Source organism: Arachis ipaensis, chromosome B10, assembly GCF_059453495.1.
Source record: "Arachis ipaensis isolate K30076 ecotype BB chromosome B10, ASM5945349v1, whole genome shotgun sequence".
Taxonomy (NCBI): domain Eukaryota; kingdom Viridiplantae; phylum Streptophyta; class Magnoliopsida; order Fabales; family Fabaceae; genus Arachis; species Arachis ipaensis.
Window position 1 is genome coordinate 114,884,085 of NC_142435.1, and position 72,089 is coordinate 114,956,173.

The 72,089-nt window shown below is 37.6% G+C and overlaps 3 protein-coding genes and 1 pseudogene across 3 annotated transcripts; all 4 read left to right on the forward strand.

Annotated features, from left to right (window-relative positions):
- Nucleotides 1–6,712: 6,712 nt before the first annotated feature.
- Nucleotides 6,713–8,318, forward strand: LOC107624454 (uncharacterized; annotated as a pseudogene).
- An 18,763-nt stretch (nucleotides 8,319–27,081) lies between these two features.
- On the forward strand, nucleotides 27,082–28,609 carry LOC148581384 (protein FAR1-RELATED SEQUENCE 5-like). The gene is made up of 3 exons (XM_088492360.1): nucleotides 27,082–27,204; nucleotides 28,015–28,074; nucleotides 28,178–28,609. The coding sequence occupies exons 1-3, from the start codon at nucleotides 27,082–27,084 to the stop codon at nucleotides 28,607–28,609; spliced, it is 615 nt and encodes a 204-aa protein (XP_088348486.1).
- Nucleotides 28,610–28,762: 153 nt separating this feature from the next.
- Nucleotides 28,763–30,580, forward strand: LOC148581385 (protein FAR1-RELATED SEQUENCE 7-like). The gene is made up of 3 exons (XM_088492361.1): nucleotides 28,763–28,914; nucleotides 29,650–30,463; nucleotides 30,572–30,580. Exons 1-3 carry the CDS (start codon nucleotides 28,763–28,765, stop codon nucleotides 30,578–30,580), a joined length of 975 nt encoding a protein of 324 aa, XP_088348487.1.
- A 30,229-nt stretch (nucleotides 30,581–60,809) lies between these two features.
- LOC148581386 (uncharacterized) lies at nucleotides 60,810–61,660 on the forward strand. Its single transcript, XM_088492362.1, has 2 exons — nucleotides 60,810–61,267; nucleotides 61,363–61,660. Exons 1-2 carry the CDS (start codon nucleotides 60,810–60,812, stop codon nucleotides 61,658–61,660), a joined length of 756 nt encoding a protein of 251 aa, XP_088348488.1.
- The last annotated feature ends 10,429 nt before the right edge of the window (nucleotides 61,661–72,089 follow it).

Genomic DNA, 72,089 nt, shown 5'->3' on the forward strand with positions numbered 1-72,089 from the left:
TGAGCAATTTCTACAATTTTAATTTTTTAAAAAGACAATCAATATGTACAAAGTAAACAAAATGAGACATAGAATATTAGGTTATATGATAAACCCATATTTTATGATATATTTTGTGCTCAATTTGAGTGATTTATTCAATCCTTCACCCACTTATTCATATTAATTGCATGGTTTTACTTTCCCTTCCTTATTATGTAATGTATGTGAAAAACATGTTTCCTATGCTTAAAAATAATTATTTTGATTACCCTTTATTTCCATTCGATGCCGTGATTCGTGTGTTGAGTAATTTCAAATCTTCTAAGGCAGGAATGACTTAAAGGATGGAAAGGAAACATACAAAATTGGAAGGAAAGCATAAAACGGAGTTTTTGAAGAAACTGGCAGCGACGCGATCGCATGATTGACGCGGGCGCATGACTGAAGTGACCGCGTGGCAAGGAAAACTCCAGACGACACGACCGCGTGACCCACGCGGACGCATGACAGAGGCCACGCACCAAAAATTACAGAAAACACTCCCAGCGATTTCTGAAGCCCTTTTTGGCTCAATTCCAAGTCCAGAAGGCATAGATCAGAGGTTATGAAGTGGGGGAATACATCCATTCAGAGGAGAGTCTCCAATTAGTTAATATTCATGAATTAGATGTAGTTTTGAGGGAGAGGTTCTCTCCTCTCTCTTTTAGGATTTAGATTTAGGATTTTATTCGCTTTCAGGATTATCTCTTTCTATCAGGTTCAACATTCCTTTTTATTTATCTTTTCAATTTAATTTATGAATTCTTCTATGTTACAGATTACTCTTTTGAATTAATGTTATTTGAGGTATTTCAGTTTATTATTGCTCTCTTTTATTTATATTACTGTTGCTTCCAATCTGAAGACATTTTTATTCCAGTAGATTTACTTTTTTCCTTTTTGGTCTTGGTTAAGAAATCAGTAACTCAGGAGTTATCAAACTCAAACATGATTGATAATTGTTATCTTTGCTAATTGAATTGAACTTCAATAATCCCAATCTTTCCTTAGGGATTAACTAGGAATTGAGGATCTAACTAATTAGTCACTTGACTTTCCCTTGCTCTAGCAAAGGTTAACTAAGTGGAATTAAGGTTCAATTTTCATCATCATTGATAAGGATAACTAGGATAGGACTTCTAATTTCTCATACCTTGCCAAAAGTTTACTTTACAGTTATTTATTTATTTTACAGTTTTTTACCTATTTTAATTGCAATTTAAATTACTTGTTCCTCATCTTCACAACCCCAATTTACAATCTTCATAATCAATAATAAGAACATACTTCCCTGCAGTTCCTTGAGAAGACGACCCGAGGTTTAAATACTTCGGTTATCAATTTATTTAGGGGTTTGTTACTTGTGACAACCAAAACGTTTGTACGAAGGGATTTTTGTTGGTTTAGAAACTATACCTACAACGTGACTATTTTTATAAAATTCTTTACTGGCAAAAATCCTAACGTCAAAATGGCGCCGTTGCCAGGGAACTGCAATTGTGTGCCTTATTATTGGTTATTGTAAATACTTTTCTTTTACTTGTTTATTTGTCTTTATTTTCCCCTTTTATTTCCATTAGCTACTATGAATTCTCACCCCTCTCGCTTTGAGTTTGGTTCTAATATTGTTGAAAGGAGTGAAAGTTATAACAGGAACATGCATCAAGGTCAGAGCAATCAAAGATGGACGGAGCCAAGAGGATCTGATCAACCCTTTAGGCAACAACACCCTCCAAGATATCATGGACAAAGACCATTCTACAATGCATACTAAGCAAATAGACATGGTGGACAACCTTGTGGTTACCAACAAGCCCCACCCTGCGCTTATAGACCACCCTCTCAACACAACTTCGAACCACCACACTCACAAGCTCCTTTTCACCATTCGCCACCATATGATCCTCATTTACCCCGATTCCAATCCAATTACTCCCAAACACCACCACTTCCCAATGTACCACATCCAAATCCATCACCCCGAGAATCAGAGGTTTGCCTCAAGGAAACAGTAGATCAACTTCAAACAACCCTTTATCAACTGGAGCAAGCAATAAGTCAATTATCTTCTAGACGTTCGAACATTCAAGGACCTCCCACAACTCCGTGTGGGCAATCTAATGATGAGCGTAGCATGAAGGAGATACTAGAAACCCCAGTGGACAAAACAGGGCATGACTTCGTACTGGAACAAGTAGAGGAAGCTGTCATTATACAAGAAAAAGAGTTGGTTGAAGACCTAGGAGACGCTGAGCCTCCATGGGAATCCAGAGTTGTGGAGAATTCTATCAAGGACGTTGCAATTGATGCTAAGGAGGATAGTACACAACCCCCAAGGTAAGTCTTTTATGAGGAACTAGACGGAATACTCCAAGAAGCAAGCTTCCTTGATGATGACAATCTCAAGTCAAGTTCTCCCAGTGATGAACTTGCATCAGCAAGTGAATTCTCTGAGATCGAAGAGTCTTCTCCAAGTGAATACGAAGACGATGCGGAGGTAGTTTTCTCTCAACCTCCCGTTTATGACTTAAGTGACGAGGAAGACATAGAAGGCCTTGATCAGGACTTAGATGCAATTGAAGAAGTCTGCAAGGAAGTAAAGAAATTCACCGAAGATCACAAGGGAGTAGAACTCACAGAACCACTGGAAACACCTATCCCAAGGCCATTACCACCCAATACAAGCTTCAAGTGGGTACAATCCTTAACCTTTAACTTTATTTTCCCACTTGAATATGGTTTGCTTGAAACAGATGGCCAGCTTAGAGCTCTTTGCGGCTTTAAGAGTAAAAGGGAAATGGCTTGCACTCAGAACTGGTGTACAAGGTTCAATAAGGTTCCACGCTTCAACTCGAAGTGTGCGGATTGGCATCATGATCTATCAAATGGATCTCGGAAAATGTTTGGTTATCTTGGTGAAAATCTACTTTCTAAACTGCCCGGATGGAAAAATATAGATCAAGACGAAGGCGGATCTAAAAGCAAAGTTTGGGATCCTGGAATCTATTCTGACATTCATCACCCCGGGAGCTTGAGAATTTGTTTGAAGCTGCTCAAAAGCTTTACATGCCTAGTTTGGGACCCCGGAGGCTGTTGGCATTCCAAGCATTGGTAGAGATTTCTGGACGAATTTAAGCGCAAGCCGCCATAACAGGAAGCTCATCCAATGTCCAACTTAAGGACTTTAACTAAAAGTGCTAGGTGGGAGACAACCCACCATGGTATGGTCGTTTCTTTTTCAGTTTTTTATTTCGTGTTATTTATTTTTATTTGTTTTCCTTTTCATTTGAACCTGAATATTATTCATTTGCATTGCATACTGCATAATTGCATACCTGCATAAAAAAAGGGTGCGCGACGCGACCGCATCATTCATGCGATCGCGTCAGTTGCAAAAAACAACCACCCACGCGTCCGCGTCACCCACGCGGCCGCGTGATCTGGAGATCGGCGTAAATCCCCAACGTCCAGAAAGTTGGGCTGAAATCGTGCAGCCATTGTGCGTTTCGCACAAAATGACCCACGCGGTCGCGTCCCTGACGCGATCGCGTCACTTGCACAACACTCATCCCACGCGAAAGCGTGAGCGACGCAACCGCATCGCGTGGATTGCACACCACCCCAAAGGAGACAGAGAGTTGCGCTGAAACGACGCTGGAATCGTGCGTTTAGCACAATTTCCAGCGACGCGGTCGCATGCCTCACGCGACCGCGTCATTCACTCCTTTATCCATTCCATGCGATCGCGTGCCCCACGCGATCGCGTCAACTCCCATTCCACCCCAGCCACGCGACCGTGTGTAGGGGTGGGCAAAAAAATCTAAAATTTGGATTTTAAACCAAATCCAAACCAAACCATTAAAAAAAACCAATTTTAAATAATAAAAATCCAATCCAAACCAAATTTATTTTATAATTTGGTTTTAAATCCAATCCATTTAAATGGTTTTAAATCTGGATCCAGATCCAGATCCAGATTAAAATCCAAATCTCAAAAACATCCTAATTCTTCATTTCTGATTTGGTGAACCAGTTTTAACTCGCACGAATCCTTTTCTCCTTCGCCCACAGTCGGCACCGCCGCACCGGAGTAGGAAACTGGCAGTGCAGTTTCGTAGCTGCCACCACCACCACAAGCGCATCGCGCCACTGCTCTGTTCCGCCATCCGCGGTTCTGCCGTCCGCCTTTTCTCGCCGTGACCCAGCTCTGTTCTTCTCCGTTCTCTGGGTACCCTCAAGGCGCCGTCCGCCTTTTCTCGCTGTGACCCAGCTCTGTTCTTCTCCGTTCTCTGGGTACCCTCAAGGTTAGATAGGTTTACGATTAAGTAATTAATTTGGTAGATTGAAATGTTGTGAAGCAACAGAGAAGAACCACATAGTGAATCTATCATCTGAGAAAAGGAATTGAGTGGTAGATAGGGATTTACTACATTTGTGATTATATAGTTGAAATTGCCAAAGGTGCTTCCATGTTCTTTTCTGTTCTGTTCCATTCCATCAATTTGAAAAACTGAACAAGGTTTGATTGCTTATGCTGTTATGCATATCAAGTGTTTGTGTTAATGCCACTTTTCTATGGTTTTCTTTATTATTTTTTTATTTTCCTATTTTTATAGGATTATGATGATTTATCTTTTTATATTTCTAATAGCCCCATTTTAGTGCTTGGGGAAAACATATGAAGCTTTACTATGAAATAGTAGACATTCGGTTGTATGCATGCGTTCTGTAAAAATTAGCTTTTCTAGTGCACAAATGATTTAGTGATCTGTAACTAATTATTCATATTGCATTTGCAGCTAACATTGTACTAGGATCTGGATCACTTATCGGGCGTATTCTATCTTTACCTTCTACTGCTCTAAATGTGCCAAATAATAGGATGCATCCTCTTTCTCTTAGCTCTCTGCAGGTATGTGTAATGTTATTGTATTTTGAATTATCATGTACTTATTGTTTTGTAAATCAAGTGATCAAGACCTTGATCCTTTGGCAAATAGATTCAAATGCTTTTGCTTTTGAATATTCTCTCTAAACCCCACATATTTTGGAATCCTAGGTGAAAATTCAATTGATAAGCTATGAATTTAACAGACTTTTTTTTATCATGCCTTTTGAATCAATGCCCACCAACCCCAACTTAGCCGACTGTTGTCATTTGAGAACTAAAGGGTGCACATCAATTAGGAGGTTCAGTAAGTGAAGAAGCTTCAGGATAATTAAGATAGCACAATTTTGTCATTGTATATGTAGCCGACTCAATCTAATATGAAAAGATTGTCATTGTATATGCTTGTATGGTCTCATCACTGGAGTTAGTTTGATATTGCGACTCAGTGTCTTGAATGTCTGAGGTATTGTTTGTAAAGACGTAGGCAGGCAGTGGATGTTTATTTAGAACTGATTATGTGTATTTTGTTGAAATATTAATGTAAATTTATCACATGATAAAAGCAAGCCTTAATAAATATATTCAAACTTATAATTCATCAGTATTTTGATTCCTTCACTGTCTTATTTTTGGAGTGTGCCTATCTTTTATATTAGTATATGTTGAAGAATGACATCTTATTGCATTTTGTAGAATTTTATCTATTATTTGTAGTTTATATATTATTTGTTATGTAACCTGTTGCTTATTGTTCTTTGTTATTTATTCCTTTTGTAGGAAGAAAGACTAAGAAATTTGAGGCACCAGCTTGAAGTGCCCTTTGATGGTTCCAAAACAGAGCACCAAGTATGTGGTTAATGCAAGTTTTGTAATTTTCAAATCAATATTCTGAAATTCGCTACTATACCCTGCATTCTATCATATCCAATTTTTTCTCTTGTTCTGATCCAATCTTCACTTTTATGCTACTGCTCAAGTTTGCTTTGCATGGCTTACTTAATAAACAGTCTTAATGTTGTTGATCTGCAATGTGGTGACAATAACTACTTGACGTGCAAATTCATGTTAATAAGGAAATGTTTAGGGAGAAATAGAAATATTTTAAATTGAGTTGCCTTATTGGATTAACCAATAGGTTGCAAAGAAAATTACTATCCGCTTCTTTGTTGCATGTCTATATTAGTACATTGATACCTAGTGCACATTATTTTTAAAAGTGGATTTTTTTTAAAAATATCTGGTTTGAAAATTGGATTTTTAAAAACTAGTTTTAAACTTGGATTTTTGTTTAAAGAAACAGATTTTAAAACTGGATTTTCAAAAATTGGTTTTAAAACTGAATTTTTGGTTAAAAAATCTGGTTTTAAAACTGGATTTTATAAAAAAACCGGATTTTAGATTTGGATTTAAAAAAAAAAAACTGGATTTAAAAAAATCGGATTTAAAACCGGTTTTATATGTAAAACTGGATTTAAAACCGATTTTATACGTAAAACTGGATTTAAAACCGGTTTGTAAGTAAAACCGGATTTAAATTCTAAAATCGGTTTTTATTTTTTTAAACCGGTTTAGAACCAGTTTCTCTCTTCAATCCAGTTCTGGTTTGGAACCATAAAACTGGTTCTGAATACTTTTGTTCATGTATATTTGAATTAATTAATCAGGCGTGTGTCAATTTTTCATGGTTTAAAGTTCCTATAAGAACTATGCTTGATGTTTGCTCTGACGTCTACCATTTTTATCTTTAAAATATTTTACTTATAATTTTTGCTACCGTTCATGCTTCATCTCCAGTAAGGCATGGGGAAGCAAGGAGGAGGAACTAAAAACCCGGCTTGTCAGCCTCACAATCCTGTATCACTCAGGGAAGAAGCCACAGAAAAAATACATAAAAGCCAAGAGCCACCACCAGGTCATTAGTGGAGGTTGAGCACTTGGAAAAGATTGCAGTTTGGGCCTCTCATGAGGCTCAGATATCGTCTTTAGGAGCCTTCTATGGGCAGCGTTTGGCCACTGTTGCCGAGGTCAATGGAATAACGCCTGATTCTTCTTTGATAACTTGCTATAGGTTTTGATTCTATACCTTCCTTTTCCTTTTAAGAAAAGGTTTTGCTTAGGGATTTTGTTTTCCATCTGGGTTATTTGTCATATTGTCAGTGTTTCCATGCCTTTTTTTTAAGATTTTAGAACTTGACCATTTGATTAAATTTCAAGATTTGAGAGCCATCAAGTAAAACACAATAAGCCACGTTGTCACTGTGATGAACCAAGCTTCAAATTAACAATTCACTTTGTGAAACTGCCACTTGTTTGCAATAGTGTGTATTCCTTCTTCCAGTATTGATGTGTGCTATGTTAGTAGTTTTAAGATAAATTAATTTACACGTTGCTCTACTTACTATATATTTATTCACAAAAACTAAATGCTAATATCAGCATCTGTTATCGTATAAATTAAAGCACTTTGTCCTCATTTATCTATTTTGGCAGAATCAGAGACCATGGGGTCTCCAGTACCCCAAAAATGCTTAGACTTTGTTTTGGAATGATAACAATAACTGGGTTCTTTTCCCCCCCGAAAAGAAACATGTTACTCTTGTTTGTTGTGCTCACAAAATCTGGCAGACATATGCTTTGGGTTATTTATTTGTTTGAACCTTTAATGCATCGATTTCCTAGGTTACCAATATACAGTTTTCATGTAAAATATCATAACATCAAGTAATTTGACTGCTTTATAGATGTGAAACTGTTCTTCATCCTGGCATCAATTCAACTGTGAGAATTGAGAAGAATAGATCAAAGCACAGGGGCAAGCATAAACACAGTCAAAATAATGTAGTATACAAGTGCCATTTCTGTTTGCATCAGAATGTGAAGAGGGGGACTCCTAAGGGACATATGAAAGGACTATGTCCATCTAAAACCAAAATGTCATCGGTATCAATACCAGCAACAAAACCCATTACACATGAGTCTTCAAAATCGGGGAAAGGCATTATAGGTGAAGACAACACCAAAGAAGCAGATGCATCTGCTTCATCAGTTACAGATAAAGATGTCTCTGTTGTAGATAGTCCAGCCACCCCATCAAGTGTAAGTGCCACAACCTCAAAGAAAAGAAAGTCTAAGAAGACACTTGAAGCTTCAAGTGCGTCTGTTAAATCAGAAGCATCGAAAACTCAGGGCACAGCAAGCAAAAAATGGAAAAGATCATGGACTAGCTTAAAGAAACTTGTGCAGAGCAATGACTACGACAACAGTGATGATGCTAATTTGAAAATCCCATTCCTTTTATAAGTAGGGAAGTTATAAATTTTGTTATCAAGTTGGTTCTCTTGCTTGGAGGTCATTATTTCCTCTGCTAGAGTTGCACTTTCTAATTGTTTTCTATGGAGGAATTTTGTTTTCTATGGATATTAATAGATCTGCCAATAGATCTTTTTTATTTTCTTTTTTTTTTCTTCTCCGGCAGTGTACTTTGCCCGAGTGAGGAGCAATAGTTTGATAATAGCTATGATATTTTTGTATCTTGAAGGTGATTCTGAGTTCAAAATAGACGGGAAATTGGGGAATAAAATGGGATGGCTAGGTTGTTGTTTTAATGTTCACAATGGAGATGAATTTTATTTTTCTCTAAGTCCTTCCTCTCCATTTCTTTCTCCTAATTTGGTATAAGAGAGGTAATATATTAGTATAATACTCGTGGCCATAAATTCTAAGGTTTGGTGGTTGGTGCATTTGAGACGTGAAATATGGAGTAATAATTTTTTTTATTCCGTTCATTGTTAGAATTTGAAGGCAAAAATGGAGAGAAGATAAAGCCTCATGCTAAGTGGTAATGCCGTAATGGTAACCATATCAAATTTATCTTTGCTTTCCTTAGGTACATAGTAGCACCTTATATCAAATTCCAATTTGATAACATGCATAAGCAATTAAGCATCATTCTTTGACTTGAATTTTTTTACTACAAATTACAACTTGGCAAAGTGTATCAAAATTCATTTTGTATTCTCACATGGTGTATGTATCAAAATTGTGTTCTATTTCAATTTTCAAGTAATTAGCAAAATGGCAGTGAAAAAGAAGTCAAACCAATTTAAAAATTGTTAATCAATCATCAACACTTGCAAGAAGAAAGAAAAGAGTTCTAAAATTTTAAGTGATAAATCCATGAGAAATATATACATTAACCCAATAGAAGTATGGTTATGAATTGATCTGTGGTGTATAAGCTTAAGCATTTTGTAATCTGTAATAATATTTGTGAAAAATCATAGGCCATCTCGGCCTTTGCTGTAGAAAGTAAAAACATATATAAACTATCATTATTGATTTTATTTATTTTTGAATAAGTATAGGGAGCCAATAGTCTAAGCGTACAATGTGTACAATGGAGGATTAGGAAATATTAGAGATATGACCATTAGTGTTACATTGTCCTGTCAGGTTACGCTTTTGGGATGAGTGGTTTCATGATATGGTATTAGAGTTCTAGATCCGAAAGGTCAAGAGTTTGATCCTTGGTGAACCCCAAAATTAGTTTAAGCTTTTGGGATAAGTAGTTTTATGACATGAGATGTTTATTATCCTTAGTATCCGGATGGTTATTCTGGATAGTATGGGTGATGTTTATTTTATTAAAGTAATGCTACATGGCCAGCAAATATTGTCATTTTTGACCAGCACTTAAACAGCAATAATTTGCACCCATATTTACAGACGTTTTGCATACAAAAAATATATAATTTGCACCTATATTTACTAGAGTTTTGCACACATGAATTAATACATTTTATACCCATAAATCAATACAATTTGCACTAAAATTTTTCAAAACTTACACACATAAATTTTGTCATTGTATATGTAGCCGACTCAATCTAATATGAAAAGATTGTCATTATATATGCTTGTATGGTCTCATCACTGGAGTTAGTTTGATATTGCGACTCAGTGTCTTGAATGTCTGAGGTATTGTTTGTAAAGACGTAGGCAGGCAGTGGATGTTTATTTAGAACTGATTATGTGTATTTTGTTGAAATATTAATGTAAATTTATCACATGATAAAAGCAAGCCTCAATAAATATATTCAAACTTATAATTCATCAGTATTTTGATTCTTTCACTGTCTTATTTTTGGAGTGTGCCTATCTTTTATATTAGTATATGTTGAAGAATGACATCTTATTGCATTTTGTAGAATTTTATCTATTGTTTGTAGTTTATATATTATTTGTTATGTAACCTGTTGCTTATTGTTCTTTGTTATTTATTCCTTTTGTAGGAAGAAATACTAAGAAATTTGAGGCACCGGCTTGAAGTGCCCTTTGATGGTTCCAAAACAGAGCACCAAGTATGTGGTTAAGGCAAGTTTTGTAATTTTCAAATCAATATTCTGAAATTCGCTACTATACCCTACATTCTATCATATCCAATTTTTTCTCTTGGTCTGATCCAATCTTCACTTTTATGCTACTGCTCAAGTTTGCTTTGCATGGCTTACTTAATAAACAGTCTTAATGTTGTTGATCTGCAATGTGGTGACAATAACTACTTGACGTGCAAATTTATGTTAATAAGAAAATGTTTAGGGAGAAATAGAAATATTTTAAATTGAGTTGCCTTATTGGATTAACCAATAGGTTGCAAAGAAAATTACTATCCGTTTCTTTGTTGCATGTCTATATTAGTACATTGATACCTAGTGCACATTATTTGTAAAAGTGGATTTTTTTTAAAATATCTGGTTTGAAAATTGGATTTTTAAAAACTAGTTTTAAAATTGGATTTTTGTTTAAAGAAACTGATTTTAAAACTGGATTTTCAAAAATTGGTTTTAAAACTGAATTTTTGGTTAAAAAATCTGGTTTTAAAATTGGATTTTATAAAAAAAACCGGATTTTAGATTTGGATTTTAAAAAAAAAACTGGATTTAAAAAAATCGGATTTAAAACCGGTTTTATATGTAAAACTGGATTTAAAACCGGTTTTATACGTAAAACTGGATTTAAAACCGGTTTGTAAGTAAAATCGGATTTAAATTCTAAAACCGGTTTAAAACCGGTTTTTATTTTTTTAAACCGGTTTAGAACCGATTTCTCTCTTCAATCCAGTTCTGATTTGGTTTTATGAACCATAAAACTGGTTCTGAAATGGATCCAGTTTGGATTTATAAAAATCCAAACCATGTCCACCCCTAGTATGTTATGTGTTTGGAGTAGAGCGCGTTTTCACGGTGCGTTTTGCGTGTGAGAGAGAGAGAGAGAATGAAAGTGCCAGGTTGGTTCTATGAAGAATTGAACATGTCCTCTCATCTCCAAAATGTTCCTTCTATTTATAGCGTTTCTTTTTTCTTTTTCTTTTCTTTTATAAACTATTGTTTCCTGTTGTATTAATTGGAAAATCTCATCGTTGACTTAAGTATCCGTTTAGCCATCAATTTAATTTAATGGGTCATCACACCGCATTTATCTGTATTATTATTATTATATGCTCTTTTTTATAATATACATGTAATTTATCTCTAACGAGAAGAATAAAAATAGCATATACTTCTATTTATTTATCGTGGAATGTTAGGGCCAGCAATTTTTGTAACTTGTAGCCATCAAATAATTATAAATGATAATTTTAATAGTGTGAGATTTTATCTAACGGCTAAGAATTATTCACTTTTCTTTTGCTGATTACATACTGGTTAAAATTTAATAAAATTACTAATCTCTTAGACTTTTCCTTATTTATATTATATTTTTTTAATAAATATCAAAACTAGTTCTCAAAAAATTTTAGATCAACTACTTTGATTTACAATAAATTTTTATTCTCTAAAAATCTTCAAAAACTAATTTCATAAAATAGATTAGTCATTCTGTCATTTTGAACTAGAATAATTTATCTTAAAAAAAATTTTAAAATATAATTGTCATATAATATAACTTATTAAGAATTTATTTATCCAATACACATACTAAAAATTTGATTAAAATGGAGGACTAACTTTTTGTCTTACAAAAATAATTTTCGAAAACTTTTAGAAAATAAAAATTTGTTAGAGCTAAATGACTAAACAAAAATTTTTTAAAAATTAATTTAAGTGTTTATTCTATTTTTATTTAATAAAAAATCTTTTTGAAAAATAAAAGGAAACTTAACAGGACAGTTGAGGCAAATATATTATAAATTTATGTAATGAATGTGTTCTATTTGTTGTCAACTCCAAAAGTAAAATTAACATAATTCTTATATTTCTAAAAATTATAAAGGTAAAATTATTTGAGTCTTACGTTAATATTTGTCTTCAAGGTGCAAGATAAAAATTTAATTTTTGATACACGATTACATAGATTTAATTACGTAATGTCACATTAATAAAAATAATTATCTTTTATATTGATCACATGAATGATCATTAAAAAAATGGATGTAATTTTTTTTTTTACCAAAAATAGAAAGACTCGAACCCACTCTTAAATGAGTATGGGGAGATTATGTCATTTGAGTTATAACTCATTAGCAAAAAAAAAAACGGATATGATTGTACGATTGTTACACTGTCAATATATTAAAATTAAACTCTTTAAAAATAATATAAAATATTTTATTAAAAATTATTGAGAAGATTTTTTTATATTTTTAATATATTAATTAAATACATGAAAATAAAATTTTAAAAATTTTGTTATTATACTTTTAACATGTAGTCTTATAATACAAAATAGCTAAATACAAAATAGCTCCTTGTTTTCTACTAAAATTGTATAATTTCCCAAAAAAAAAAAAAAGTAGAGACGTGGAATCTGTAGCACACATACATATAAGAGTATATAATTAACTTGGGTGAGTTTCATCGGGAGTTCATATTTCCTCAAATTTTTATTGTGTTCTTATTCGTCTGGTTTGACCAAAGAATCCAGTCCACCTTTGACACATTCAAGGTTTGTTAGAAGAAGTCGTGCAGCAACTAAGCTTTGATGAATTGGAGTAGGATAGGGAGTGTGGTTGCACATTTTTCTTTAAATACATGTTAAGAATTTAAATTTTGGGTATAAAATACTTCAATCCATATATTTTATATAAATATATAAATTTTAATTAAAAAATAATTTTGATACATAATTAAAAAGATAAAACACTTAAATAAACTAAAATCATCTAAATATTATATAGATTATCCAAAATAAAAAACTTTACGTGAATATTTCCATGTATATTACTGTATAAATAAAATGAATCAAATTTAAATTATAAATTATAGTAATAAACTATCGTGTAGAATGATTTTAAAAAGAATGAGTCGATTTACTAAAAAATACATACGGTTTGAATTTATTCACAGTAAATTGATACGAGGCCTATGATTTAGTACATGATTTTGTCCTGTAGTAATTCAAATTAGATGAATTTAAATTGCACCATGCTAAATCGATATAGGCTGTATCAATTTATATAAATATACATGCTTCGGTATAAATCGATTGAAGCTTATTTGATTTACACAAAAACCCCTATATTAACTAACAAATTTTGTAGTACTCTGTTTCTATTCTAAACGTGTGTTTATATTTGATTTTTTTATTTCTTGTTGGTTCTAATAGTTCTCTCCATAACAATGTTCAGATTTATTTTAAGCCATTTTAAATATTTTAATTTTTTTATATTGTTAGTACTCTTTTTTATATTTTGATTTTTGATTTTTGATTTTTTATTGAATTTTTTATTATAATTTTGTTATAATATAAATTGTTGACCCTTTTAGACAAAATAAATAAAAAATTGATCATATATAACAATAATAAAAATAAAATTATTAAAAATATTTAAAAAGAATACTAAAATATGTTATTTTATATGTTATTTTTAACTTAATAAATAAATATTAATTTTTATTGTAAAAAAGAGTATTTAAAAGTTATCAATTTTTATATGTTATTTTTAAGTTAATAAATAAATATTAATTTTCTTATAATAGTAAAAAGTTATAACATACTAAAATAAAATACAAAAAAAATATTATATAATATAAAAAATATACTAAAAAAAATAAAAAAAATAAAATATATTTAACAAGATAATATTATAATTTAATATCATATTTTTTTAATAATTATTTATTTAAAAATAATTTTAACTAATATTATCCAGACAATATTTATTTTATTAAAAATAATTTTAGTATAGAATTGCCAAAAATAAATTAATTTGAACTCCTATTTATATATGTTTGCACCATAATAAACCGAATTAATAATATTTATTTTATTATTTTTAAGTACTCTCAATAATCTTATTTTTATTATTGTTATGTATGGTCATTTTTTTCTTTACTTTGTGTAGCAAGATCAACAATTCATATTATAACAAAATTATAATAAAAAATTTAATAAAAAATAAAAAATTAAAATATGAAAGAGAGTTCTAACAATCATAAGAAAAATTAAAATATTTGAAGTGACTTGAAATAAATCTAAACATTCTTATAGAATAAGATCTAGAAAAATTAAATATAAAGCACGTTAGTGAATGCAAAAGCTACAACTTCTTATTTCAGGTAAACGCGCGTTTATAATGAAAATAAAGTACTAAAATTTTTATAAATTAATACAGGAGTTTGTGTGTAAATCAAATGAGGTTTTATTGATCTACATTGAAGCATGTATATTTATAAAAATGGATACGGTCTGTGTCGATTTATCATAGTGTACGTTATTCGAATTCATCTAATTCGAATTACTGAGTTAAAACTATGTATTAAATCGATATGCCTTGTATCGATTTACTATGGGTGAATTTAAATCGTGTGCACTCTTTAAAAAATCGACTCACCTTTTTTGAATCACCTTGTACTATAGTAAATCAAATTGGAGTGATTCGATTTACTACTATATTTTACCATTTGAAGTTGGCTCATTCTATTTATATAGTGACATGCATAGGGACATTCACGTAAAGTTTTTGGTTTTTGGTAATCTATATAATATTTATGGGGAATGCTAGGTAGACAATGACCATATTGAACAATATGAATAACGGGCCCTAAAAATTAGTCCAATTAAACTACTAACACAGTATACCCGTATACACCCCCTTTCCCAAATCCTAATTTTAAGGAAAAGTATGGGTGAACAATAATACTAGTGAACAATATAAACAATAGAGTTATAAAAGTAAATTAATGATTAGTTTAATTAATGATTTAATTAATTTAATTATAATAATAACTATTTTTCAAATTTTAAAAAATCATATTTTTGAATACAGAACAGTTACGTTTCCTATCCTCTCAAAATGCACTATTTAGTCCCTGACTTTCCAATTGCACTATTTATGTCCTCGAGATTGGAAAAAATGCACCTAGTTGGTCCCTTCCCCCTTTTCCGTCCAAACTCCTTCCCGGCAGCAGTGATGTGGCAATTTTTTGCCATGCTGGACATCCCAACAATTACATGATGTGACTATCGAAAGTTTGTAACCCAATATGATCCCTGAGCCCCTTTTTAACCCTAACTGCTGATGGAGTAGTGTACCACTTTCTTCTTCTTCCTAACTGTTGATGGAGTAGCGTGGTTGGACGTGCAAATGAGGGAGACGGGAGTTCTATTCTATTCAATCAATACTTTCACCACTTGAAGAATATATCTCAACTGGGAATTTGAAATTGATGTCATCCAACATACTCTCCGCGGCCTCATTAGTTTTCTGGTAACCATAATATCCATCTTCCCGGGTCAACAAGTAGCAGACCAAACAAAATTTAGTTAATAATCCAAGGTTTAACCCCTTTTAAAGTAACGTTAGTTTACATAAGCAAATAACATAAGGAAATGGTGAGCCATCAATAACATGATCAATTCTTCTAGTAGCACACTACTAACTCAAAATAAGTTGAAAACTGTGAACTTAACTTATTGAAAAACTACCACATAAAAAGACAACTCTACTCATTTCAGCACAAAAAAACACAAAAGACAGCACAACAAATAGCCACAGAACTTACATGGGGAAATGGTGGTTAAGCTTCCAAAAAACAGCATACTTCTACTGTGTACCAGCACAAAACCCTTCAACAACTGATGAGTCATAGAAGTGGCTTCCATCTGTTCTATATTCTCTTTTTGCTAACACTTTTAAGGAAAAATGTACAAAAATCACCGTCCAAATAACAAGTTCAATGTTCAAAGCACACAGACAGATATAAACACAAAACACCTAGCTTCCTCTGTATGAACCTCTCCCGGCTTGTTTAATCCTTAGACCAGCTCTTTTCTTGATTGGTGGTCCTATTGTACCAATTAGCAAGAAAACAACCATAGTTTGTTTCCTCCAACACAAAACTATGAGAAAGTAAACGTATAGAGCCGTACTGTCACAATCAACAATCACTATAAGGGGATCAAGAGTGCACTCTTCTGTGTCATTTTCACAAACATGTTATGTGCATCCAATTTTTCTTTAGAAGAAGAATGAGCCAAAACTGGGATTCAAACAAGAAGAACCAACACCTGCATAACCAAAGACCAAGAAAAAGTTGGTGAAGTCAACTCATGACCTATAAGGCTATAACTAGTCAACTACAGAAACAATTACCCCCCCAAAAGAATCAAAACTCATTTTTATTTTATTTTTTTCCTGCTTCAATTTTCTCAGCATCCAAACAAACACATTTAACAACAACCAAACAAACAAGATTCTTAACACTTACCTCTACTATGACTATGAAACCAAATCATTTTCACCATGCACAAATTCATTACACTCCATGGCTATCAAAAGCTCTGGCACTCGTGAGGCTCTGCTACGACTTGGCGTCCTTGTCGTCGATCGAATAGAACTCCCATCTCCCTCATTTGCACGTCCAACCATCGTTCCACCCAGCATAGCAATGACGAAGCAAACGAACAGGGAAGAAATACCCTACTCCATCAGTAGTTAGGGTTAAAAAGGGGCTCAGGGACCACATTGGGTTACAAACTTTCGATAGCCACGTCATGTAACCATTATGATGTCCAGCATGGCAAAAAGTTGCCACATCACTGCCGCCGGGAAGGAGTTTGGACGGAAAAGGGGGAAGGGACCAAATAGGTGCATTTTTTCCAATCTCGAGGACATAAATAGTACAATTGGGAAGTCAGGGACCAAATCCGTGCATTTTGTAAATCTCAAGGACTACTATGAGGTTTATCTCATCGATTTACTATGGGTGAATTCAAATAGTATGCACTCTTTAAAAAATTGACTCACCTTTTTTGAATCACCCTATACCATAGTAAATCGAATTGGAGTGATTCGATTTACTACTATATTTTACCATTTGAAGTTGGCTCATTCTATTTATATAGTGACATGCATGGGGACATTCACGTAAAGTTTTTGGTTTTGGGTAATCTATATAATATTTATGGGAAATGCTAGGTAGACAATGACCATATTGAACAATATGAATAACAGGCCCTAAAAATTAGCCCAATTAAACTACTAACACAGTATACTAGTATACACCCCCTCTTCCAAATCCTAATTTTAAGGAAAAGTATGGGTGAACAATAATACTAGTGAACAATATGAACAATGGGGTCATAAAAGTAAATTAATGATTAGGTTAATTAATGATTTAATTAATTTAATTATAATAATAACCATTTTTCAAATTTTAAAAAATCAGATTTTTGAATACGGAACAGTTACGTTTCCTATCCTCTCACACCATATCTCTTCCCTCTCTCGATGGACTTTCCCAACAACGAAGCCAGCATTCCCCCTCCCCACCCACGACCGACACTTTCTCCCTCTGTGTCAACGTCCGGCCAGCCCCCCCAAGCGGAGAAAATTTTTTTCCCCACACCCCACAACCTGCGCCCCGTGCAGCCCGCCGTAGGTGACCGGGATCACACACTGTGTAGCCCCCTACAGCCCATGGCCTCCACCATTGCAGCCTCGTCATCACCGACTAATCCGGTGTAATACACGGGAGAGTTGTGACGATCGGATTTCCTACCGGTAAAGAGTTTTATGAAAGATAATCATGTTGTAAGTATAGCTTCTAAACCAACAAAGAATCCTTTTATACAAAAACTTTGGTTGTCCAAAGTAACAAAACCCAGTAAAATTTATAACCGAAGTATTGAAACCTCGGGTCGTCTTCTCAAAGAATTGCGGGGAGGTATGATTTATTATTGGTTATGGAAAAAGGTATATTTTTGGGTTTTTGAAATAGAGAACATGTAATTTAAATGGCAAGAAAAATAAATTAATAATTAGAAAAACTCTTGGCAAGGTAAGAGAACGGAAAATCCCATCCTAGTTATCCTTATCAGGTGTGATGAGAATTATTTATTGCTCCCACTTAGTTAACCCTTACTAAATAAAGAAAAGTCAAGTGGACTAATTAACTTGATTCCTCAAGTCCTAGTCAACTCCTATGGAAAGACTAGCTTTAGAGGGATCCAAATTAATCAGTAATTCGCAATTTTCAATCAACTGCTGAGTTTGACAACTCAAGTGTCACCAATTACTCAACCAGAGCAAAGGGAGAAAAATCTAAATTATTTATATCATAAATAGAAGAAAACAATCATAAATCTGAAATACCTCAAATTGCATTTAAACATAAATTCAAATCTAACATGGGAAGATTCATAAGCCAATTTGGCAACATAAGTAATTAACAAGTAAAAGCATTAGAGTAAATAAAAGTAGAAGAGAAACTAAAATAAAGGAACATTGAACCTGGAATTGAGGAGAAACAATCCTAAAGCTAAGAGAAATCCTAAATCCTAAAACCTAAGAGAGAGGAGAGAGCCTCTCTCTCTAGAAAAATACATCTAAAACCTAAAATTGTGAATTATGAATGTTGTTTCAATTATGTCTTGAGTCTCTGCATGTTCCCTGGCTTTATTCTGTGTTTCTGGGCCGAAAACTGGGTCAAAACGCGGCCCAAAATTGCCCCAAGCATTTTCTGTTAATTCTGCAGATCGCGCAGGTCACGCGTACGCGTCGTCCACGCGTACGCGTCATTCAGTGATTTTCCTTGTCACGCGTACGTGTCGTCCACGCGTTCGCGTTATTTGTGCAGACTCCAATCCACGCATACGCGTCAGGCACGCGCACGCGTCGCTGCAATTTTCTCCATTCCGCGCGCTCGCGTGAGCCATGCGCGCGCGTTGGTATTCGCTGGTCATCTCCTTAGTTTCTTGTGTTCCTTCCATTTTTGCAAGCTTCCTCTCCATTTTCTAAGCCATTTCTGCCCTATAAAACCTGAAACACTTAACACACAGATCACAGCATCGAATGGTATAAAGGAGAATTAAAATATACTAATTAAAGTTCTTTAGGAAGCAAGTTTTCAACCGTAAAACAATTCTAGGAAGAAAAATGTAAAATTATGCAATTAGTATGAATAAGTGGGTGAAGACTTGATAAAACCACTCAATAAAACACAAGATAAACCATAAAATAGTGGTTTATCAACCTCCCCACACTTAAACATTAACATGTCCTCATGCTTAGCTTAAGGAAACAAAATAAATGAGTAGGAAAAAGTAAGACTCATGCAATGCAATGCAACCTATGTATATGAATGTAACTAAATGCAAAATACTTTTACCTACTTGGTGAAATGTAAATAAATCTTTCAAGAACAAATATGAACTGGATTTCACTAATTCAAATCATAAAACTGAAGTACAAATAGACTTGCAAGAAGAAGATAGCTCATGAAAGCAGGGAACATAGAATCGAGCGTCGAACCCTCACCAGAAGTGTATACACTCTAATCGCTCAGGTGTTTGAGGTTCGATTCTCTCAATTCTCTACTAATCTTGCTTTCTAATGCTTGCTCTTCTTCTACCAATCAACAAAAGTTTAATGCACAAATACACAAATCAAAAAGTCTTTTAAGGGTTGTAATGGGGTTAGGGTCAAGGTAGGATTGTATTTGGCCAAGTGGACTAAAATCTGAATCCTTAATTAACTTAAACTTTCCACCTAACTTTAGACAATCCATGTAATCATAATACAAAACCTAACTATCCATTAACCATATTTTCCACATATTCATGCATCCTGATTCGAGTACAGTACATATGCATTGCTATCACCATTTACTTTGGGGCATTTTGTCCCCTTTTATTATTTGCTCTTTTTATTTTCTTTTTCTCTTTTATTTTTCTTTTCCTTTTCTTTTTTTATATATATCTATATTTTTTTTCTTTTGCTTTTCTCAATGCATATGATTAAATTATTGAATGCATGAACATGTCCTAAATATTTCTTTCACATTTTTAGAAAATTCTAACATACTCAATTTCCAAAACCAAACGTTTCCAAACCCATTTCCCCACACTTAATTCATAAGCACTCTCAAGTCTAAGCTAACCAAGGATTCAAATTAAGGACATTATTGTTTTTTGCTTAGAGTTAATGATGTGCTAAAGTAAAGAACAAAGGGGTATAATAGGCTCAACATTGGTTTGCAAAGGATAATGAAAGGGTAAGGCCATATGGGTATGTAAGCTTAGTGAAATAAAGGCTAAGTGCATGCATACATTAAATAATGGAAATATAGAATCAAGCAAGACAAAGATCACAATTTTAGAGAGAACAACACACACCAAAAATAAAATATTGGTTGATAAAATGCAACCAATCAAATAGGCTCAAAATCTTACTGGGTTTTGTGTGTTCGAGCTCTAAACCATGTTCCAGTATAATATTTCTTCAAACAAGTTCAATAAAAATTTTAATTCAAATTAGTGAAATGTTATAAAAAGTTTCTTGAAAAAGAAAATATTACTTTAACCAAGTGGTGGTAAAATATGCACAAAATCAAACAACTATGCAATCAAACATGCAAATACAACAATGAACAAACAAAGAAAATAAAACATTGGTGTTGAGAAGGAAATAACTAACCCATGGAAGTCGGTATCGATCTCCCCACACTTAAAGATTGCACCATCCTCGGTGCATGCTGAGATGTGTGATAAACCACTATTTTATGGTTTATCTTGTGCTCAATTGAGTGGTTTCTATCTACTCTTTACCCACTTATTCATACTATTTGCATGGTTTTACATTTGCCTTCCTAATTATGTGCTTTGATTGAAAACATACTTCTTTGATCTTATATTTGCTTATTATTAATCCTCTCTTATTACCATTAGATGCCTTGATATGTCTGTTAAGTGTTTTCAGATATTATAAGGCAGGAATGGCTTGGAGGATGGGAAGAAAGCATGCAAAAGCGGAAGGAATGCAAGAAGTTGGAGAAATTGCTAAGCTATCCAGCCTGACCTCTCTGCACTCAAATGGCTATAACTTTAGCTACAGAGGTCCAAACGACGCGGTTCAAGTTGCGTTGGAAAGCTAACGTCCGGAGCTTTGATTTGATATATAATATGCTATAGTTCCCCTGACGCTAGGCGACGCGATCACGTGATCCATGCGGCCGCGTCGCAGTGACGGAAATCCAGCGTGGCAAAATTCGAAACCAGCGAATTCTGGACTGTTTCTGACCCAGTTTGCGGCCCAGAAAACACAGATTAGAGGCTATAAAGAGGGGAACTACATCCATTCAGAGGGAGGCTCTCATATTTACAATTTTAGGAGTAGATGTAGTTTTTAGAGAGAGAGGTTCTCTCCTCTCTCTTAGGATTAGGATTTAGGATTTCTCTTAGTTTTAGGAGTGACTCTCAATCCCAGGTTCTTTATTTTTATTTATTTTTCCAATTGGCTTATGAACTTTCCATGTTAGATTTTACTACTTTGAATGTATTTTATTTGAGGTATTTTCAGATTTAAGATTGCTTTGCTTTATTTATATTGATGCTCTGTTTAAAATTGCTTTCAAATTAATTTAGATATTTTTCTCCCTTTTGGCTTTGGTCAAGTGATTGGTAATACTTGAGTTATCAAACTCAGCAAGTGATTGAAATTGGCAGATTTTGCTTGAGCTAGGATTTCTCTAACACTAGTCTCTCCACAGGAGTTGACTAGGACTTGAGAATCAAGCTGATCATTCCACTTAACCTTCCTTTGTTTAATAAAGGATGACCAAGTGGGATTAAAACCCAATCTTCTTCACACCTGATAAGGATAACTAAGATAGGAATTCCAATTCTTATACCTTGCCAAGAGATTTTATTATTATTATTTTATTTTACTTGTCATATAACATATTCCCACCTTACTTCCAAAACCCTAATTTACAAACTCATAACCAATAATAAGAACATACCTCCCTGCAATTCCTTGAGAAGACGACCCGATGTTTGAATACTCGGTTATCAATTTCAAAGGGGTTTGTTACTTGTGACAACCAAAACGTTTGCACGAAGGGATTTTTGTTGGTTTAGAGACTATATCTACAACGCGACTGTTTTTATGACATTCTTTACTGGAAAAAATCCTAACGTCAATGTGCAAATGGATGGGTGGTTATAACTGATGCTTTTCTCCAAAGATTGTGCAGATGGACTTGTTTGTCTCCCCATGTAAAAGTTTTCTGTTTCCCTTCCTCGGTGGCCATCCTGAAAGAAGAGGAAAAAGAAGAAAAGTAACCCAGGAATAAAGAGAAGAAAATAAATAAAGTAATGGTGGGTTAATGCCAAATAATGAGGGTCCCAATTACATGGTAGCTACAACATGCAAGTGAGAAAATAATAGAGGCACATGGCATATCAATAGTACAAAAATTGCAACACAGGGGAAGAATGTGGGTAATGAAAGACAGTATAAGTTCAAATCAATGCAAAAGGAATACAAGTGTCATAAAAGAGTAGCATTGACCTATAAATAATATTACCCAACAATGGAAACAAGTCACAAAGCACCAAAATAATACCAGAAAAGATATAGCAATTGAAAAAGAAAATTTAACACCAATGGAAAAATAATAAATTTAGAAAAGAAAATAAAAATATGCACAAAATTAAAATGCAATGAATGAAAGTATGCAAATAAATTAAGTAAAATAGAATGAAAGTGAAGAAGGATGAGAGGTTAAAGAGATGAAGAAGTAGAAAGTAAGAAAGAAGAAAGAAAGAATAAGAAAAGATAGAAGAAAGAAGAAAGAATGATAATAGAAAGATAAGTAGGATTGGAGAAGAAAAGATAGGAATTCTGGCGCTGATCTGGATAAACTGTGTGTCGTATGCGACGCGGACGCGTGGGGCACGCGTTCGCGTGATTGGCGTTATTTTCAGATGATGCGGATGTGTCAGGGACGCAGACGCGTCACCTGATTTGTGCTATTGGCGCGAGTGCATCCTCGCGCATGCACAACTTTCTATTTCGTACGCATATTGCCAAAATTTAGGGTGACGCGTGCGCGTGGGTGACACGCACGCGTGAATTGCTTCTATTTGAAAAATGATGCAGACGTGTGGGGCATGCGTTCACGTGATAGGGCTTGTGCTTCCAGCATCATTCCAGCCCCACTCCATCATGACTCTCTGCCATACACCTTTTTACGTCGATTTTGCAGGGTCACGTGTGCACATGGTCGACGCGCACGCGTCGGAGGCATTTTTTCAAATGACGCGGACGCGTAGGGCACGCGTTCGCGTGGGCATGCTTGTGCCTAAGGCACGCCTCCAGCCACGCTCCCGCGTGACTCTCTGCTTCTTTTCTTCCTTGCTTCGAATGCACCTATGACGCAGACGCGTCAGCGACGCTTGCGCGTCCCGTGTGAATTTTTTTTATGCGGTATGCAGAATGCAAAATGCAGAATACAGATGTCTATGCAGAAATTATGAATGAACACGAATGAAAAAAATAAAATAAAATAAAACTAAGAACAAAAAGGAAAGAATATACCATGGTGGGTTGTCTCCCACCTAGAACTTTTGGTTTAAGTCCTTAAGTTGAACATTTGGTGAGCTCCCTGTTATGGTAGCTTGTGCTTGAACTCATCCAGGAATCTCCACCAATGTTTGTAATTCCAATGGCCTCCGGGATCCTAAACTAGTTGCTTAAAGCCTTCAAGCAAGTTAAAGCAAGTGACAAGGCCCCAAGAGTGTTGATTGTTGGAATGAATTTCGGGGTCCCAAACCTTGCTTTTGCACCCGTCTTCTTGTTGACCATCATTTTTCCACTTGGGTGGTGAACAGTCAGAATTCTTACCGAGACATCCAAACAATTTTCTAGACCCATTCAATTGAGAATTATACCAACCCTTATACTTTAATTTGGAGCATGCAACCATATTGAACATTGCATGACAATTCTTACCACTAACCATCTCCCTCTTACTCTTATAGCCACAAAGAGCTCTAAGTTGCCCATCCGTCTCAAGCAAAGCATATTCAAGTGGGCTAATTAAGCTTAGAGATGAGAGATTTACCCACTTGAATGAAGGGATGGATGGTGATGGCTTTGGGGGAGAGGTCTCCAACAACCTTGGCAAGGTGATCTCCAGCTCCCTTCCCTTGGGCTCTTCTTTGACAACTTCCACCTCTTTACAAGCTTCTTCAATATCAACCTCTTCCTCTTGGTAGCTTTCTTCCAATTCGATCTCTTCTTCATTGTTCACCAAGGGCATGAGAGGTTGTACTTCTTCTTCTTTAATCTCCATGTCAAGTCCAATGGGAGAGGATTCAAATGTAGATAAGAATTCATTAATGATTGAATCTATCTTTTTATCATCCCCTTCAAAGTCTTCAACCATGATATGCCTTGGAGGTTGTACACCCTCCTCAACATCAAATTCAAACTCCTTAGAAGGGGGCTCTATGACTGGGCTTTCCCATGGACATTCCACATCTCCTAAGTCTTCGACCACTTCTTCCTCTTTAACGATTACGGCTTCCTCCAATTGTTCCAATACAAAGTCATGCTGCTCACTGTCCACCGGAGTTTCTAGTGTCTCCTTCATGCTACGTTCTTCATTAGATTCTCCACATGAAGCCATGGGGGTTCCTTGAGTGTCCGAACGTCGGGAAGCTAATTGATTTATCGCTTGTTCCAGTTGATGAAGGGTTGCATGAAATTGATCTACTATTTCCTTGAGGCGAGCCTGTGATTCTTGGGTTGATGGATATGGACATGGTGAATATTGAGGTGGTGGTTCTTGGGAGTAATTGGATTGGAATTGGGGTGGATAAAGGTTAGGGGCATATGGAGGTGAATGGTTGTGATTGGCTTGTGAGTATAGTGGTTCGAAGCTATGTTGAGGAGGTGTTTTATAGGCGTATGATGGGGCTTGTTGGTAACCACAAGGGGGTCCACCATATCTATCATCTTGGTACGCACCTCGGAATGGCTCTTGACCATAGTAATTTGGTGGAGGTGGTTTGTCACGAAGGGGTCCACCATAACTATTGTCTGGGTATGCATCGTAGAATGGTCGTTGTCCCTGGTACCTTGGAAAGTGTTGTTGCCGAAAGGATTGATCAGATCCTCGTGGCTCCTTCCATCTGTGATTGTTTTGACCTTGATGCATGTTCCTGTTATAGCTTCCATTCCTTTCAACAACATTAGAACCAAACTCAAAGCGACGGGGGTGAGAACTCATAGTAACTAATAAAAATTAAAAACAAAAATAAAAACAAATAAACAAGCAAAATAAATATATTTACAATAACTAATAATAAGGCACACGTTTGTAATTTCCCAGCAACGGCGCCATTTTGACAATCGGATTTCCTGCCGGTAAAGAGTTTTATGAAAGATAATCACGTTGTAAGTATAGCTTCCAAACCAACAAAGAATCCTTTCGTACAAAAACTTTGGTTGTCACAAGTAACAAAACCCAATAAAATTTATAACTGAAGTATTGAAATATCGGGTCGTCTTCTCAAGGAATTGCAGGGAGGTATGATTTATTATTGGTTATGGAAAAAGGTATATTTTTGGTTTTTGAAATAGAGAACAAGTAATTTAAATGGCAAGAAAAATAAATTAATAATTAGAAAAACTCTTGGCAAGGTAAGAGAACTCGAAATCCCATCCTAGTTATCCTTATCAGGTGTGATGAGAATTATTTATTGCTCCCACTTAGTTAACCCTTACTAAATAAAGGAAAGTCAAGTGGACTAATTAACTTGATTCCTCAAGTCCTAGTCAACTCCTATGGAAAGACTAGCTTTAGAGGGATCCAAATTAATCAGCAATTCGCAATTTTCAATCAACTGCTGAGTTTGACAACTCAAGTGTCACCAATTACTCAACCAGAGCAAAGGGAGAAAAATATAAATTATTTATATCATAAATAGAAGAAAACAATCATAAATCTGAAATACCTCAAATAGCATTTAAACATAAATTCAAATCTAACATGGGAAGGTTCATAAGCCAATTTGGCAACATAAGTAATTAACAAGTAAAAGCATTAGAGTTAATAAAAGTAGAAGAGAAACTAAAATAAAGGAACATTGAACCTGAAATTGAGGAGAAATAATCTTAAAGTTAAGAGAAATCCTAAATCCTAAAACCTAAGAGAGAGGAGAGAGCCTCTCTCTCTAGAAAACTACATCTAAAAACCTAAAATTGTGAATTATGAATGTTGTTTCAATTATGTCTTGAGTCTCTGCAAGTTCCCTGGCTTTATTCTGTGTTTCTGGGCCGAAAACTGGGTCAAAACGCGGCCCGAAATCGCCCCCAGCGTTTTCTGTTAATTCTGCAGATCGCGCAGGTCACGCGTACGCATCGTCCACGCGTGCGCGTCATTCAAAAATTTTTCTTGTCACGCGTATGCGTCGTCCACGTGTTCACGTCATTTGTGCAGACTCCAATCCACGCGTACGCGTCAGGCACGCGCACGCATCGCTGCAATTTTTTCCATTCCGCACGCTCGCGTGAGCCATGCGCGCGCGTCGGTATTCGCTGGTCATCTCCTTAGTTTCTTGTGTTCCTTCCATTTTTGCAAGCTTCCTCTCCATTTTCTAAGCCATTCCTGCCTTATAAAGCCTGAAACACTTAACACACGGATCATGACATCAAATGGTATAAAGGAGAATTAAAATATACTAATTAAAGTTCTTTAGGAAGCAAGTTTTCAATCATAAAATAATACTAGGAAGAAAAATGTAAATCATGCAATTAGTATGAATAAGTGGGTGAAGACTTGGTGAAACCACTCAATAAAACACAAGATAAACCATAAAATAGTGGTTTATCAAGTTGCACCTCTCGTTTCATACGTACGTGACCTCTGACAGCCATTTTAATGGAGGACAATTCCATTGAACCGAGTTGTCTCGCACCAGATTCTTTCACCAACGACATTACCACGCATTCAATCGACAACCTGCTCAAGTCGTTCGACGGGGAAAGTGAACAGTCGGACAAGGTAACCAATGTATGTTGTTTCTTTCGGATGTATGTTTATTTACATATAAATTAGATGGTTATTAAAATATCAACATTCTTAACCCATGATGATATTTTGTTACAAAAGGTAAAATTTGGATGGTGTAATATATAAGTGGATGATCCCGTAAAAAAATTAGTTTCAATTTTTTCTATTTATAAAGAATTACATTTTTAGAATTGTGGGATGTCATAATACAATGTACTGGTTAGTTGTTATTACTTACTAGCTACAGCTTGGTTTCTTGTTAGGTTTTTATAACTTGTTACAATGAACTATTGTTCAAGTCCTAAAGAAGATGAAGATGGAAAATTATTTACTGGAGATGATAAATTGTTACATTACCTTTTTAATAGGTTACCCTGAGACATTTTCAATATATGTTTAGTGTTAAATGAGAAAAATTTTCCCATGGTTGCGACTAGAATGTGAAGAATCCCCATCTGTATGCTCCCATTCCATGCATGCACTAACAAATATGGATAAATATGTAAGAAAATTATAGGAGCTAATAACAAGACTTTTCACAGCATAGTAGAAGACTCACTTTTAGTTTGTGTAGTTATATTTTATATGTGGTGGACTTATGCATTCTCTATATAAATAATTAATATAAAACTAACTAGTTAGGTGCCACTTTGTATGAGTATAGTCTCATTGTTCTGCTTTCGTTTAATTCATGTATATTAATAAATTTTAGTATCATATTTTTAGAAAGAGTATTAATAAAATCTATTTAGTTGATATTTTACTATAGTATCTATTTACTTTGTGTATGTTTGATTGTAGGCTATAGAATGTATGGAAATTACTGAGTTTGGATGTGATGACACGGATCTTGTTGATGAGGTTTGGACTCTAGTTTGTTGTTATTTTTTCGTTAACTGCATGTTTGAATTGACCATTAATCGTCGTGTTCATCAAATGATGTCTATTTTGAACTGATTCCCAGTTACCGAATCATAGTTGCCTTGCTAAAGACGAAATACCAAGAGTTGGGATGCGGTTTGAGCATTTGAAGCTGGCCCAGGATTTTTATGCGAGCTATGCAAAGAAAGTTGGCTTCATAAGTAAGATACGGGCCACTAACTTTGACAGGATGACAAATCAACCGATCAACCAATCTATCCATTACAATCAGGAGGGTTTCTGCGGGTCTCGTGTCAAAGCACCCACACGGAAGAACATGATTGCAGCTGTAGGGTGCAGAGCAAGAATATATGCAAAGTTTGACAGGGAAAAGCAAGATTGGGTCTTGTTGAAGGTTGAACTAAATCACTTGCACCCGTGTTCAACTAAGAAGGCGGTGCACTACCACGAGAACAGGGAGTTGACAATGCATGCGAAGTGCATCATTGAGGTTAATGATGAGGCGAGCATTTGACCCAACAAGACCTTTCTAGCATTAGCCAATAAAGTTGGTGGGCCTTCGAACTTGGGCTTCTCAGGGAAGGACGTCAGGAATTACATTTCATCAAGTCTCCGATCCACAAATGTCAATGCAGATGTCAAGGAGATGCTGAATTACTTCTTGCGAATGAAGGAGTTAAATCCGAACTTCTTTTACGCAGTGAATGTGGATGACGATTATAAGTTTACGAGTGCAGTTTGGGTGGATGCAAGGTGTAGAGTGTCTTATGAATACTATGGAGACGTGGTCTCATTTGATACCACATACAGCACGAACCGGTAAATGTATTTACATTCACGTTATCTAATTATTTTATTATTTTTTATTAGTTGGATGTTCCTAAATATGGTTGTTCTTCCTTTAGGCATGGATTGCCGTTCGTTGCTTTCATTGGTGTGAACCACCATGGTAAGTTTACTTTGCTAGGTTGTGCTCTGCTAGGCAGCAAGGAGATCCCGAGTTTTGAGTGAGTGTTCACACAATGACTGAAGTGCATGGGAACTGCACCGAAGGGCATCATCACAGACCAATGCAAGTCTATGTTTGGTGCAATTAAGAAGGTCCTCCCTAATACACGACATCGTTGATCTATATGGCATATAACAAAAAAGATACAGAATAAGCTTGGAGGTTATGCTAGGTTCAGAGAGTTGAATGCTGAGTTGAATCACATTATATGGAACTCTCGGTCGGTTGAGGATTTCGAGGATCATTGGGCTGAGTTCATTGATGAGTTCAACTTACATCACAACAGATGGCTATCAGGTTTGTGTCTTTTTAGTAAAACCATGCGTCGTAAGTGCTTAGATGTTGTTGTGTTCTTGTATTCTATTCTAAAAATATGTTCTTATGTATGGTTTTGCTTTTGGTGGGTTTGTTTGCTTTTTAGATCTGTTTGAGAACCGACACATGTGGGTGCCAATCTTTTTCAAGGGTCAATTCTGGGCTTCCATGAGGAGTACGTAGAGGAGTGAGGGTATGCATTCATTCTTTAGTGGATTCTTAAATTGCAGGACTAGTTTGGTCGTGCAAGGAACGAAGGAGCAAAAGGAACTGGAGGATGATGCTACAGACTCGAGAGGTCTAATCCCATGTGCAACTAGATCAGTCATCGAGAGACAATTTCAACAAGAGTACACCAACGATATGTTTAGGGATGTCCAAACGGAGTTTGCAAAGAAAGCTGATTGCACTATTCGTGTTATGTATGAACAGGGTGACTCGGCTTCGATAAAGATGGAAGAGGAAATACTAGTCTATGAGACGACCCGGCATGTTACGTACGACATCCATTTTGACCATTCGACCCACGCGGTTCGATGTGATTGCAACTTGTTCGAGAGTGCAGGTATATTATGTTGCCACTATCTTGTAGTACTTTCATCTTACAAAGTGAATGAGGTGCCTTCCTGCTATGTTCTACCTCGTTGGAGCAAGAACATAAAGCACAAGCCCACCTACATTAAGAGTAGCCACGACATTAGACGTTCAGATGAAAGCCACAACATATTCAGAGGGTTGTGTGCACATTTCTACAATGTTGCGCAGGAATTCGTGGATTGTGATGACGAAGCAGACATGTTGCATGCTGCTCTGGATGATGCAAGGGCCAAGCTAGTAGATTACCGTGCCATGATGCAGAATAAGACCGTCGCTATTGCACACAATAGCATTGCCACAGACACGTCAATCGTGCTGGGCACAAAGAACATCCAGGCCCCATCAAAGGTAACCACAAAGGGTCGTCCAAAAGGTAAAAGGCTCGGATATGAGTTGGATAAATCGATCAAAAAATCCATGCAGAGAAAGTGGAAGAGTTTAGGCAAGGTATGTACAGGAATTAAATTTAAACTTCACATTTACTACGGTTTTTATTATGTCGATAGTGACTTGTTTTTGTTTGAGTTTGTTTCTTTCAGGATAATTGGTGCGCAGAAATTGTGATTACACTTTGATTATGTAAAATTCATCGCTCTTTCTTTCCCTGGTAATGGCGCCAAGAACATGATGCCAATACCATGGTTCACAACTTCGCACAACTCACCAGCAAGTGCACTGGGTCGTCCAAGTAATACCTTACGTGAGTAAGGGTCGAATCCCACGGAGATTGTTGGTACGAAGCAAGCTGTGGTCATCTTGTAAATCTCAGTCAGGCGGATATCAAATGGTTATGGAGTTTTCGAAAATAATATAATAAAATAGGGATAGAAATACTTATGTAAATCATTGGTGAGAATTTCAGATAAGCGAATGGAGATGCTTTCGTTCCTCTGAACCTCTGCTTTCCTGCTGTCTTCATCCAATCAGTCTTACTCCTTTCCATGGCTGGCTTTATGTGATACATCACCATTGTCAATGGCTACTTTCGGTCTTCTCTCGGGAAAATGATCCAAATGCCCTGTCACGGCACGGCTAATCGTTTGGAGGCATCACCCTTGTCAATGGCTTCATCTTATCCTCTCAGTGAAAATGGTCAACGCACCCTGTCACGGCACGGCCATTCATCTGTCGGTTCTCGATCATGCTGGAATAGGATTTACTATCCTTTTGCGTCTGTCACTAACGCCCAGCAATCGCGAGTTTGGAGCTCGTCACAGTCATTCATTCATTGAATCCTACTCGGAATACCACAGACAAGGTTTAGACTTTCCGGATTCTCTTGAATGCTGCCATCATTCTAGCTTACACCACGAAGATTCTGATTAAGAGATCTAAGAGATACTCATTCAGTCGAAGGTAGAACGGAAGTGGTTGTCAGGCACGCGTTCATAGGGAATGATGATGATTGTCACGTTCATCACATTCAGGTTGAAGAGCGAATGAATATCTTAGAAGCGAAACAAGATGAATTGAATAGAAAACAGTAGTACTTTGCATTAATCTTTGAGGAACAGCAGAGCTCCACACCTTAATCTATGGAGTGTAGAAACTCTACCGTTAAAAATACATAAGTGATAGTCCAGGCATGGCCGAGAGGCCAGCCCTCAAACGTGATCTAAGATAGCATACAACTGATCAAAGATGCCTAATACAATAGTAAAAGGTCCTATTTATAATAAACTAGCTACTAGGGTTTACAGAAGTAAGTAATTGATGCATAAATCCACTTCCGGGGCCCACTTGGTGTGTGCTTGGGCTGAGCTTTAACTTTCCACGTGCAGAGGCCATTTGTGGAGTTGGACGCCAGGTTTTGATCCATTTCTGGCGTTCAACTCTGGTTTTTGATCCCTTTCTGGCGCTGAACTCCAGAATTGGGCAGAGAGCTGGCGTTGAATGCCAGTTTGCGTCGTCTATTCTTGGCCAAAGTATGGACTATTATATATTGCTGGAAAGCCCTGGATGTCTACTTTCCAACGCAATTGGAAGCGCGCCATTTTGAGTTCTGTAGCTCCAGAAAATCAACTTTGAGTGCAGGGAGGTCAGAATCCAACAGGATCAGCAGTCCTTCTTCAACCTCTGAATCTGATTTTTGCTCAAGTCCCTCAATTTCAGCCAGAAAATATCTGAAATCACAGAAAAACACCCAAACTCATAGTAAAGTCCAGAAATGTGAATTTAACATAAAAACTAATGAAAACATCCCTAAAAGTAACTAGATTCTACTAAAAACATACTAAAAATAATGCCAAAAAGCGTATAAATTATCCGCTCATCAATAATCGTGTAGAATCTACTGGAAATCAAGATTTGGATGATTCCGCTCAGCAGATTGCTAAGCAAGGAGTTGGTAGATTCATGTCCCTGTTAAACTCTTTCGACAATACCTAGAGTCTTTAGGATACAGAATCCATTATGTTATATTAGAGGTCCCTTTTGTTAGGTGTTACAACTCAATATGTATGTTTCATGGTTATTTTTTTGTTTGGGTTGTCTATGGTCAAAAAATTATGAAACTGGTATTCCGTGGCCTTAGCTTCTTGCTACTCACGTGGCCGGCGTGTTTATATTTTTGTTGATATGGTTTGACTGGTTGTAGAATAATGTCTGGATGAATACATGCCGTATAATCTGAATGGTTACTTGTAATATAATTGGGATTTTGTGTGTGATCAATTATGAGTGGCATGGCCTGGATGTTCGATTTAATATAGTCATGGATGGTTATTTTTATGGTGTTTGGATGGTTACTTCTTATAGGATAAGCATGGTGTCTGTGATTATTTACATGTAGTATAATATTGATGATCGCTTCAGTAGGTTATTGGATGGTTATTTCTATTGGTGTCCAGATGGTTATTTTTAAGAGGATTAGGAATTGTGTTATCAGTTACAAGAATTATAATGCGGATGTTCGCTTCAGTAGGTTAGTGGATGGTTATTTCTATTGGTGCCCAGATAGTTATTATTAAGAGAATTAGAAAATGTGTTGTTACAAGAATTATAATGCGGATGTTTGCTTCAGTAGGTTAGTGGATAGTTATTTCTATTGGTGCCAAGATGATTTTTTTTAAAAGGATTAGGAATTGTCTGTTATTAGTTACAAGAATTTTAATGCGGATGTTCGCTTTAGTAGGTTAGTGGATGGTTATTTCTATTAAACCCGGATAGTTATTTCTAATAGAATAGGGAATTGTGTGTTATTAGCTCCAAGTAGTACAAGGTGGATGTTCGATTTAATAGAGGAGCAGATGGTTATTTCCATTATTTGTTGTGATTCAACATGTGTGTGGATGCATACTCTTATTACCTGTGTTATTCTTTACTATTAGCTTTTAGGCAGCCTTAACTACATGCAAGAAAATCATATGATTTGCAAAAGAAATAAACCATAGAAATGGAATTTGCCAAGAAAATCTAGGAAGTCTGTTGTAACAAAACTCCAAACCATAGACATAAAAAGAAGCCGTCAAGAATTGAATGTAGGGTTTGAAAAATAAGTACAACTATTGCTTTCTCCCTTTCCAGTTCTTCCTTACAGCAAATTCTCCCACTCATTTCATCAATGTCCTTGTGCTTGGTGCTATGAAGGGTGATTTAACCACCTTTTTCTTGTTTCTTTGACGGTTGCAGCGTACACATCCATCATTTTGCTCCAACAAAGATCACACCATCTCAATTGATTCATTGTGTGCTCCCATGACAATATCCAACATCAGCTCACGTCTCATTGACAGAAGCATTTCCTATGTAGTGTTAAAATATCAGCATGTTGTTTAATGTGTCAAATTAACATGAAATGATTAAAAAATAAATTAAACAGAGACCGGTCGGTTAACTTACATCATTGCATTCATCTATGTTGCAATCTTCAGTCCATGTCCAACTACATAATCAAGTAAAAATGATACCATCAATAAAATATCAATGCTAAAGCCACTGCCAATGGATTCATTTATCAGGTTTGTTGCTTGGATCTACTTACCCGTTTGGTTGCATGGGGACTTTGGCATATGCACACATTGGGCCGTTCGTACTTCGGTCATATGTTGGAATGGCCACTTTAGCCATGTCTTCAATTAGCCGTCCCTGTAAATCACTCATCAATATCTCTTCAGCATATGTTTAATGTGCTTCATGTATTCATAAATAATGCTTAAGGCGGTGTTTTATCTTACCGCATATGAATCTAGTTTCTTCTGTGCATCGTCATGTGCCTCATCATGAAGACTATCGATTACCACAATCCTTTTTCTTGCCATGTCAAATACATACAGCCACCAATGTCCTCTTGAACAGATCGGAATAAACCACTGTGACAACAATTCACGTATAACAACAGAGTCAAATATTACTCGCATGGTGTACCATGCAGGACAAGTAGATCAAATCCTACATAAGTGAAACAATCATCCATTCACGGGCACCAATACAATCCCCGTCCCAATTATGATGAATACTATTCAACAAGTACTATTCAACAAGTCCGTCACGAAAACACATGAGGAGTTGTCCTACATATTTAACAAACACCTATCAAAGTATGCAGAATAATTGACAGGGACAAATACGTTCTCGTCTAAATATATTGTATCATGCAACACGTAAAATACAACTATGATTCACCCATTTTCTTTTTGCTGCATCCACTTTGTTAAAGAATCTGGTATCCTCTCCAAAGTTTAGACCCAAGCCCTTATACATCGGAACTGGCCCATTATGGAACGAATTGAGGTTATGTTGTTGCATGATTATTTCCTGTTGTCAGAGGATCAATCAGCTATAAAGTGTTGACAATAAGTTGCGAAAAAAGTACATTACTCATACCAATATTACCGGACACACATAGTAAAAATCACGACTGAATCTCACGGACTATGAATCATTGAATTTGTAACACATCCATTGAATGATCTGCGGTGAAAAATTAAAAAGCACGATATAAAGTATACGAAGAACACAATGAGTGAAACTAAAACATGTAGATTAAGCACTTACGTTGCTGTTGATCCAACCCCGTGCTTTCAACGTACATAGATCCTTCTGCAACAGCCGAAGATATGGCCTACCTTCATAGGTTGCCAATAGCTCCTCTTCGTTGAGGGAAGAGTTCAGAATCCAACCTCGGACCATGTCCTCCTTATCCTCTCCTAACTTGACATCCTTAAGACTTGGATGTACTGTTGTGATAGGGTGTATGGTCGGTGGCTTCTCAAGCTGTGTCAAGCCAAGCGAAAAGCTAGGCCTTCCGAGACTCGGGGTCTGGCAGCGTGACTTATTCGGCAACACGGTCTTCAGTGGTTCCATATCTAATGGCTTGGTGTAACTCTTCTTTTCAACTTTTAACAATATCTCCTCCACTTCTGGACACTACACGAAGTTCAAGTCAAACTCTCTGCATCGAAAGCAACAAAGTGAGACAACACAGTTAGCACTCGGATTAAAATCACAGGAAAATCAAGATACTGCCAATTCATATATACAACAGATGTTAACTGATAGAGCTTACCTGTCAAAATCATATTCAGCAACTTGCACAAGTGCTGTGGAAGGTGTAACTGGATCCACTTGTTGCGCATCTGATGGTTTGGCATCCTGATTTAGCTACTCACCAGGCAGGTTCGAGCTGTTATGAAATAGACGGTGCTTTCTTCAAGCAATTAGCACATGGTCGTCATCGTCGGAGTCGAAAACAACTGCAAGTCTCTCCTTGTTCCTCTGGGCAACACGTGCTGTACTGCTGCCTTTATAAGATTTTGGCATGCAGCCGCCACAAGTTTCATGTGTGTTTCAATTAAATTTGTGGCGGCTGCATGTTTGCCCTGATGGTAAGTTTAATTGTTCAACTGCTTATTTATCCTGCTTGTGGTTATGTTAAACTAATCAACCGTTCAACCTTTCCATCCAGCTCTTGTACTTTCAGCGGCTGAGGCATGGTCCACTAGAGCGTTGTCGCGAACAAGAGCCATAGGCGACTGCATGGACTGCATCAGAACTTGAAAAAAGGCAACCAATGTCCTTGATGAGGTAATAAGATGGATGATACATTCTCTGTTATATTATAATCCAATTAAAACAGTTAGAATTTTCTAGCGTGGGATTTCGGATGATTGTTTTGTAACCTCAGTTGACCTTTTCATATTAGGGTCCCATTGGGAATAGGGCAAAAGTTCGTGAGGACCCCAAATTTCGAACCAGGAAGAAGGGTGCAGGATCTGCATCCAAAAAAAGAGCAGAAAGAGAGCATGCAGGACTAGAGCGGTTCAGAAGGTAATGTGCCTGTTGGAATGTAAAGTACGTGCAACATTAAAGTCATAGGCGGTTAGATGATATGATCATTTGAAGTGTTTATTTCTAGTTGTACAACTGGAGGCATGCTCCTATATCGTTTGGTTGTTTTATAGGTTTCACATCAGTGTACTTATATCTCGAACTCAAAAAAAGTTGTTATATAAATTTCTCACTGAATGTACACAGGAATGCAAGGAGACATCTGTTACAAATGGGGACCCTAAGAAACCAGCTAAAAAGCCATCAAGGCCATCTGAATCAAAACTTCCTAGAAGCCATACAGCGGCGCAAGGGGTGCATTCATCTTCTTGTAGATATAGGTGGGCTTCATGAATTAATTACTCTGATCTCATGTTAATGTTGTTGGGGTTGGATGCCGAATATGTTTTTGTGCCGTGTTAGATGTATTCGATGTTCAACTCTAAATGTATTTGGCATGGATATTGACATAGTGATATGTAAGTTCTTATAGGAAACAACATAGCCTTTTTATGAATTGAATTTTCTATTGTGGTCGTTGATTTGTATGCGAGTTTATAACATAGTTGTTTGTATCTAAAAACCTGATAACTCGGTGGATATTCCATACCCAGGAAAGCAAGATAGGCACGCGAAGAAAGCTGCCCGTCGTCAGACCAAAATTCGGTAAAGGAAGCAGTACAGCACGTGTTTCCCAGAGGCTCAAGGAGAGACTTGCAGTTGTTTTCGACTCCGACGATGACAACTACGTGCCAATTGCTCGAAGAAAGCGCCGTCTATTTCATAACAGCTCGAACCTGCCTGGCGAGCAGCTAAATCAGGATACCAAACCGTCAAATGCGTAGCAAGTGGATCCAGTTACACCTTCCACGGCACTTGTGCAAGTTGCTGAATATGATTTTGACAGGTAAGCTCTATCAGTTAACATCTGTTGTATATATGAATTGGCGGTATCTTGATTTTCGTGTGATTTCAATCTGAGTGCTAACTGTGTTGTCTCACTTTGTTGCTTTCGATGCAGAGAGTTTGACTTGAACTTCGTGTAGTGTCCAGAAGTGGAGGAGATATTGTTAAAAGTTGAACAGAAGAGTTACACCAAGACATTAGATATGGAACCGCTGAAGACCGTGATGCCGAATAAGTCACGCTGCCAGACCCCGAGTCCCGGAAGGCCTAGCTTTTTGCTTGGCTTGACACAGCTTGAGAAGCCACCGACCACACCCCCTATCACAGCAGTACATCCAAGTCTTAAGGATGTCAAGTTAGAAGAGGATAAGGAGGACATGGTCCGAGGTTGGATTCTGAACTCTTCCCTCAACGAAGAGGAGCTGTTGGCAACCTACGAAAGTGCTTAATCTACATGTTTTAGTTTCACTCATTGTATTCTTTGTACACTTTATATCGTGCCTTTTAATTTTGCACCGCAGATCATTCAATGGATGTGTTACACATTCAATGATACACAGTCCATGAGATTCAGTCGTGATTTCTACTCTATGTGTCTAGGAATATTGGTATGAGTAATGTACTTTTTTCGCAACTTATTGTCAACACTTTATAGCTGACTGATCCTCTGACAACAGGAAACAGTCATGCAACAGCATAACCTCAATTCGTTCCATAACGGGCCATTTCTGGTGTATGAGGGCTTGGGTCCAAACTTTGGAGAGGATACCAGATTCTTTAACAAAGTGGATGCAACAAAAAGAAACTGGGTGAGTCATAGGTGTATTTTACGTGTTGCATGATACAGCATATTTAGACGAGAACGTATTTGTCCCTATCAATTATTCTGCATACTTTGATAGGTGTTTGTTGAATATGTAGAACAACTCCTCATGTGTTTTCGTGACGGACTTGTTAAATAGTACTTGTTGAATAGTATTCATCATAATTGGGATGGGAGTTGTATTGGTGCCCGTGCATGGGATGATTGTTTCACTTATGTAGGATTTGATCTGCTTGTCCTGCATGGTACACCATGCAGGTAATATTTGACTCTGTTGTTATACGTGAATTGTTGTCACAGTGGTTTTTTCCGATGTGTTCAAGAGGATATTGGTGGCTGTATGTATTTGACGTGGCAAGAAAAAGGATTGTGGTAATCGATAGTCTTCATGATGAGGCACATGACGATGTATGGAAGAAACTAGATTCATATGCGGTAAGATAAAACACCACCTTAAGCATTATTTATGATTACATGAACCATATTAAACATATGTTAAAGAGATATTGATGAGTGATTTACAGGGACGGCTAATTGAAGACATGGCTAAAGTGGCCATTCTGACATATGACCGAAGTACGAATGGCCCAATATGTGCATATGCCAAAGTCCCCATGCAACCAAATGGGTAAGTAGAACCAAGCAACAAACCCGATAAATGAATCCGTTGGCAGTGGCTTTAGCATTAATATTTTATTGATGGCATCATTTTTACTTGATTAATGAGTTGGGATTGTGGCATCAATGCCATTAAATTCATGGAGACATGAACTAAAGATTGTAACATAGATGAATGGAATGATGTAAGTTAACCAGTCGGTCTCTGTTTAATTTGTTTTTTAATCATTTCATGTTAATTTGACACATTAAACAACATGCTGACATTTTAAACACTACATAGGAAATGCTTCTGTCAATGAGACGTGAGCTGATGTTGGATATTGTCATGGAAGCACACAATGAATCAATTGAGACGATGTGATCTTTGTTGGAGCAAAATGATGGACATGTACGCCGCAACCGTCAAAGAAACAAGAAAAAGGTGGTTAAATCACCCTTTACAGCACCAAGCACAAGGATATTGATGAAAAGAGTGGGAGAATTTGCTGTGAGGAAGAACCGAAAAGGAAGAAAGCAATAGTTGTACTTAGTTTTCAAACCCTACATTCAATTCTTGATGGCTTCTTTTTGTGTCTATGGTTTGAAGTTTTGTTACAAAAGACTTCATAAATTTTCTTAGCAAATTCCGTTTCTATGGTTTATTTCTTTTGCAAACCATATGATTTTCTTGCATGTAGTTAAGGCTGCCTAAAAGCTAATAGTAAATAACAACACAAGTAATAAGAGTATGCATCCACACACATGTAGAATCACATCAAATAATGGAAATAACCATCCGCTCCCCTATTAAATCGAACATCCACCTTGTACTACTTGGAGCTAATAACACAATTTTCTATTCTGTTAGAAATAACCATCCGGGCTTAATAGAAATAACCATCCACTAACCTACTGAAGCGAACATCCGCATTAAAATTCTTGTAACTAAACACACAATTTCTAATCCTATTAAAAATAACCATCTGGGCACCAATAGAAATAACCATCCACTAACCTACTGAAGCGAACATCCGCATTATAATTCTTGTAACTAATAACACACATTTCCTAATCCTCTTAAAAATAACCATCTGAGAACCAATATAAATAACCATCCACTAATCTACTGAAGCAAACATCCGCATTATAATTCTTGTAACTAATAACACAATTCCTAATCCTCTTAAAAATAACCATCTGGACGCCAATAGAAATAACCATCCAATAACCTACTGAAGCAAACATCCATATTATACTACATCTCAGGGTAACCTATTAAAAAGGTAATGTAACAATTTATCATCTCCAGTAAATAATTTTCCATCTTCATCTTCTTTAGAACTTGAACAATGGTTCATTGTAACAAGTAATAAAAACCTAACAAGAAACCAAGCTGTAGCTAGTAAGTAATAACAACTAACCAGTACATTGTATTATAACATCCCACAATTCCAAAAATGTAATTCTTTTTAAATAGAAAAAATTGAAACTAATTTTTTTACGGGATTATCCACTTATATATTACACCATCCAAATTTTACCTTTTGTAACAAAATATCATTACGGGTTAAGAATGTTGATCTTTTAATAGCCATCTAATTTATATGAAAATAAACATACATCTGAAAGAAACAACATACATTGGTCACCTTGTCTGACTGTTCAGTTTAACCATCGAACGACTTGAGCAGGTTGTCGATCGAATGCGTGGTAATGTCGTCGGTGAAAGAATCTGGCGCGAGACAACTCGGTTCAACGGAATTTTCCTCCATTAAAATGGCTGTTAGAGGTCACGTACGTATGAAATGGGAGGTGTAACTCTCTCGTGTATTACACCGGATCAGTCATGGGCTGCACAGTGCATGATCCCGGTCACCTACGGTAGACTGCACCGGGCACGGGTTGTGGGATGTGGGGAAAAAAATTCTCCGCTTGGGGGGCTGGTCGGACGTTGACATAGAGGGAGAAAGCATCGGTCGTGGGTGGGTGGGGGGGGGGGGGAAGGCTGGCTTCATTGTTGGGAAGGTCCACCGAAAAAGGGAAGAGATATGGTGTGAGAGGATAGGAAACGTAACTGTTCCGTATTCAAAAATCTAATTTTTTTAAAATTTGAAAATGGTTATTATTTTAATTAAATTAATTAAATCATTAATTAAACTAATCATTAATTTACTTTTATAACTCCATTGTTCATATTGTTCACTAGTATTATTGTTCACCCATACTTTTTCAATATTTAAATGACTTTGGTTTATATAAAAAATATTTAATGTAATAATAATATTATATATATTTTTTTTAAATTTTAGATCAGCTGTCTTATTTGTTAAGGGGTCAAAAAGCTAACAAAAGTTGGTCACAATGTTTGAAAATGGATATCCTAATTATAGGGAGGGAAAATAAAAAGCTCTTGATCGTGTTTTCTTTTGCTTTCTTTTTTGTGTCCTTTAATCTAATTCTAATCTAATTAAAAATAGTAATGAAAATGTTGAGCTTTGGTTTAGTTATGTGTTTTGTTCTTCATGTTAATATGTCAGTCAAGTCAACACAGTTTGTAAAGTTTGATTAAATTTGATTCTTGATATTTCTCTGGAAGATTTAGGAGTGGGATATTATATATAATATTATTTTTTATATTATTTTTACATCTAAAAGTTTAGAAGTGTGTATTAACTGGTTAGATACCCAATCCAATATAATACTAACATAAATAAGCGTCTAAATATCAAGTAAACCTTATTAGTTAATGTAAACGTTAATGGAAAAGTATAAAAGTAAATGCAATGACACACAAAGAATTAGTAAAAAAATACTCCACGTATATATGTTTGAGGTGCTATGCTTATTTCACTGCCGAAACAAAAATGTAAAATAAGTAAAACATATCGAAACCAAATTAAAGGTAATACAATTATTGCAATGAGAACAAAAATTAATTAAAAAATATTTCAAAAATTGAAATAAAAATCCAGTTATATATGAAACATTATTGTTAATTAACCATTCAATATTTAACACATGGTTAATAAAATTATTTGTCAAATATAATAACAAATCCTATATATGTTTGTTTCTTAATTTTTTCCACAATATTATTATTATTGTTGTTGTTGTTGTTGATGATGATGATGATGTTGATGATGATGAAAAGTCTTTTAAGTTTCTTTGTTCTTAATAATAAAAAAAAAGTACCAATCAACTCCCATTTTTGTATACTTTTCTGACCTTCACGTGCCCCTCTTAAATAGTTATATCATCGATCTGTTGGTGATAGATTACCAGCTTCAACTTATATAGGTGGAGGATTTATTGATGGTTCCAACTTCCAATGCTGGTTCAGATTCAGTTTAGGGTGCTACTAATCGTAATTGGTGAAGGGTATTACATGGTTGAAGGATGTATTGTGAAAGCAATTCAACCTTCACTAATCAAAATCATCACATCTGCTTGTAGCCATTTTACCACGAACACTCTTAAACTTAGATATGATGGTGCCAAATAGTTTGTCGTTTACTTAATTTAAATTTTATAGGGATGACATTGTGAATAATAGTGGCATGAGTTTCGGCACAAAGGAAACAAAATTGACAAAGAGACAGGGGAAGCTATCGAAACACGATGAAAAAGTAGTTGGGAAGAGGGTGGTTGATGATGGTGGTTCGAACAAGAATGAAGGAAGTAAGTGAAACAGAAATAATATTTTAGAGGAGCAAATGCTTGAAAATAGAAAAATTTGGGACCTCGCGTTGGAATCAGGTGCAATTTTATACAATGAAGAAGATGATATTATGGCTATTCTCAAAGTACATAATGAAAAAATTGCTCAGAAAAGAAGATTGGCAAAACAAAAAGAGAAAGCAAGACGCTGCAGGCCCAAAAATAAAAAAAAAGGTATGTAATAATTTATTAAAATAATTTGTTCTTGGAATGTTAGAGGGTTAATGGGTGATGAAAAATTGAGCATGGTCAAAAACGTCAAGAAAAATTTAAGTTGAATACGTTTGGCTTGTTTGAGATTATGTAGCGGGTAATGACGAAGTTTGATGTAATAAGAATTCGGGAGAGTGATGCTGCGGGATGAGAATATGTTGAGTCGGAGGGTGTCTCAGGTGGTTTACTGTTAATTTGGGATGAAATAATGTTTAAAATAAGTCGTTGTCATAGAGGGGAGTTTTGGTTGTGTGTTGAATGAGTCTTACTAAAAATAATTTTAATTATGCTTTCTGTGGTGTATGGAGTTCATACAATAGAAGAGAAATTTTCTCTATGGGAGAAATTGAGTTATATTGCAGAGTTATGTCAGACTTTATGGGAGACTTCAACGAGATTGTGCAGGTAGAAGGGAGAAAGGATGCTGTCAGATTAACAGAATTTTAGTAAGAATTGGATAAAAGAAGATATGGACTTTGTGGATTTCGCTTAGCGATCTTGCAATTGGATTGACAGAGTTTTAGTAAGATTGGAGTGGTTGAAGATGTTTCTACAAGTATAAAATTAGGAGTACAAAATTAGGAGTACACTAAAGAGGAGCACAAAAAATGGTTGATGAGTTTTTTTTGCAATTTTTTCTTTTTTAACTTTTTTATTTGCTTGTTATTGTTCTTGCTCCATTTATTGTGTTGAGCTTTCTTATTCAAAAAAAAATTTTATAAATAGTATCTTTCATTATTACTAAATAATGTCTTTGCCTTATTTTATATTTTATATAAAATCTATTGATATCTTTTATTTGTAATACCATTTTTTTTGTCTTTGATGTATTTGGTTCCTAGCTAAGCCTGGCTCCAAACACATTACTAAAGTTTTCAAGGAAAACTACAAGTATTGATTAGGTTTTGATAAGACAGAAGAAGATATTCGAAAAATATGGTTCTCAGAGTGAAAGGTAAATTTTATTTACTTAGTCTTACATTGATTACAATATATAACTATGAGATTTTTAGGTGAGGGAGATGGCCTTCTTCTAGCTGGACTTATGGAGCGGCGATACACAACTAGCAACCCGTTTCGCCAACCTTAGAAGGTGTCGAAGGAAAGGGAATCAATAGATGGGATTCATACTACTAAGAAGTCCCAAGCTAAAGGGAAAGAGAAAAGCAAGCAATCGCCCCATTTCTTTACTTGAATAACGGAGTTCTAGAAGAGGTCCAATGGTACGCTCTGTGCCTGGTCTACAATACATGAACTACCAGTTCAATTTGAAAGTTATAAACATACCGGATGGTTCAATAAAAAGCACTTGAAAACGAGCGACCATAATAAGAATATGTTATATATATATATATATATATGTGTGTGTGTGTGTGTGTGGCATATTTGTTATATAATAACAAAATGTAATTCATTGTTATAAAATAGAAATGTTTTTACATTCTTATAATGAAAAAGGATTATATCTACTAAATTTGGAGGTTTAATACTACTATACCCCTACAATTTGAAAAAAATGTGTATGTCTATATTAGATCCCGCTAGAATTTTTTGGTGAATTGATGAGATATTAAAACATTGAAAATTATAATCAATTACAGATAAAAAATACAACTGCCAGAAAATAGATTTAAAGTGGTTCCCTTCACATTATATTGTACAAGATAACACCTTTTTCAGTGTAAAGTTGTTCTTGGTAAATAATTTATTTTAGGTCAAGTGTCGATATAATTTTCTCAATTATTGTTTAATGTTTTCTTTTTATTTGTTATAATTTAATTATTGCTTACATTATTATGCAGGAGAAATCGCGAGAAAGACCAGTATATATGGATGAGTTTTTTAGCACACTTACACTTGTAAAGAGTAGATAAGTCAATGAGACAATAAACACTCCAACGTAACTCCGGTAAATTACCTTTCTTTAATTAATAATAAATTATTTTCTTTTGGCCACTGATTTTTTACTCCATATTTTATGTAGGAGTATTGTTAACCCACCTAAAAATAATTATAAATTGAACCCTATTTTATTATTTTTGAAAAATTAATAATTAGAAAATAACAAGTTATTCCTATTACACTTTTTTCCTTTTTTATTTTGATCCCATATTCAAATTAGTGAAAATTTGCTCTGATAGGGTTTTGCCCATCTTTCAATCACTATTGTCATTGTCTCTTCCTCTCCCTCTGCCGTCTCTCTCGTCCACTCATCTTTGCCACGCAACCCGCTTCCCCGCCGTCGCGTAACCTGCTTTTCTATTGGTGTCGTTTTCACCCTATCTCTTGTATATGATATATATTTTATTGCTTCTTTCCAAACTCGGATTCTATTTACTTTATTTTGTTATTGTTTTTTCTATGGCAAGTTTTTTGTGAATTTGAATGAAGTTTAATTTCAATTTGTGTTTGATATATGTTAGAGGAAACTTTGTTTCAATTGTTTATCAATGATTCTATTTTTATTCTATTTTTCTGGTTTTGTTTCTTCTTATAATGGAACTATAGTTATATATTAATACAATTCTGAGTTATTACTCCAGGTGTATGGTGTTATGGAAATGCATATACCAGAAGGACCATGATATTGTCCAGAATGCAAGATTAATATGATTGGGCTAACAATTGCAAAGGAAATACCACTTAGAGGTGCTGAAATATTTGGAATGAATTTTTTCGGGCAGCTTTTCATGAGTTCTTGCGACCACACTGAGCATGTGTTACTCAGGTACATTCATAGGTTACAATTCAAGGATCTCTCGTTACGCCACAACATGTTTCCACTTGGAACTTGTACTATGAAGTTGAATGCAACAACTGAGATGATGCCAGTAACATAGCTCAGCTTCACTGATATTCACCCTTTTACACCAACTGAACAGGCTCAAGGTTATTAAGTAGCTAGTTAGATGTTTAAATGCTTCTTTTTAGATTCTTATAAATGATCTATGGTCTGAAAATATGGGAGAGAATAGATTTTTTTAATTTTATTTTCTGTTTCTACACAATAAAATTTAGTGTCAGAAAATGTTCAACAATTTGGGTGACTTGCTGTGTACCATCACCGGGTTTGACTCCTTCTCTTTGCAACCAAATGCTGGAGCTGTAGGAGAGTATGCTGGGCTTATGGTTATTCGATCATATCATTTGGTATGATGACTTGGCTCATTTTAAATATGTCCGCTTAACTTCTATGGTAAATATTTGCTATTGGAAAGGATTTTTTTATCAATTTATGAGTTAATTTATGACTCTTCTGATTTACTTACATTCCAAAGCAGTATTTGACAATTTTGTTTAACATTGTACCTGTTCATTCCATCCAATAGTTGATAACCTTCAGTTGTGCTATTGTTTTGCTATATATTTATAAGAGATCAATTTTTTTATTTTTTAATGTTGCTTAAATAAATTCCTGCAATGGTTCTTAATATTTTGGAAAATGGAAACTGCAGGCAAGAGGAGACCACCACTGAAATGTTTGCATTATACCTGTCTCGGCACATGGTACAAATCCTGCCAGTGCTGCCATGTGTGGCACGAAAATTGTTTCTGTGGGAACTGATGCCAAGGGTAACATTAACATTGCAGAGTTAAGGTAGGCCGCAGAAACTCACAAGGACAACTTATCAGCATTTATGGTAAAATTTGCTTCCTATAGATTGATACTTGTATATTCTACTTATATAAGCAAATTGACATTATTGTCAAACTTTGAGCCTTTTTTATACTAAGTTTGGTTATGATTTGATTGTAGGTAATATATCCCTCAAGCTATGAATGTACCTACGGGCAAGATTATTCTTGCGACCACTTTGAGCCTTTTCTTACTTTTCATGAGATATACTCTATTGGTACTTCAGTTCTATTTTCTTGCTCTTGACTTCAAATTTGTGCTTTAATCCTCCTTCCCCCCCCCCCCAATTTCGCTATCCTACTTACCGTAGATGTACTTGGGATCTTTTAAAGAAAAATGGATGATTGCAGGCTCAATGTCAACAATGATGAATTCTGTCTTAAATATTACAAGCAGAGTGACATTCCTAATGTTGTCCAAGTGCTTTGTGGATCCTTGCAGCATAGACCAATATACTTTGATATTTGCATAGTAGTGATGCAATATTGGAATATTTCTGAAAGAGTCTTGCCTCTTCCTCCTCCCTCAAGTGAATAATAATTGTGTGACTTCATTTTATGATTGATGTTGTACTTTGTAGCTTTATATGATTATGTTTATGAAGTTATATTGTATTATATAACTTAAGATAGATTGATTATATCTTATAAATTCAGGATATGTTTGAACTTTGGTCTTGCTCATTATTTGGATTAAGTTATATTGTATCTATCATACCCAGCAATAATTAGTTATGATAATATATAGGTTACTAATAACTTATATTAACTGATAAAGTAAAGAAAATTAGTAATATAGAATTGTGATATGTAGAAGAAGGATAAATTAGTGTATAAACTAATTAAAAATAGCTTAGTAATTTGACTTTCAAAGAAAATAGTAAAAATATCTAAAAAGATAATTCCCCACTCCCAAATATCTTCATGCTCTGCTTCCACCCTGCTCCTATATTTCCAAGCATTCTCTTGGATTACGAGACTTAAATCGTTGTACTCCTCAAAAACCAGATCCACGGAAAGTCTCATTCGTGTGGAGTTGTTAATCTGATTAGAGCACCAATAATATAATTATAATTAGAAGAGTGTTGAAAAAATAATGTTAAAAATACAAATGTTATAAATATTACCTGAAAATAAAGTACATTCTCTCATCCAACTGGTCACCCAAACTCCACTATCATTCCTAAGATATAAAGCATTCAATAAATAGTTATTATATACATATAAGATATAAACTATTGAATTTGTTATGATATTAAAAAAAATTTGAGAAGACTTACGATCTATTTATTTGAACTTGTTATTATATATGTTACGGACTGCCACAGTCCAGCCCGCTTACCCGATGGGTCGGACCACCACCTCCGACCCAAGTTCCGGACCTGCCTCAAGAGGCGACCTAGCGGGTCGGTCCACCACACCCAACCCGAAACACACGCGACTTACCGCAAGTGGCTCAAGTCACCGCGCCTAGCAACCAGTCGGGTCGGTAACCCTGAGACGGCACCCGAGATTCCTGACCCAGATGCTAGAATAAACCGATTTCCACGTGGACTAGGACAGCTCATAGAAGCTTCCTAGCTAGTGGGTTAGGACACCTATGGGCCCACCCAGCACAGTATATAAGGGGAGAGGTCAGCTCTCCCCCCATGGTATGTGACATCTTACCTAATTTGGCTATCACCTCATACGGATGCTGACTTGATCGTCGGAGTGTCCTTGCAGGTGGCCACCCCCTCGGTCAACACCATCTCCGACGTCACCATCTTCCAGAAGACACCGATACTCCCGCTCTAAGTCCGTTCAAGGCCTCACCCGCTCGTTCTCTCCGCACCAGCCGACCCGTCGAGCACCCAAGGTTTCCTAGGTAACGAACATTAGTGCCATCTGCAGGGACCTAGAGCAGACATGGAGCGACTCCCCACGTTGGAGGAACTTTGCGAAGGAGGAGGGGCTCACCTGAGTAGGGCGAGTTCGACAGCCCGTGCCGGCGAACTACCACGATCCTCTGTTCAGCCGAACCAACCAATCTACACCAAGACCCCTGAAAGACGTCCCTTTGGAGGGACGGGAGCCGACAACACTAAGATTATGCAGGAGCTTAGACATAGAGTGCAAAACCTTGAAAGGGAGCTAGCAACGAGGAGCCGATCCCACGGAGACGCCAGCCAGTCCGCACCCACTCTCCCTCCCGGAGATACGGGAGCCGAGAAAGGAGCTCGACAAAGTGTGAAGACGAAGCACATACACAGGCGACCTCCCGATCTAACCAAGGTAGATCTGAAAGCCGCGGGGAGTCCCAAAAGGGGAAAGCCAGGAAACGGCTAGAACCCATCATCATGGGAGCCACTCCTTTCCACCCCTCGATCCTCAAGGTCCGGCTTCCGAGAAATTTCGACAAGCCGACGGACATGAGGTACGACGGGACTAAGGAACCCCAGGAACACTGGTACACGAAATTGTGATCTCAATGGCACCAAAAACTTGGTGCATGATCATAATCTCAATTCTTCTTCACAACTTCGCACAACTAACCAGCAAGTGCACTGGGTCGTCCAAGTAATAAACCTTACGTGAGTAAGGGTCGATCCCACGAAGATTGTCGGCTTGAAGCAAGCTATGGTCATCCTTGTAAATCTCAGTCAGGCGGATTCAAATGGTTATGGGATTTTGATAATTAGAATATAATTAAAACAGAAAATAAGATCAGAATACTTATGCAATTCATTGGTGAAAATTTCAGATAATAGTATGGAGATACTTTGCTCCTTCTGAATCTCTGCTTTCCTACTGCCTTCATTCAATCATTCATACTCCTTTCCATGGCAAGCTTTATGTTCGGGGATCACCGTTGTCAATGGATACCATCCGTCCTCTAAGTGAAAATGGTCCAAATGTGCTATCACCGCACGGCTAATCATCTGTCGGTTCTCGATCATGTTGGAATAGGATCCATTGATCCTTTTGCGTCTGTCACTACGCCCAACACTCGCGAGTTTGAAGCTCGTCACAGTCATCCCTTCCCAGATCCTACTCGAAATGCCACAGACAAGGTTTAGACTTTCCGGATCTCAGAAATGGCCGCCAATAATTCAAGCCTATACCACGAAGACTCTGATCGTGAACCAGAAGGCTAAGAGATACACACTCAAGCTATTGCAGATAGAACGGAAGTGGTTGTTAGGCACGCATTCATAGGTGAGAATGATGATGAGTGTCACGGATCATCACATTCAACAGGTTGAAGTGCGAGTGAATATCTTAGAATAAGAATAAGCTTGAGTTGAATAGAAAAACAATAGTACTTTGCATTAATTCATGAAGAATAGCAGAGCTCCACACCTTAATCTATGGGGTGTAGAAAATCCACCGTTGAAAATACATAAGTGAAAGGTCTAGGCATGGCCGAATGGCCAGCCTCCAAACATGTACAAAAGCTTAAAGGTCTAAGGAGTAAATGTCCAAAGATATAAAATAAATCTCTAAAAGTAGTTTTTATACTAAACTAGTAACCTAGGGTTCACATAAATGAGTAAATGATGCAGAAATCCACTTCCGGGCCCACTTGGTGTGTGCTTGGGCTGAGCATTGAGCTTTCATGTGTAGAAAATCTTTTTGGAGTTAAACGCCAGGTTGTAGCCGGTTTCTGGCGTTTAACTCTGATTTGCAACCTGTTTCTGGCGTTTAACTCCAGAATAGGGCAGGAAGTTGGCGTTTGAACGCCATTTTGCGTCGTCAAAAATTGGGCAAAGTATGAACTATTATATATTGCTGGAAAGCACTGGATGTCTACTTTCCAACGCAATTGAGAGCGCGCCAATTGGGTTTTTGTAGCTCCAGAAAATCCATTTCGAGTGCAGGGAGGTCAGAATCCAACAGTATCTGCAGTCCTTCTTCAGCCTCTGAATTAGATTTTTGCTCAAGTCCCTCAATTTCAGCCAGAAATTACCTGAAATTACAGAAAAATACACAAACTGATAGTGAAGTCTAGAAATATGATTTTTATTTAAAAACTAATAAAAATATACTAAAACTAACTAAATCATACTAAAAACTATGTAAAAATAATGCCAAAAAGCGTATAAATTATCCGCTCATCACAACACCAAACTTAAATTGTTGCTTGTCCCCAAGAAACTGAAAATCAAATAGGATAAAAAGAAGAAAATATACTATAAATTCCAAAATATCAATGAAACTTAGCTCCAATTTAGATGAGCGGGGATAGTAGCTTTTTGCCTCTGAACAGTTTTGGCATCTATAAGAACTTAGAATTCAGATAGTGTTATTGATTCTCCTAGTTCAGTGTGTTGATTCTTGAACACAGCTACTTTATGAGTCTTGGCCGTGGCCCTAAGCACTTTGTTTTCCAGTATTACCACCGAATACATAAATGCCACAGACACATAACTGGGTGAACCTTTTCAGATTGTGACTCAGCTTTGCTAAAGTCCCCAATTAGAGGTGTCCAGGGTTCTTAGGCACACTCTTTTTTTTTGCTTTGGACCTCGACTTTAACCGCTTAGTCTCAAGCTTTTCACTTGACACCTTCACACCACAAGCACATGGTTAGGGACAGCTTGGTTTAGCCGCTTAGGCCAAGATTTTATTCCTTTGGGCCCTCCTATCCATTAATGCTCAAAACCTTGGATCCTTTTTACCCTTGCCTTTTGGTTTAAAGGGCTATTGGCTTTTTCTGCTTACCTTTTTTTTCTTTTTTTTTCCACTTTTTTTTCTCTTATTTTTTCTGCAAGCTTTGTATTTTTCACTGCTTTTTCTTACTTCAAGAATCAATTTTATGATTTTTTAGATTATCAATAACATTTCTCCTTTTCATCATTCTTTCAAGAGCCAACAAATTTAACATTCATAAACAACAAATTCAAAAAATATGCACTGTTCAAGCATTCATTCAGAAAACAAAAAGTGTTGCCACCACATCAAAATAATTAAACTAAGCTCAAGGATGAATTCGAAATCATGTACTTCTTGTTCTTTTGTTTTTAGAACATTTTTCATTTAAGAAAGGTGATGGATTCATAGGACATTCATATCTTTAAGGCATAGACACTAGACACTAATGATCATGTAATAAGACACAAACATAAATAAAAATAAAGCATAGAGAACGAAAATAGAAAAAATTAACTAGACAAGGAGATTAAGGAACGGGTCCACCTTAGTGAGGGTGGCGTCTTCTTCCTCTTGAAGAACCAATGGTGTTCTTGAGCTCCTCTATGTCTCTTCCTTGCCTTTATTGCTCTTCCCTCATAGCTCTTTGATCTTCTCTAATCTCATGGAGAATGATGGAGTGCTCTTGGTGCTCCATCCTTAGTTGTCCCATGTTGGAACTTAATTCTCCTAGGGAGGTGTTGATTTGCTCCCAATAGTTTTGTGAAGGAAAGTGCATCCCTTGAGGCATCTCAGGGATTTCATGATGAGGAATTTTCTCATGCTCTTGTTGAGGTCCATGAGTGGGCTCTCTTGTTTGCTCCATCCTTTTCTTAGTGATGGGCTTGTCCTCATCAATGAGGATGTCTCCCTCTATGTCAATTCCAGCTGAATTGCAGAGGTGACAAATGAGGTGAGGAAAGGCTAACCTTGCCAAAGTGAAGGACTTGTCAGCCACCTTATAGAGTTCTTGAGGTATAAACTCATGAACTTCCACTTCCTCCCCAATCATGATACTATAGATCATGATGGCCCGACCCACAGTTACCTCGGATCGGTTGCTAGTAGGAATGATAGAGCGTTGGATAAACTCCAACCATCCTCTAGCTACAGGCTTAAGGTCCGGTCTTCTCAATTGAACCAGCTTGCCTCTTGAGTCAACTTTCCATTGAGCTCCTTCCACACATATGTCCATGAGGACTTGGTCCAACCTTTGATCAAAGTTGACCCTTCTAGTGTAGGGGCGTGCGTTTTCTTGCATCATTGGCAAGTTGAACGCCAACCTTACATTTTCCGGACTGAAATCTAAGTATTTCCCCCGAACCATTGTAAGCCAATTCTTTGGATTCGGGTTCATACTTTGATCATGGTTCCTAGTGATCCATGCATTTGCATAGAACTCTTGAACCATTAGGATTTCGACTTGTTGAATAGGATTGGAGAGTACTTCCCATCCTCTTCTTCTAATTTCTTGTCGGATCTCTGGGTATTTGCCCTTTTTTAGCTTAAAAGAGACCTCAGGGATCACCTTTTTCTTGGCCACAACTTCATAGAAGTAGTCTTGATGGACCTTTGAGATTAATCTCTCCTTCTCCCATGACTCAGAGGTGGAAGCAATTGCCTTCCCTTTCCTCTTTCTTGAGGTTTCTCTAGCCTTAGGTGCCATTAATGGTTATGGAAAAACAAAAAGCAATGCTTTTACCACACCAAACTTAAAATGTTTGCTCGTCCTCGAGCAAAAGAAGAAGGAGAATAGTAGAAGAAGAAGAAAATGGAGGAGATGGAAGGGAAGAGTGTATTCGGCCAAGGGGGGAAGAAGTGTTTGTAATGTGTGAAAATGAGGTAGTGTTGAGGGGTTTATATAGGGGTGGGGGAAGGGTTAAGTTTCGTGTATTAGGGTTGGGTTTGGGAGGGAAAGAATTTTGAATTTGGAGGTAGGTGGGGTTTTTGGGGAAGAGTGGATGGATGTGAGTGGTGAAGAGTATTTGGGGAAGAGGTATGGAGGTGATTGGTGAAGGGTATTTGAGGAAGTGTTATAAAAGGGTGTGAATAAGAGAGAAGAAAAGGTAGGGTATGTGGGGATCCTGTGGGATCCACAGATCCTGAGGGGTCAAGGACTTAACATCACTGCTCCATTTAGGCGTGCAAAACGCCTTTAGAGTACACTTCTGGCGTTAAACGCCAGGTTGCTGCTTGTTTCTGGCGTTTAACGCCAGCTTTTCTCCCATTCTTGGCATTAAACGCCAATTAGATGCTCTGTTCTGGCGTTAAACGCCAGTCTGGTGCCTGTTTCTAGCGTTAAACACCCAGAATGGTGCTAGACTGGGCGTTTAATGCCCATTCTGCTACTCTTACTTGCGTTTAAACGCCAGTAAGCTCTTCCTCCAGGGTGAGCTATTTTTCATTCTGTTTTTGATTTTTCAGTTGTTTTTGGGACTTCACATGATCATCAACCTAAAGAAAACATAAAATAGCAATGGAAAATAAATAGATATAATTAAATAGCATTGGGTTGCCTCCCAACAAGCGCTTCTTTAATGTCAATAGCTTGACAGTGAGCTCTCATGGAGCCTCACAGATAATCAGAGCAGGGTTGGGGCCTCTCAACACCAAACTTGGAGTTTGGTTGTGGCCTCCCAACACCAAACTTAGAGTTTGAATGTGGGGGTTTTGTTTGACTCTGTATTGAGAGAAGCTTTTCATGCTTCCTCTCCATGGTTACAGAAAGAGACCCTTGAGTCTCAAATACAAGGTAGTCCTTATTCAGCTGAAGGACCAACTCTCCTCTGTCAACATCAATCATAGCTTTTGCTGTGGCTAGGAAGGGTCTGCCAAGGATGATGGATTCATCCTCATCCTTTCTAGTGTCTAGGATTATGAAATCAGCAGGGATGTAAAGGCTTTCAACCTTCACTAGCACGTCCTTTACTAGTTCATAAGCATGTTTCATTGATTTGTCTGCCATCTCTAGTGAGATTCTTGTAGCTTGTACCTCGAAGATTCCCAGTTTCTCCATTACAGAGAGTGGCATGAGGTTTATCCCTGACCCCAGGTCACACAGAGTCTTCTCAAAGGTCATGGTGCCTATGGTACAAGGTATGAAGAATTTTTCGGGATCCGGTTTCTTCTGAGGTAATGTCTGCCTCATTAATGCATTCAGTTCATTCGTGAGCAAGGGGGGTTCATCCTCCCAAGTCTCATTACCAAATAACTTAGCATTCAGCTTCATGATTGCTCCTAAATATTTAGCAACTTGCTCTTCAGTGATGTCTTCATCCTCTTCAGAAGAAGAATATTCATCAGAGCTCATGAATGGCAGAAGGAAGTTCAATGGAATCTCTATGGTCTCTGTATGAGCCTCAGATTCCTTTGGTTCCTCAAAGGGAAACTCCTTTCTGTCTAGGGGACGTCCTATGAGGCTTTTCTCACTGGGACTCATGTCCTCCTCACTCTCTCCAGGTTCGGCCATGTTGGTCATGGTTATAGCTTTGCACTCTCTCTTGGGGTTTTCTTCTGTATTAATTGGGAGAGTACTGGAAGGAGTTTCAGTAATCTTCTTACTCAGCTGACCCACCTGTGCCTCCAAATTTCTAATAGAGAACCTTATTTCATTCATGAAACTTAGTGTGGTCTTGGATAGATCAGAGCCTATGGTTGCCAGGCCAGAATGGCTCTGTTCAGAATTCTCTGTCTATTACTGAGAAGATGATGGAAAAGGCTTGCTATTGCTAAACCTATTTCTTCCACCATTATTATTGAAGCCTTGTTGAGGCTTCTGTTGGTCCTTCCATGAGAAATTTGGATGATTTCTCCATGAAGGATTATAGGTGTTTCCATAGGGTTCTCTCATGTAATTCACCTCTGCCATTGCAGGATTCTCAGGATCATAAGCTTCTTCTTCAGAAGATGCTTCTTTAGTACTGTTGGATGTAGCTTGCAATCCATTCAGACTCTGAAAAATCATATTGACTTGCTGAGTCAATATTTTGTTCTGAGCCAATATGGCATTCAGAGTATCAATTTCAAGAACTCCCTTCTTCTGAGGCGTCCCATTATTCACAGGACTCCTCTCAAAGGTATACATAAACTGGTTATTTGCAACCATTTCAATGAGTTCCTGAGCTTCTGCAGGGGTTTTCAGATGAAGAGATCCTCCTGCAGAATGGTCCAATGACATTTTTGATAACTCAGACAGACCATCATAGAATATACATATGATGCTCCATTTTGGAAGCATGTCAGTAGGACACCTTTTAATCAATTGCTTATATCTTTCTCATGCTTCATAAAGGGACTCACCTTCCTTCTGTCTGAAGGTTTGGATTTCCACTCTAGGCTTGCTCATCTTTTGAGGTGGAAAGAATTTGGCCAGGAAAGCACTGACCAGCTTTTACCAAGAGTTCAAGCTTTCCTTAGGTTGTGAATCCAACCATGTTCTAGCTCTGTCTCTTACAGCAAAAGGGAAAAGCATAAGCCTGTAGACCTCTGGATCAACTCTATTGGTCTTGACAGTGTCACAGATTTGCAAGAATTCAGCTAAGAACTAATGAGGATCTTCCAATGGAAGTCTATGAAACTTGCAATTCTGTTGCATTAGAGAAACTAATTGAGGCTTAAGCTCAAAGTTGTTTGCTCCAATGGCAAGAATTGAGATGCTTCTTCCATAGAAGTCAGAATAGGGTGCAATGAAGTCACCAAGCATCTTCCTTGCATTGTTGGCATTGTTATTGGGTTCGGCCATGTCTCCTTCTTTTTCGAAAATTTCTGTCAGGTTCTCTCCAGAGGGTTGTGCTTTAGCTTCTCTTAGTTTCCTCTTAAGAGTCCTTTCAGGTTCAGGATCAGCTTCAATAAGAATGTCTTTGTCCCTGTTCCTGCTAATATGAAAAAGAAGAGAACAGAAAAGAAGAGGAATCCTCTATGTCACAGTATAGAGATTCCTTTATGTGAGTAGAAGAAGAGAAGAATAGAAGAAGGAGAAGAGAAAAATTTGAACACAGAGAAGAAGAGGGGGTTCGAATTTTGAGTAGAAGAGAAGTGTTAGTAATTAAATCAATAAATAGAAAGAGATGAGACAGAGAAGAATTCAAATTTAAATTAAAATAAAAGGAAAAATATTTTTATTTTTATTTAAAAATCAGTTATAATTCGAAAATTAAAAAGAAAAACAAAATTAAAATTAAAATTTGAAACAATTAGTTAATTAAAAAGAATTTTGAAAAAAAAAGGGTGAGGAGTTTTCGAAAATTAGAGAGAGAAAATTAGTTAGGTAGTTTTGAAAAAGATAAGAATCAAACAAAAAGATGAGATTAATTGAAAAAGATTTGAAAAATAATTTTGAAAAGATAAGAAGTTAGAAAAGATTTTGAAGTTGATTTTGAAAAACATGTGATTTGAGATTTATTTTTAAAAAAAGATTTGAAAAGGAAATTAAAAAGATTTGATTTTTGAAAAATTAAAGTTGATTACTTGACTAACAAGAAACTAAAGATATGATTCTAAAATTTAAAAATTGAACCTTTCTTAATAGACAAGTAACAAACTTTAAAAGTTTTGAATCAATCACGTTAATTGTTAGTAAAGATTTTGAAAATCATTTTTTTTAAGTTTTCGAAAATATTAATAAAAAAATGAGAAAGATTTGATTTTTGAAAAGATTTTGAAAAGATAGGATTTTTAAATTGAAAATTTGACTTGACTCATAAGAAACAACTAAATTTTAAAATTTTTTGACTAAGTCAAACCAAATTTTCAAAATTTATTTGTAAATAAGGGAAAGATATTTTTTTTATTTTTAATGAGGAGAGAGAAAAACACCAAATTGAAACAAAACATAGAAATTATGAATCAAAACAAGAAAAATATGCAAGAACACTTTGAATGTCAAGATGAACACCAAGAATTTATTTTTGAAAATTTTTAAGAAAAGACACACATGCAAGACACCAAACTTAGAAAGTTTCAATGTTTAGACACTAACAAATTGAAAATGCATATGAAAAACAAGAAAAGACACAAAATATGGAAGTGCAAAAATCAAACAAAGAAGATCATCAAGAACAACTTGAAGATCATGAAGAACACATGAGTTTTCGAAAATTTTAATGAAAATTAAAAAGATGCAATTGACACCAAACTTACAATTTGACCCAAGACTCAAACAAGAAACACAAATTATTTTTGGTTTTATGATTTTATTTTTTTTTTTTGTATTTTTTGAAAATTATTTGGAAAAAGAAAAATAAGGATTTCAAAATTTTTAATGAGAATTCCATGAATCATGCAATGTTAGTCTAAAGCTCCAGTCCAGGAATTAGACATGGCTTACTAGCCAGCCAAGCTTTCAATAAAAGCTCCGGTCCAAAACACTAGACATGGTCAATGGCCAGCCAAACTTTAGCAGATCATTTCATACAACAGCTAATTTGCTAAGAAAGACAAAGAAGCTCTTTTAAGGATAGTTGAAACCTCGGTTCAAAAGATTAGACATGGCTTAACAGCCAGCCAGGATTCAACATATCTCATGAAACTCTAGAATTCATTCTTAAAAGTTCTGAAGAACATAGAATAATTTTTTTTTGAAAATTTTTTCGAAAATAAAAATAATAAAAACAAAAAGCTTAAAATTAAAATAAAATTACCTAATCTGAGCAACAAGATGAACCGTCAATTGTCCAAACTCGAACAATCCCCGGCAACGGCGCCAAAAACTTGGTGCACGAAATTGTGATCTCAATGGCGCCAAAAACTTGGTGCACGATCATAATCTCAATTCTTCTTCACAACTTCGCACAAATAACCAGCAAATGTACTGGGTCGTCCAAGTAATAAACCTTACGTGAGTAAGGGTCGATCCCACGGAGATTGTCGGCTTGAAACAAGCTATGGTCATCCTTGTAAATCTCAGTCAGGCGGATTCAAATGGTTATGGGATTTTGATAATTATAATATAATTAAAACAGAAAATAAGATCGAAATACTTATGTAATTCATTGGTGAGAATTTCAGATAAGCGTATGGAGATGCTTTGCTCCTTCTGAATATCTGCTTTCCTACTGCCTTCATTCAATCATTCATACTCCTTTCTATGCCAAGCTTTATGTTGGGGGATCACCGTTGTCAATGGCTACCATCCGTCCTCTCAGTGAAAATGGTCCAAATGTGCTATCACCGCACGGCTAATCATCTGTCGGTTCCCGATCATGTTGGAATAGGATCCATTGATCCTTTTGCGTCTGTCACTACGCCCAACACTCGCGAGTTTGAAGCTCGTCACAGTCATCGCTTCCCAGATCCTACTCGGAATACCACAGACAAGGTTTAGACTTTCCGGATCTCCGGAATGGCCGCCAAGAATTCTAGCCTATACCACGAAGACTCTGATCGTGAACCAGAAGGCTAAGAGATACACACTCAAGCTATTGCAGATAGAACGGAAGTGGTTGTCAGGCACGCGTTCATAGGTGAGAATGATGATGAGTGTCACGGATCATCACATTTAACAGGTTGAACTGTGAGTGAATATCTTAGAATAAGAATAAGCTTGAGTTGAATAGAAAAACAATAGTACTTTGCATTAATTCATGAAGAACGGCAGAGCTCCACACCTTAATCTATGGGGTGTAGAAACTCCACCGTTGAAAATATATAAGTGAAAGGTCTAGGCATGGGCGAATGGCCAGCCTCCAAACGTGTACAAAAGCATAAAGGTCTAAGGACTAAACGTCCAAAGATATAAAATAAATCTCTAAAAGTAGTTTTTATACTAAAGTAGTAACCTAGGGTTCACAGAAATGAGTAAATGATGCAGAAATCCACTTCTGGGCCCACTTGGTGTGTGCTTGGGCTGAGCATTGAGCTTTCATATGTAGAGACTCTTTTTGGAGTTAAACGCCAGGTTGTAGCCTATTTCTGGCGTTTAACTCTGATTTGCAACCTGTTTCTGGCGTTTAACTCCAGAATAGGGCAGGAAGTTGGCGTTTGAATACCAGTTTGCGTCGTCAAAAATCGGGCAAAGTATGGACTATTATATATTGCTGGAAAGCCCTGAATGTCTACTTTCCAACGCAATTGAGAGCGCACCAATTGGGTTTCTGTAGCTCCAGAAAATCCATTTCGAGTGCAGGGAGGTCAGAATCCAACAGCATCTGCAGTCCTTCTTCAGCCTCTGAATCAGATTTTTGCTCAAGTCCCTCAATTTCAGCCAAAAATTATCTGAAATCACAGAAAAACACACAAACTCATAGTGAAGTCCAAAAATGTAATTTTTATTTAAAAACTAATAAAAATATACTAAAAACTAACTAAATCATACTAAAAACTATGTAAAAACAATGCCAAAAACCATTTAAATTATCCACTCATCAAACACCTGACGGCATTTGAAGCAAGAATAAATCTGGAAGGGGTAGGCGACGTGGTCAGATGCTGAGCATTCCCCGTGATGCTGGCCGGCCTAGTGATACGTTGGTTTAATGCACTCCCACAAGGATCCATTACGACCTTCACAGATATCTCCCAAAGCTTCCTAGCTCGGTTCACGACACGTATAGCCAAGGCAAAACACTCGATCAACCTGCTGGGAGTTACCCAAAAACCAGGAGAGCCGACCAGAAAGTTCCTGGACAGATTCAATGATGAATGTCTAAAAATCGATGGCCTCACCGATTCGGTTGCCAGTCTCTGCCTGACGAACGGCTTGTTAAACGAGGACTTTAGAAAGCACCTCACCACCAAGCCCGTCTGGACCATGTAGGAAATTCAAAGCGTGGCTAAAGAATACATCAACGATGAGGAGGTAAGCCAGGTCGTGGCAGGCAATAAATGGCAGCCCTCGAACCCCCAGCACGGCAGGCCCCTCAGGTTGACAGGTACAAGGAAGCTCCCAAGGACAGAACCTCGGCAAAACAATCAAAACAACTCCCACGAGTAGGGAGATTCACAAACTACACGCCACTCACGACGCCTATAGTGGAGGTCTACCAGCAGATCGCGGACAAGGAAATCCTGTTCAGACCCAAACCATTGAAAACATTGTTGTAAAAATCGGACTGGACTGGCCAGTTTAATTGGAAAACCGGTGAACTGCACCCTATACCGGTCCGGTCTGGTATTTGGACCGTACAAATTATCGAACCGGTGTAAACCAGTCAAACTTGCTATGAACCAGTGCGAACCGGTCAAACTCGGTGAGACCGGTCCGACCGAACCGCTTGGGAGTGAAAATATTTCCAAAATGCTTGAGGTAGGGTTCGAACCCTTGTCCTCAAGGAAACAAAAGCATTCCACAACAACCAGGCCACTATGCTTCTTATTAAAATTTATGCAAATTATAATAACTTGATATTTTTAAAATGTTAGTAAAAATATGTATTTTAAATTTAAATTTTAAATTTTTGACTATTTTTTATTTTTTATTTACATAGGACCGGGTCAACCGGTTCAACAGTAACCCATCGGTTGAACCAGTGACCCAGTAACCTGACCGGTTCGATTACTGGTTTGATTCTGACAACTATGATTGAAAGAGAGAACAGAAGGAAACAAAAGCCTTTACTGTGACTACCATAAGGGGTTCGGTCACAAAACTCAGGACTGCTTCGATCTCAAAGACGCTTTAGAACAAGCCATCAGGGAAGGAAAGCTGAACGAGTTCTCCTGACTCATCCGAGAACCAAGGAGACGAGAGCGAGAACGCTCCGAGGATGACCGTAGCCGGACTGTCAAACCAAGACAAGAGCCGGCAGGGAACGCCGATAACCCCCCAACTTTCGTGGTCAACATCGTGGTCAGATGAGATAACCCTCCTAAGTCCAGATCGGCAGCAAAAAAGGATACCCGGGTCCTATCCATCTCGACGGGAGGTCCCGCCGTTCCGAACAGAGGATCTCTCATGATATCTTTCGGTCCAGAAGACCAATGGTTTCACGATCTCCCCGAAAACCCCCAATGGTAATCACAGCGATGGTCGGGACGGGGTTAGTCAAGCGAATCCTCATCGACACCGGGGCCGATTCCAACATCCTGTTCAGGAATGTATTCGACGCCATGGGACTCAAAGAATCCAACCTCAAGAGCCACCAGCACGGGGTCATGGGACTAGGCGATAACTATATAAAACCCGACGGGACAATCTCCCTCCCAATCTGCCTAGGAACCGGAGACACCAAAAGGTCGATTATGGCAAACTTTGTAGTCCTCAGAGACTCCACAGCCTACAACATCATTCTGGGGAAAAAAACCATCAACGAGTTCTCAGCCATAATATGCACCAAATTCCTAACAATGAAGTTCATAACAGACAAGGGAGCCATTGGCTCCATTAGGGGAGACTTAGAAGCGGCGGTCGCCTGCGACAATGCCACTCTCTCCCTAAGGAAAGAGTCAATGAAGCAGCTGGTGTGTTCCTGGCAGACCTGGACGTAAGGATGGAGGACAAGCCAAGACCAGAACCAAAAGGGGACATAGAGAAGTTCCAAATAGGAAACTCGGCGGAGTAGTTTACCTTTGTAAATAGGAACCTTCCTCACAAGCTAAAAGGCCCCCTCATGGAGATCGTCAGGGCGAACGGCGACCTCTTCGCATGGACGCCGTCAGACATGCTGGGGTTGGATCCCGAAGTCATGTCACATCGACTATCCATTAAACTAGACGCCAAGCCAGTAGCTCAACGGCGAAGAAAGATGTCTCAAGAAAAGGCCGATGAGGTGGCCAAGCAAACAGCCGGGCTACTAGAAGTCGGGTTCATCAAAGAGCTCGAGTATTCGACATGGCTATCCAACGTTGTCCTCGTCAAAAAAGCCAGCGGGAGATGAAGAATGTGTGTCGACTATTCCGATCTGAACAAAGCATGCCCTAAAGACTCCTTTCCCCTCCCAACATCGACACCTTGGTAGATTCGGCGGTGGGGTATCACTTCCTCAGCTTCATGGACGCGTACTCAGGCTATAACCAGATCCGATGCACCGACCTGACGAAGATAAAACAGCATTCATAACAACAGTAGGCACCTACTGCTACAAGGTAATGCCGTTCGGATCGAAGAACACAGGAGCCACCTACCAAAGGTCGATGAGCAAGGTCTTCCACGACCTCATCGGCAAAACGGTAGAAGTGTACGTCGACGATATCCTGGTGAAGACAGCAGAGCCGAGCAGTCTTATTGACGACCTCCAAGCCGTCTTCAAGGCACTAAGAAAATTCAAGATGAGGCTCAACCCACTCAAATGCGCATTTGCCATGGAAGCTGGGAAATTTCTAGGCTTCATGATAACGCAAAGAGGGTAGAGGCCAACCCAAACAAATGCGAAGCTATCCTCAAAATGACAAGCCTAGGATGCGTCAAAGATGTGCAGCGGCTCGCCGGGAAACTTACAGCTTTATCCCGGTTCCTCGGAGCCTCGGCGGAGAAGGCCATCCCATTCTTCAATCTAATGAAGAAAGGGATCGCCTTCGAATGGAACCAGGCGTGTGAAGCATTCAACCATTTCAAAAAGATACTATCCGAATCCCCCGTACTCAGCAAGCCCAGAGAAGGAGAACCATTGTACCTGTATCTGGCAGTGACCACACAAGCCATGGCGGTGGTCCTCGTCCGGGAAGAAGACAAGACTCAACACCCAATATACTTCATCAGCAAAGTACTCCAGGGGGCAGAGTTGAGGTACACCAAGCTGGAAAAATTGGCCTACGCCCTACTAACCTCGTCTAGAAGGCTAAAACAATACTTTCAATGGCACGCAATCATCCTAAGAACCGACCAGGCCATACGACAAGTCCTTCAAAAACCCGACCTCGCGGGGAGAATGATGGAATGGGTAGTAGAGTTGTCTCAGTATGACCTGCAATACAAGCCCAGACAAGCAATCAAAGCCCAGGCGATGGCGGATTTCCTAGTAGAAGTTACGGGGGAGGCACCCGACACACCGAGCACACGGTGGAAGCTCCACATCGACGGAGCATCCAACCAAACGTTCGGAGGGGCTGGAATCATCCTCAAAAACTGAGCAAGGGTAGCTTACGAACAGTCAATCAAGTTCGATTTCCCAGTCTCCAACAACCAGACATAATACGAAGCCCTGATAGGAGGGTTAATCCTAGCTAAAGAAGTTGGAGCATCAAGAATAGAAATCAACAGCGACTCCCAAATTGTCACCTCCCAGATAAACGGCAGCTACCAAGCCAGGGACACACTACTACAAAAATACTTGGAGAAAGTAAAAGAGCTATGCGAAAGCTTTGAGGAAGTCATAGTCCAGCATGTCCCCAGATAAAGAAACGTCTGAGCCGACCTCCTCTCCAAATTAGCAAGCACCAAACCCAGAACAGGAAACAGGTCTCTAATCCAGGGGTTAGCAACTGAACCGGTAGTCATCTTGTGCGCAACCCAGACGCCGAGCCCCCCTCTCATGGATAGACTCCATCCTCCAATACTTGGAGCACTGGTGCACGAAAATTACTTCACACTATGTAATTCTGCATAACTAACTAGCAAGTGCACTGGGTCGTCCAAGTAATACCTTACGTGAGTAAGGGTCGATCCCACGGAGATTGTTGGCTTGAAGCAAGCTATGGTTATCTTGCAACTCTTAGTCAGGATATTAATTAGTGGTTATCAATTGACTTACAAATGAACAAGAGAGCATGAATTAAAGGTTACTTGTTATGCAGTAAATGAGAATATGTTGGAGTTTTGGAGATGCTTTGCCTTTTGAATCTCTGCTTTCTCCCTATCTTCTTCCTCATGCATGCACGTCCCTCCTATGGCAAGCTGTGTGTTGGAGGATCACCGTTGTCAATGGCTACCATCCTTCCTTTCAGTGAAAATGGTCCAGGTGTGCTATCACCGCACGGCTAATCATCTGTAGGTTCTCGATCATACCGGAATAGGATTCGCTATCCTTTTGCGTCTGTCACTACGCCCAGCACTCGCGAGTTTGAAGCTCGTCACAGTCATCCAATCCCAGAATCCTACTAGGAATACCACAGACAAGGTTTAGACTTTCCGAATTCTCAAGGATGCTGCCAATGCATTCTAGCTTATACCACGGAGATTCCGATTAAGGAATCTAAGAGATACTCATTCAATCTAATGTAGAACGGAGGTGGTTATCAGGCACACGTTCATAGGTTGAGAATGGTAATGAGTGTCATGAATCATCACATTCATCATAATAAGGCACAAATGAACATCTTAGATAGGAACAAGCGTGATTGAATAGAAAACATAAATACTGGCATTAATTCATCGAGGCACAGCAGAGCTCCTCACCCCCAACAATGGAGTTTAGAGACTCATGCCGTCAAAGGGTACAAAGTTTAGATCTAAAATGTCATGAGATACAAAACAAGTCTCTAAAAGTTGTTTAAATACTAAACTGGTAACCTAGGTTTACAGAAAATGAGTAAACTATGATAGATAGTGCAGAAATCCACTTCTAGGGCCCACTTGGTGTGTGCTGGGGCTGAGACTAAAGCTTCTCACGTGCTTGGGCTGTTTTGGGCGTTCAACGCTAGGTTGCAACCTGTTTCTGGCGTTGAACTCCACTTTGTAACTTGTTTCTGGCGCTGGACGCCAGACAGCAGCATGGAACTGGCGTTGAACGCCAGTTTACGTCATCTATCCTTGAGCAAAGTATGGACTATTATATATTGCTGAAAATCCCTGTATGTCTACTTTTCAACGCAATTGAAAGCGCGCCATTTGGAGTTCTGTAGCTCCAGAAAATCCATTTTGAGTGCAGGGAGGTTAGAATCCAACAGCATCAGCAGTCCTTTTTCAGCCTGAATCAGATTTTTGCTCAGCTCCCTCAATTTCAGCCAGAAAATACCTGAAATCACAGAAAAATACACAAACTCATAGTAAAGTCTAGAAATATGAATTTTGCCTAGAAACTACTAAAAATAAACTAAAAACTAACTAAAACACACTAAAAACTATATGAAATTAACCCCAAAAAGCGTATAAAATATCCGCTCATCACAACACCAAACTTAAACTGTTGCTTGTCCTCAAGCAACTAGATAAATAAAATAGAATACAAATAAATTAAGAAGCAATAATATCTCAAAGTTTTTGAGTGAAGCTCAGATTCTAATTAGATGAGCGGGACTAGTAGCTTTTTTGCTTCTGAACAGTTTTGGCATCTCACTTTATCCATTGAAGCTCAGAGTGATTGGCATCTATAGGAACTCAGAATTTAGATAGTGATATTGATTCTCCTAGTTTAGTATGTTGATTCTTGAACACAGCTACTTTATGAGTCTTGGCCGTGGCCCTAAGTACTTTATTTTCCAGTATTATCACCGGATACATAAATGCCACAGACACATAATTGGGTGAACCTTTTCAGATTGTGACTCAGCTTTGCTAAAGTCCCCAATTAGAGGTGTCCAGGGTTCTTAAGCACACTCTTGTTTTTGCTTTGGACCTTGACTTTAACCGCTCAGTCTCAAGTTTTCACTTGACACCTTCACGCCACAAGCACATGGTTAGGGACAGCTTGGTTTAGCCACTTAGGCCAGGACTTTATTCCTTTAGGCCCTCCTATCCACTGATGCTCAAAGCCTTGGGGTCCTTTTTATTACCCTTGCCTTTTGGTTTTAAGGGCTATTGGCTTTTTGCTCTTGCCTTTTGGTTTTAAGAGCTTTGGCTTTTTCTGCTTGCTTTTTCTTTTTCTTTCTCTATTTTTTTTTCTGCAAGCTTTTGTATTCACTGCTTTTTCTTGCTTCAAGAATCATTTTTATGATTTTTCATATTATCAATAACATGTCTCATGTTCATCATTCTTTCAAGAGCCAACATATTTAACAGTCTTAAACATCAAATTCAAAAGACATATGCACTGTTCAAGCATTCATTCAGAAGACAGAAAGCATTGCCACCACATGTAAATAATTAGAATTTATCTTATTAAAAACTCAAAAAATATTGCCTCTTATTCTAAAGAAATTCTTCTATTTTATTCATGTTCAATAATGATGATAAAATTAAATTATAGCTTAATTGGGGATAAAATCAAAAATATAGATACTAATTACTACTATATGACTCCTAAGGTAAAACTAAAATAAAAACAGTTATCACAGAGTTAAGGCTAAGATTGGAATTTAACAACCTTTGTTCTGGGAAGTGGATGTTCCTCTAATCTGCGGGGTGCTTGGTCCTTCAAGAGATAATTTCTGGCGCTTCAATTCCCTTAAATCACGCCCTTGCTCCTCCTGTTCTTTAAGCAAATAGCAAAGAATGCTACTTTGTTCCTTCTGTTCTTTCTGTATTTGTTCCATAGCTTCTTGCATCTTGGTAATAGATGTTTCAAGATACTCCCAGTATTCAGATTGAGGGATTTCTGGGAGAATTTCCTGTGTTCTCTTCTTGATGGGGTCATCCTGTGCTTGTTGTTTTTCCATTGATGCTTTGGTGATTGGCCGCTCAACTGAGATATACTCAGTTATTCCCATCCTTACTCCAGCGTCCTTGCAGAGCATAGAAATCAAGCTTGGATAAGCCAACCTGGCATCTTTGGAATTTTTTTTTGCGATTTTGTAGAATTCAGTTGAAATCAGTTGATGAACTTTTACTTCTTTTCCCATCATGATGCAATGGATCATCACTGCTCTTCTAATAGTGACTTCAGAACGGTTGCTAGTGGGCAGTAGAGAATGCCCAATGAAGTCCAGCCATTCTCTGGCTACTGGTTTGAGATCTTCTCTTTTGAGTTGATTTGGGACACCCTTCGTGCTGGTGGTCCACCTGGCTCCAAGGATGCATATATCCTCTAGAATCTTATCCAGGCCCTTGTCTGTTCTCATCATTCTCCTATTGAAGGAGTCTGGATCATCTTTCAGCTGAGGTAGCTTTAAGATCTCCCTGATCTTGTCAGGGTGGGTATGAACAATCTTTCCTCTGACCAAGTTCCGATAGTCATAAATAGCAGATCCAGATAGTCTTTGCCTGTCTGTATGCCACATATTAGCATAGAACTCCTGGACCATGTTCCTTCCCACTTTCGTTTCAAGATTGGCTAGGATCTCCCAGTTCCTGATTCGGATTTGCTCCTGGATCTCCGGATATTCGTCTTCTTTCAGATCGAATCTAACTTCCGAGATCACTGATCTTAGACCCATTATTTTGTAATAATGGTCTGAATGTTCTTTAGTTAAGAACTTTCCTTGATTCCAAAGTGGTTTTGGAACACTCTCTTTCTTGCCTCTTGGAGTGGGTTGTTTTCCTTTAGGAGCCATGATCTTAGTGGGTATGGTTTAGTGATCACGGATAACCACACCAAACTTAGAGATTTGCTTGTCCTCAAGCAAAAGAAAAGAAAGGAGAGGGATAGAAGGAGAGCTAGTGTAGGATGATGGATGAGATGAAGGAGGCCGAATGGGTTTTTAAAAGGGAGGGGGGAGTTTTCGAAAATAGGGAGAAAGATATGATAGAAGATATGATTTAAAAAAATAAGTATGATAAGAAAAGATATAGTTTAAAATTGAAAAAATATGAAAGATATTTGAAAAAGATAAAATTGGATTTTTGAAAAAGATAATAAGGAGATTTGAAAAAGATATTGATTAGTTAAAAAGATTTTTGAATGAAAAGAGATAGATTTGTTTTGAAAATTTTGAAAAAGAGTTGAATTGGATTGAGAAAAGGATTTGTGCTTATGGATTAAGATACATTTAATATTTTTAAAATAGGGTTTTTAGAAATTAGGGATTTTAGAAATCAGGGTTCTTAACATGTTTATGCAAGAAATCATGAATTGAAACATGAAAATTGAGATTAGAATGAAAAACATGAAGAAAAAAACGAATTTACCTCCTCCCCACCATCCTGGCGTTTGAACGCCTAAACGCTGCATGTTTTGGGCGTTCAACGCCCAAATGCTGCTTCTCCTGGGCGTTCAACGCCCAGCTGCTGCTTCTTTCTGGCGTTGAACGCCAGGAACTCCTTTGTCACTGGGCGTTTTTCTGAACGCCCAGGACGCTGTAAATCTGGCGTTTAACGCCCAGTGGATGCTTCTGTTGGGCGTTGAACGCCCAAAACAGACTCTTACTGGCGTTTTCTTGCCAGTGAGCTCTTTTTCTCTGTTTTGTGTGCAGAATCCTTCTGTAACTCTGTGAACTTATACAATTGACTCTTTACCTTAGTATCAGTGAACTTTATATAAACAAATAAAATCAAGAATAGGGCAAAATTCTTAGAGGATGTGATGCCCCATGGCTGGGTTGCCTCCCAGCAAGCGCTTCTTTATTGTCTTTAGCTGGACCTTGCTGAGCTTTTAATCTAGCTTCAGCTTTGAGCACTCTTGCTCAACATTGCCTTTAAGATAGTGCTTGATTCTCTATCCATTAACAATGAACTTCTTATCAGAATCAATGTCTTGAAGTTCCACATAACCATATGGTGATACACTTGTAATCACGTATGGTCCCCTCCACCGGGACTTCAGTTTCCCGGGGAATAGCCTGAGCCTAGAGTTAAACAACAGAACCTTTTGTCCTGGTTCGAAGATTCTAGATGATAGCTTTCTGTCATGCCACTTTTTTTATTTTTCTTTATAAAGCTTGGCATTTTCGAAAGCAGTGAATCTGAATTCCTCTAGCTCATTTAGCTGGAGCAATCTTTTTTCTCCAGCTAATTTGGCATCAAAGTTTAGGAATCTGGTTGCCCAGTAGGCTTTATGTTCCAGTTCCATGGGCAGGTGGCATGCCTTACCATACACAAGTTGGTATGGAGAGGTCCCTATAGGAGTCTTGAATGCTGTTCTGTAAGCCCACAGAGCATCATCCAAGCTTCGTGCCCAATCCTTTCTACGGGTGCTTACAGTCCGTTCCAGGATTCTTTTTAGTTCTCTGTTAGAGACTTCACCTTGCCCATTTGTCTGTGGATGATATGGGGTCGCTACCTTGTGGCGAATCCCATACCGGACCATGGCAGAGTAAAGCTGTTTGTTGCAGAAGTGGTGCCCCCATCGCTGATCAGTAATCTGGGGACACCAAACCTGCTGAATATATGTTTCTGGAGGAATTTTAGCACTGTTTTATTATCATTGGTGGGTGTGGCAATGGCCACAACCCATTTTGATACATAGTCAACTGCCACCAGAATATAAGTGTTTGAGTATGATGGTGGGAAAGGCCCCATGAAATCAATACCCCATACATCAAACAACTCAATCTCTAAGATTCCTTGTTGAGGCATGGCGTAACTATGAGGCAAATTACCAGCTCTCTGGCAACTGTCACAGTTACGTACAAACTCTCTGGAATCACTGTAGAGTGTAGGCCAGTAGAAGCCACATTGGAGGACCTTGGTGGCTGTTCGCTCACCTCCGAAATGACCTCCATATTGTGACCCATGGCAATGCCATAAGATCCTTTGTGCTTCTTCTATAGGCACACACCTACGGATTATGCCATCTGCACATCTCTTAAAGAGATAGGGTTCATCCCACAAGTAGTACTTTGCATCAGTAATTATTTTTTTCTTTTGTTGCCTGCTGTACTCCTTGGGAATGAACCTTGCAGCTTTGTAGTTTGTAATGTCTGCAAACCATGGTGTTTCCTGAATGGCAAACAAATGCTCATCCGGAAAGGTCTCAAAGATTTCAAGAGAGGGGAATGACGTCCCTTCTATTGGCTCTATCCGGGACAGATGATCAGCCACTTGGTTCTCTGTCTCTTTTCTGTCTCTTATTTCTATATCAAACTCTTGCAGAAGCAACACCCATCTTATGAGTCTGGGTTTTGAATCCTGCTTTGTGAGTAGATATTTAAGAGCAGCATGATCTGTGTACACAATCACTTTTGATCCTACCAAGTATGATCTAAACTTGTCAAAAGCATAAACCACTGCAAGCAATTCTTTTTCTGTGGTTGTGTAATTTTTCTGGGCATCATTCAAAATACGGCTAGCATAATAAATGACATGCAGAAGCTTGTCATGCCTCTGCCCCAGTACTGCACCAATGGCGTGATCACTGGCATCACACATTAGCTCAAATGGTAAAGTCCAGTTTGGTGTAGAAATAACTGGTGCTGTGACCAGCTTGGCTTTCAGCGTTTCAAACGCCTGCAGACACTCTGTGTCAAACACAAATGGCGTGTCAGCAGCTAGCAGATTGCTCAGAGGTTTTGCGATTTTTGAAAAATCTTTTATAAACCTCCTATAGAATCCTGCATGCCCCAGAAAGCTTCTAATTGCCTTAAGATTGGCAGGTGGTGGTAATTTTTCAATTACCTCTATTTTTGCTTGATCCACCTCTATTCCCTTGTTTGAAATTTTATGCCCAAGGACAATCCCTTCAGTCACCATAAAGTGACATTTTTCCCAGTTTAAAACCAGGTTAGTCTCTTGGCATCTTTTCAGAACTAGTTTCAGGTGATCAAGACAGGAGCTGAATGAGTCTCCATATACTGAGAAGTCATCCATGAAGACTTCCAAAAATTTTTCCACCATATCAGAGAAAATAGAGAGCATGCATCTCTGGAAGGTTGCAGGCGCATTACACAGCCCAAATGGCATCCTTCTATAAGCAAACACTCCCGATGGACATGTGAATGCTATTTTTTCTTGATCCTGGGGATCTACTGCAATCTGGTTATAGCCTAAATAGCCATCCAAAAAGCAGTAATAATCATGACCTGCCAGTCTTTCTAGCATCTGGTCTATGAATGGTAAAGGAAAATGATCCTTTCTGGTGGCTGTATTGAGCCTTCTGTAGTCAATACACATGCGCCACCCTGTAACTGTTCTTGTAGGAACCAGTTCATTCTTTTCATTATGAACCACTGTCATGCCTCCCTTTTTGGGGACAACTTGGACAAGGCTCACCCAGGGGCTGTCAGAAATAGGATAAATAATCCCAGCCTCTAGTAATTTGGTGACCTCTTTCTGCACCACTTCCTTCATGGCTGGATTTAGCCGCCTCTGTGGTTGAACCACTGGTTTAGCATTATCCTCCAATAAGATTTTGTGCATGCATCTAGCTAGGCTTATGTCCTTAAGGTCACCTATGGACCACCCAAGAGCTGTCTTGTGTGTCCTTAGCACTTGAATAAGTGCTTCCTCTTCCTATGGATTCAAAGCAGAGCTTATGATCACTGGAAAAGTGTCACCTTCTCCCAGAAATGCATATTTTAGGGATGGTGGTAATGGTTTGAGCTCGGGTTTATGGGGTTTTTCCTCTCCCAGAGGAAATTTCAGAGGCTCTTTCATTTCCTCTGAATCCTCCAAATCAGGCTGAACATCTTTAAAGATGTCTTCCAACTCTGATTCGAGACTCACAGCCATGTTGATCTCTTCCACCAAAGAGTCAATAAGATCAACTTTCATGCAGTCTTTTGATGTGTCTGGATGCTACATGGCTTTGACAGCATTCAACTTAAACTCATCATCATTGACTCTCAGGGTTATTTCCCCTGTTGGACATCAATGAGAGTTCGTCCAGTTGCTAGGAAGGGTCTTCCTAGAATGAGAGTATCACTCTTGTGCTCCTCCATTTCCAGCACTACAAAGTCAGTGGGAAAGGCGAATGGCCCAACTCTGACAATCATGTCTTCAATCACGCCTGATGGGTATTTAATGGAGCCATCAGCAAGTTGGAGACATATCCGGGTTGGTTTAACTTCTTCAATTAAACCAAGCTTTCTGATAGTGGATGCAGGTATTAGATTGATGCTTGCCCCAAGATCACATAAAGCTGTCTTGGTGCAATTACCTTCTAATGTACATGGTATCAGAAAACTCCCAGGGTCTTTAAGCTTTTCAGGAAAGCTTTTCAGAATGACTACACTGCATTCTTCAGTGAGGAGAACTTTTTCAGTTTCTCTCCAATCCTTCTTATGACTCAAGATCTCTTTCATGAACTTAGCATAAGAAGGTATTTGCTCAAGTGCCTCTGCAAATAGAATCTTTATTTCAAGAGTCCTGAGATAATCTGCAAAGCGAGCAAATTGCTTATCCTGCTCCTCTTGGCGGAGTTTTTGAGGATAAGGTATCTTGGCTTTATATTCCTCAACCTTAGTTGCTGTAAGTTTATTTCCTACAAAAGTGGTTGAAGAAGCCTTTTTAGATGGGTTGTCATCAGCACATGTGTATGTCTGATCCCTCACTGGCAATTGAGTGCCAGAGTTAAAAGCTGGAGTGACGTTAGACGCCAGCTCCTCCTCTGTTCCTGGCGTTTGAACGCCAGAACTGTGCTTCTTTTGGGCATTCAACGCCAGATTCTTGCTTGTTTCTGG

Excerpts from the sequence above, each read along its gene's own strand:
- LOC148581385 (XM_088492361.1), top strand. The coding sequence starts at position 28,763 with ATGAAGGAGTTAAATCCGAACTTCTTTTACGCAGTGAATGTGGATGAC. Across the intron at positions 28,915-29,649 it reads ACCACATACAGCACGAACCG|GACTAGTTTGGTCGTGCAAG; the intron begins GTAAATGTATTT and ends CTTAAATTGCAG.
- LOC148581384 (XM_088492360.1), top strand. The coding sequence starts at position 27,082 with ATGGAGGACAATTCCATTGAACCGAGTTGTCTCGCACCAGATTCTTTC. Across the intron at positions 27,205-28,014 it reads AAAGTGAACAGTCGGACAAG|GCTATAGAATGTATGGAAAT; the intron begins GTAACCAATGTA and ends GTTTGATTGTAG. Across the intron at positions 28,075-28,177 it reads ACACGGATCTTGTTGATGAG|TTACCGAATCATAGTTGCCT; the intron begins GTTTGGACTCTA and ends ACTGATTCCCAG.
- LOC148581386 (XM_088492362.1), top strand. The coding sequence starts at position 60,810 with ATGGTCGGGACGGGGTTAGTCAAGCGAATCCTCATCGACACCGGGGCC. Across the intron at positions 61,268-61,362 it reads TGTTCCTGGCAGACCTGGAC|GAACCTTCCTCACAAGCTAA; the intron begins GTAAGGATGGAG and ends CTTTGTAAATAG.